This window comes from Pan paniscus, chromosome 6 (assembly GCF_029289425.2).
Source record: "Pan paniscus chromosome 6, NHGRI_mPanPan1-v2.0_pri, whole genome shotgun sequence".
Lineage (NCBI taxonomy): Eukaryota > Metazoa > Chordata > Mammalia > Primates > Hominidae > Pan > Pan paniscus.
Window position 1 is genome coordinate 10,950,000 of NC_073255.2, and position 71,397 is coordinate 11,021,396.

At 47.2% G+C, this 71,397-nt stretch overlaps 2 protein-coding genes and 1 pseudogene across 5 annotated transcripts in view; 2 read left to right on the plus strand and 1 right to left on the minus strand.

Moving 5' to 3' along the window:
• Nucleotides 1–2,419: 2,419 nt before the first annotated feature.
• On the plus strand, nt 2,420–8,915 carry LOC100974443 (speedy protein E18-like; annotated as a pseudogene).
• An 8,549-nt stretch (nt 8,916–17,464) lies between these two features.
• On the plus strand, nt 17,465–36,236 carry ZNF12 (zinc finger protein 12). 2 transcript variants are annotated; one of them, XM_003832940.5, is made up of 5 exons: nt 17,465–17,999; nt 19,199–19,263; nt 26,943–27,069; nt 27,320–27,415; nt 32,090–36,236. In XM_003832940.5, the coding sequence occupies exons 2-5, from the start codon at nt 19,249–19,251 to the stop codon at nt 33,943–33,945; spliced, it is 2,094 nt and encodes a 697-aa protein (XP_003832988.1). In that variant the 5' UTR covers nt 17,465–17,999; nt 19,199–19,248; the 3' UTR covers nt 33,946–36,236. The 2 variants fall into 2 exon arrangements, with proteins under 2 accessions (XP_003832988.1, XP_034819526.1); XM_034963635.3 differs by lacking the exon at nt 19,199–19,263.
• Nucleotides 36,237–65,891: 29,655 nt separating this feature from the next.
• The window catches only part of ZNF316 (zinc finger protein 316), a 19,144-nt gene continuing 13,638 nt past the window's right edge, over nt 65,892–71,397 (minus strand). For all 3 annotated transcript variants that reach the window (XM_034963637.3, XM_034963638.3, XM_034963639.3), the window contains one exon: nt 65,892–70,037. In XM_034963637.3, coding sequence (XP_034819528.1) covers nt 67,729–70,037 — 2,309 coding nt within the window. In that variant the 3' untranslated portion in view covers nt 65,892–67,728. The remainder of the gene's footprint in view (nt 70,038–71,397) is intronic.

Genomic DNA, 71,397 nt, shown 5'->3' on the forward strand with positions numbered 1-71,397 from the left:
CTGCATCACTGCGGGAAAAGAGAAGGCGAGAGGTGGCTGTTTTGCTTTTTTCTGAACATATCAGACCAAACCTGGGCTGTTTAGCCTTTTTTTTTTTTTTGAGATGGTGTCTCGCTCTGTCACCCAGGCTGGAGTGCAGTGGCGCAATCTCGGCTCACTGCAACCTCTGCCTTCCAGGTTTAAGCGATTCTCCTGCCTCAGCCTCCCAAGTAGCTGGGATTACAGATGTGCACTCCCACACTCAGCTCATTTTTTCTGTATTTTTAGTAGAGACGGATTTCAACACGTTGGCCAGGCTGGTCTCGAACTTCTGACCTCTGGTGATCTGTCTGCCTCGGCTTCTTAAAGTGGTAGGATTACAGGCATGAGCTACCGCACCTGCTTCGCTATGTTTTTTGACAACGTATCAACATCATTTAAGATGGGCACAGCCTCAGTGTAGTGTGTCTAGACAAGGTGGCCAGAAGAGAGAGGAATATGCAAACCAGGCTTGAAGATGGGTTAAATCAGAGCTTTTCATTCCACAAAAGAGCAATTTTAACGGGGTCATAACATTGATCTTCTAATATTTGAAAGCCTGTTAACTAGGAGAGAGAGAGCAAACTCTTTTGTTGTAGGAGAACCCACCCAATTCTGACGGTTTAAAGCGTCATGAATGCAAATTTGAACTCCAGAAAAGCAGAGTTTCCTAACAATGGGACTTCCACAGCAATGGGATCTGCTTCTTCACTCAGTCTGTGTCTTTCCCATGAGCAAGAGACTCCTAGGAGAGCCACAGCCCATTAGGAAGCTGTGTGGGAACTCACTCACACGTTCTTTATTTTTTTTGAGACAGAGTTTTGCTCTTGTTGCCCAGGCTGGAGTGCAATGGTGTGATCTTGGCTTGCTGCAACCTCCGCACCCTGAGTTCAAGTGATTCTCCAGCCCTCCCTCCTGAGTAGCTGGGATTACAGGCACCTACCACCATGCCTGGCTAATTTCTTGATTTTTTGTAGAGATGGGGTTTCACCATGTTGGCCAGGCTGGTCTCAAACTCCTGACCTCAAGTGATCCACCCCCTTTGGCCTCCCAAAGTGCTGGGATTACAGGCGTGAGCCACTGAGCCCGGCCAGGAACCCACAGGTTTTTCGGATGGTCTCTGAATGTCATGCATCTCTTTTATTTTGTATCAAAAAAAAATTTTTTGACACAACGTCTTGCTGTGTTGCCCAGACTGGAGTGCAGTGGCAAGATCATAGCTCACTGCAGCTTCTAACTCCTGGGCTCAAGCGATCTTCCTGTCACATGAGTCTCCCAAGTAGGTGGAACACAGGTGCCAGCCACCACACCTGGCTAATTTGGTTTGGTTTTTTAGAGATGGGGTCTTGCTATGTTGCCTACACTGATCTTGAACTGCTGGCCTCAGGCAGTCTTCCTCCCTTGGCCACCCAAAGTTCTGGGATTACAAGCATGAGCCACTGTGCACAGCTGAGATTTTTTGACTTAGTCTTTTTGTACATGCGATATTTTATTCCTAGAATCCATAAATGGTAGGGAAATTTCTGAGTTCAGAGCAATACATATGATACAAAACTTGATATATAGACTAGAGTTTGTTAGCCAAACTGGAGGGGCTGGCTTTAGGTAATCCATGGACTCCCTGAAATTGGGGACACCATTGGAAATATGTGTGAGCTCATGGATAGTTTCCTATGACTTTCGGGCCTCAAGATGTCTCTGGACTCAAAAATGCCTTAGGGCAGAGGACGCTTGTACCCCCAGTATAGAATCTCGGACAGTGAATGTCAGTAAACATTCAGCAGAAAAGCTCTGCCAAATTGAGTGCTCTGATGTGACTTTTTCATCAAGTCAATGTTCCTGGGATCTCTTGTACATGATCATCTCACTCTTGTAAGGTTTCATCCTTTCTGCTTAGCCTAGTTTTCTTTCCCACCCTGTTCCCTCTCCCACCAGACTGGACTCTGAAATGGGCATGTACAGAGAAGAGGAGACCCCACCATGCTTCAGGCTTTGAGTGGAGAGGACACAGCCTCTGCTGGGACAGGGAACAGAGGGATGTGGAGACCCTGAAGATGCTTTTGGACAGTGCCTGAGGTTGGGACAGTGGCAGGAGATACCATTCACCCACGATCTCCAGGACAAAGATCAGCCTGGCAGTTACATGTGTTTTTCTTCAAACTGGCTGCCAGGTTGGAATGACAAATGACATCAGAGATTCCAACCTTCCTGATTGGAAGGACTGGATTCTGTGGGCTCCTGGGAGCTCAGGTGGACAACCTTCTCAGAGCTGTTCTCCACTCCTGACTTCTCCCAGCCTCGAAAATTGACAACACACTCTTCTGGGTCTTAGCAGAGTCCAGAAGAAGGCCTTGGACAGAACAGAGACTAGGTTCCGTGGGATGGGACAGATTTTGGGAAAGCTCATGACCAGCCATCAACCGCACCCCCAGGATGAGGAGCAGAGCCCCCAGCCCAGCGCCTCAGGGTACCCCCTCCAGGAGGTGGTGGATGATGAAGTGTCAGGACCATCAGGTGAGGGGACTGGAGGAAGAAGAGGTAGGATAGGATTGACTAAGATGAAGGAAGGGGGCCGGGCGCAGTGGCTCATGCCTGTAACCCCAACACTTTGGGAGGCCGAGGTGGGCGGATCACCTGAGGTCAGGAGTTCAAGACCAGCCTGGCCAACATGGTCAAATCCCATATCTACTAAAAGTACAAAAAGTATCTGGGCGTTAGTAGTGCGCGCATGTAATCCCAGCTACTCGGGAGGCTGAGACAGAAGAATCGCTTGAGGCTGGGAGGAAGAGGTTGCAGTGAGCCAAGATTGCGCTACTGCACTCCAGTCTGGGTGAGAGAGTGAGACGCTGTCTCAAAAAAAAAAAAAAAAAAAAAAGGTCAGAGGTCGGAAGAAGAACCTGAGGTGGGTGTGTGGGAAGAATGGAGAAATTCAGGCCGGGTGCAATGGTCACACCTGTAATCCCAGCACTTTGGGAGGCCAAGGCAGGCAGATCACTTGAGGCCAGGAGTTTGAGTCCAGCCTGGCCATCATGGTGAAACCCCATCTCTACTAAAAGTACAAAATTGAGTTGGGCATTATCGCAGGCACCTCTAATCCCAGCTACCTGAGAGGCTGAGGCAGGAGAATAAGTGGAATCCGGGAGGTGGGTGTTGCAGTGAGCTGAGATCGCACCACTACACTCCAGCCCAGGAGACAAGGCATGATTCTGTCTCAAAACAAAAACAAAAAAAAAGGGAGGGACTCAGAGAGCCAGGGACATGGGAAGGACATGAGGAAGTGTTGTGAGGACAGAGAGACGGAAGAATGGGGAGGGGAAGGAGCGGCACATGGGGCTCAGCAGAGGAGAAATCCAGAAAGATGGCTTGGAGAAGCCAGCAGTCTGCGAAGCTGGGGAGGATGGAGACTGGTTTGGGGTTTGGGGTTGGGGTCTAAGGTGGTCAGTTGCAGAAGCATTACACCGTGGCCTGGCTTCTTTACTCAGCCCCTGGGGTAGATCCCAGCCCCCCATGTAGGTCCTTTTGCTGGAAAAGGAAGAGGGAGTGGTCGGACAAATGTGAGGAGGAGCCAGAGAAGAAGCTCACCCCCGAGCCTGAGGAGACCTGGGTGGTGGAGATGCTGTGTGGGCTCAAGATGAAGCTGAAGCAACAGCGAGTGTCACCCGTGCTCCCTGAGCACCACGAGGCCTTCAATAATCAGATTGGTAGCAGGACACTGCAGAGAGCACCTCCAATCCTGTTCTTCTAAAAAAGAGGAAACTTCCAATAACCACTATTTTCCAATGGGAAAAATATGCCCCCATTGGGTGAGCTCTCCATGTGGGAGGACTCAGAAGTGATCACTCATGAGGGACGCTTAGGAGAAAATAGAGGATTAGGCTAGACTTGATAAAGGTCAGTGCTTGGGATAAGAAAGCTTTGTTTTGGGCCAGGTGAGCTTACGCCTGAGATACCAGCATATTGGGAGGCTGAGGCAAGGGGATTGCTTGAATTCAGGACTTTGAGGCTGCAGTAAACTATGACTGCACCACTGCACTCCAGCCTGGGTGACAGAGCAAAACCCTGTCTCAAAAGAAAAACCAAGGCTGGGCACAGTAGCTCATGCCTGTAATCCCAGCTACTCAGGGGACTGAGAGGAGAATTGCTTAAACCCGGGAGGCAGAGGTTGCAGTAAGCCAAGATCATGCCAGTGCGTTCCAGCCTGGACCACAGAGCACGACTCTGTCTCAAAATAAATTAATAAATAAAAATAAAAATCAAATAAAGAAAAACAAAATCAATAAACAAAGAAAGTGGTTTCAGCTGTGCTCTCTGAAACTTAATGTCTCTTACTGACTTTTCTAAACCTAAGTGTCTCCATCCACAGAGGGGGATACCGAGGCCATGGTCGCACCCTGATGTGACTGTCTTATGGGAAAATGATGGGAATTCCTTTATGACTCTGCAGTGGTCCCTCCGTGTCTGCTGGGAGGGCGTCCTGGCTTATTCCCAGCTCTACATCCTGTAGATTCTCACACCCAGGGCCTCCTTCGGCCTCTTCTCAGGGGAGTCTCAGAGCGGGAGCCTCTCTCCTTTGCCCAGTGAAAGTCATTCTCCCCCCTCCCATCCACCTCGCCCGTGGCAGCAATCCTGAGAGTTCCCCCCCGGGAGGCACACTTCTCCTCGCTGCCCTGCTGCTCCCACGGAAACCCTGTCCTGCTTCTCATGCTGACATCTGCCCTCCAATAACAGAGGATCCTGTGATTAAAAGATTCCTGGCCTGGGACAAAGATCTGAGGGTGTCAGACAAGGTAAGGTTGTTCTCCATGTAACTGTGTTCCTGCTTCAACACACCACCGGAGGGAGGGCGCAGCTTCCAAACCCACAGTTCTCCCTCCACCACCTCCCACCAGGTGCTCCTACGGTCTTTTTTTTTTTTTTTTTTTTGTGAGACAGAGTCTTCCTCTGTTGCCCAGGCTGGAGGGCCGTGTCTCAATCTTGACTCACTGCAGCCGAAGCCTCCCACGTTCAAGCGATTCTCCTGTCTCAGCCTCCAAGCAGCTGGGATTACAGATGTGAACCACCACGCCTGGCTAATTTTTGTGTTTTTAGTAGAGACGGGGTTTTGCCATGTTGGGCAGGTTGGTCCTGAACACCTGACCTCAGGTGATCCACCCGCCTTGGCCTCCCAAAGTGCTGAGATTACAGACGTCAGCCACTGTGCCCCACCAGCTCCCACAATCTTGAGTCTTGGCACCCACACTTTTTTCTGAGACAGAGTCTAGCTCTGCTCCCCAAGACGGAGTGCAGTGGCATGATCATAGCTCACTGCAGCCTCTAATTCCTGGGCTCAAGCAATTCTCTTTCCTCAGCCTCCTGAGGAGCTGGGACTAGGCACATGCCACCATGCTCAACTAATTTTTGAAATCTTTGTAGAAACAGGGTCTCGCTACATTGCCCAGGTTGTTCTCGAACTGTTGGGCTCATGTGATCCTCCTGTCTCCACCTCTCAAAGTACTGGGATCACAGGCTTGAGCCACCACTCCCGGCTATTCTTGGTCTTTTTATGATTTGTCAGCATCTCCCTCAGGACTCTGCTGGTCTCTTGCCGAGTGAATGAATAGCCCCTGCCTCTCCTATGGGTCCTTTAGGATCTGAGCCCTGGGCCACAGTCTGACCGCAGCCCTGAAGCTCCTGGCCCCTCTACTCTCAGCTCTTTGAGACAATTCTCTGCCTGGCACACAAAAGACCCTCCTGACACCAGCCGACCTAGACACGCCCCTCCAAAGATCCCATCGGAGCCCACCATCCTGGGAGCATCACCGACATCCCTTCCTCCCTCGGATTTGCATCCGACCATCAAATACCCCTCCACCCCGCTATTTCCAAATGAGTACAGTCACCCCAACACTGAGGTCCCTTCTCTGATGGGCAGCCCCTCCCCAGACCCTCATTCCCCCTCTCCACAATCTTCCTCTTCCAAGATGTGACCTCTCTGTGTTCCTTTCTCTCCATCAGTATCTCCTGGCTATGGTCAGCGTATTTTAGCCGGGCCAGCCTCTTCTCCTGGCAATACCAACGCATCTATTTCTTCCTGGCTCTGTGAGTGGTTTGCTGCCTCCTATCGGTCAATATCCAATGCTCTGGGACAGCAGAGGAAGGTGGGATTCCAGCCTTTCATTTATTCTTTCACCTATTTGTCCACTTTACTCTGTGTACAAAAAAGACAGGATTTTACTATCTTGTTCTTAGACTGTTGTTTCTAAAAAGAAACTCAGGCTGGGAGCGGTGGCTTACGCCTGTAATCCCAGCACTTTGGGAGGGCCAGGCAGGCGGATCATCTGAGGTCAGGAGTTCGAGACCAGCCTGGCCAACATGGCCAAACCCCATCTCTATTAAAAATAGAAAAATTAGCCGGGCATGGTGGTGTGCACCTGTAATCCCAGCTACTTGGGAGGCTGAAGCAAGAGAACCCCTTGAACCCAGGAGGTGGAGGTTGCAGTATGCTAAGGTTGAGCCACTGCACTCCAGCCTGGGTGACAGAGTGAGACTTTTTCTCCAAAAAAAAAAAAAGCAAAAAAAAAAACTCCAACGCCAGTGTACAAATAAAAGAATAAAACAAAAGGAAGCATAAACTGCTCCTAAGGGGAGAAGAAAAGGAGCGGAGGAGCGGACACGACACTTCCCCCAGCAAGCAGACATTTCTGGTTCTTCTCTCTCCTTCCCACATCAACCGCAAATGCCATCGACCTCCTCCGGGTTCCCACGACAGAGGCCACAGTTCATGTCCCCCTCGCATCACTCGAATCCACTGTCAAATGCTCCCTGCCGGGGTCTCCTGGAGTCTCTCCCCAAGCCAGGGGGCTCCCTAGTGCAGCCTGAACATCTTTCCACAGCACAACAACCTCACTGCCCACCTGAACAACCTCCTTAGCTGACGTCTTTCTAAATCGAGGCCAGGGTAACAGTGCCAATTCCACCCTCTCTACAATCTCTACAACCACACTGGCTCACCATCTTGGTGTTTCCTGGCTTGGCTTCACTGCTCCTTCCAAACGCCCTCCACTTGACTTTGCGTTTGTGTTTTCTGTCTGGGTGTCCCACACACATGTGGTTCTGAAGGGAAGGACCCATTCCTTGAAGTCAGTTCACCCCACAGCCTCTGTGATGCCTTCCCTCATCTTCCAACTTCTGCATGCCCGTAGCTCTCCAGTTACATCCTATTATAATGTGACACTGGGATTAGGTCATCTGCCTTGATTACTCCCAGTCCCATTAGACTAGATGCCTGTAGAAGGCAGGGTCCTGGCAAACTATCAATGTATTCAATTTCTTTTATTTTTTTGAGACAGACTTCCCCTGTCCCCCAAGCTGGAGTGCAGTGGTGAGATCATAGCTCACTGCAGCCTCCATATCCTGGGCTCAAGCGATCCTCCCACCTCAGCCCCTTGATTAGCTCTGACTACAGGGCTGTGCCACCACACCTGGACAGTTATTGATTGGTTGATTGATTGGGACAGAGTCTTGCTGTGCCTCTCAGGCTGGAGTGGAGGGGCCCAATCTCGGCTCACTGCAACCTCCGCCTCCTGGGTTCACACAATTCTTTTTTTTTTTTTTTTTTTTGAGATGGAGTCTCGCTCTGTCACCCAGGCTAGAGTGCAGTGGCGCGATCTCCACTCACTGCAAGCTTCACCCTCCGCTTTCACGCCATTCTCCTGCCTCAGCCTCCCAACTAGCTGGGACTACAGGTGCCCGCCACCACGCCCAGCTAATTTTTTGTATTTTTAGTAGAGAGGAGGTTTCACCATGTTAGCCAGGATGGTCTCGATCTCCTGACCTTGTGATCCACCCACCTCGGTCTCCCAAAGTGCTGGGATTACATGCATGAGCCACCGGGGCTGGCCAGGTTCACACAATTCTTATGCTTCAGCCTCTTGAGTAGCTAGGACTAACAGGTGTGCCACCGCACCAGGCTGATTTTTGTATTTTTAGTAGAGATGGGGTTTCTCCAGGTTGACCAGGCTGGTCTCAAACTCCTGGTCTCAAGCGATCCACCTGCTTCAGCCTTCTAAAATGCTGGGATTACAGGCATAAGCCACCGCGTCCAGCATATTTCTTATATTTTTAATAGAGACGAGGGTTTTGCGATGTTGCCCAGGCCCATCTCAAACTCCTGGCCTCAAGTGATCCTCCTGCTTCGGCCTCCCAATGTGCTGGGATTCCTCGCATAAGCCACCACTCTCGGCCACCAGTTGGGTTTTTGTCTCCATCCTGAAGGAGTGGGAGACGCCCTTCAGCAGGTCTCTGTCCAGCAGAGCCCTCCTGAGGAAGGCGTGGCTCTCTACAGGGTGGGTGCCCGTCCTGAGGTGAGGACGGTCCCCTGCCCTCCTCTCTAGGAAGCTGACCTCAGCCAGAAGTCTCTCCTGGTGGTGCCCCTGAGCAGTAACCTGATAGCTGTCCCCAGCTACTTGGCCAATGACATGGAGGAGGACAGCGAGACCCCCAAACAAAACATCTTCTACTTCCTGTACGGGAAGAACTGCTCTCAGATTGCCTTGTTCCATATGCTTCATTTCCGGGTCTTCCGTTCTGTGCGCTGCAGGGCTTGGGTTTTCCTGGAGAAGTTCGAGGAGGTGGGTGGGGCCTGGGGAGGTGGAGGAGGTGGGGAGGAATCGGGTGGACTGGAGGCTGGATGAGGGGAGGGAGGAGTATCCTGGGGAGTCCCCATCTTCTTAAGGGGCGTCTGTTTTTCCAGATCCAGGCTTATGACCCAGAGCCCTGGGTGTGGGCACGAGATCGCACTCACCTTTCCTAGAGCTCCAGGGACTGTGGAGGCCTGAGGTCATCGGCCTGAGAGAAGGTACATCTGTGTCCTCCAGGGTAAAGGCAGAATATTGGGGTCTATTTCGGAAATCTGAGGAACCAAATTGCTTGATCCGGCTTCAAGCCTGGGCAATGTGGCGAGATCCCCTCTCCACAAAAATACAAAAAGTAGCCAGGCGATGTGGGAGGCATCTCTACTCCCAACTACTCAGGAGGCTGAGGCGGGAGGATCGCTGGAGCCTGGGAGGTCAGGGCTGCAGGGAGCCCTGATCCTGCCACTGCACTCCAGCCCGGGCGACAGAGTGAGACCCTGACTCAAAAATAATCATAAATACTGAGTTTGGGGAGGTTCATTATGATTGACGCACTTGAGTTACCGATTTGGGTCGAGGGTTCAGTGAAGCTTTGGTTTACATCTCGTGCAGCTAACCACGTTGAGCACAGAGCATGAGACTTCATCATGAGGAGGTAGGATTATGGATTAAACTTCTGGACTCGGGGTTCGTGACGTTGTCACATTAGAAACAGATCTAGCATGGTTACAAGTTTAGCTCTTAAGTGACACAAAAGGCCCCAGCTGTGATGAAGTCCAAAGCCACATTCTCTGAGGGTGCCCTACTCCCTGGGCAGACCCACCCAAAGTCCTTGCTATGAAGCAGATCACTGGGGCTGCCCTTGGGTGTATTAAGTGAGTTTTGGAGTCAGGGTCACCAAAGTGTGAGTTTCACAGTTGAACACCATGGTTCAGAAGCAGGCTATGGAACGAAGGACAGGAGATAAAATTGGATTCCTCAATTGCTCTGAACTCTAGTTAGACTTGACATGGGACGTGAATAACCTTCCTGTCTAGAGAGCTGCCTCCTTGAAGTGTGACATCCTCTTTCTCGCTTCCAGAACGCCGGGCCCAGGGGAGATGCGGATTTTCATCAGGAACTTTATTCCAATGCTAATGGCAGGCACCAGGAAGAAGGAGAGGAGCCATTTGTGCAGATCATCTAGAAGAACCTGGACTGTTCTAGACGGAGCTGAATAGAGTGATCATGTTGTCCTCCTAGGATGGGGTGGGGTGGTACTTCTAGGAATCCATAGAGAACAGTGAGAAACCAGGGGTGTTTCCGGTTCCACCCTTTCCTGAGGCACCATCTCCCTTTTTATATTGCTGCATTCCAACTTCCTGGGGCGGAACCTGGAGGTCCTGTTTCTTACGGACTTGGTTGCCACAGTCCAGGAGCATTTGAAGGCACAGTGCAGACACTCAGATTGGCATGGAATTCTTTGTAAAATATGAGTGCCATAGACTGTAACAGCTTCATGCACACTATGCATTTATTGGTTTGTTTGGAAAATGTTGGCCATCAAATTATTAATAGGTTTATTTCAAATAGTTTGGAAATTGTTGTACTTTTGAAAACATGCTGTTCCTGTAGATTTTTTGATGAGAGTTATAGCTGTTATATATACATAATTTTCATTTTAAGAGAATCCTTTTTATCCTAAATCTTTTATTATGTTTAAATTGTTTTCTGTATTATTAAATGTGCCTCTGAAGCGAGTACACTTTTTATCTATGATACTTACATAATAATCTTTTCCCTTTATAGCTATTGGTAGTTCTACTAAGTTCTCATCATAGAAATTTTTATTTGCTGTTTAGATTTGTAACTGAATTGTGAGAATTCAGTTGTGATTTTTAACATGTCTTAGATATATACTAACATGTCTAATATACACTATATATTTTATTGGTATATTTTGAAAAAGATGGGCATAGAATTATTACTACATTTATTTAAAATATTTTGAAAATACTGGTATTTTTGAATAGACACCATTCCCATAAAGTTGTGAGATGGGTGTTACAGCTGCTATATACACATAAATATAATTTTGTTCTCCTTTTTAAGAGAGGATTCTTTTTATCCTAAATCTTTTATCTGTAAATCTTTGTATCTATTATTACATGTGCTGCTGAAGGGAGCACTCTTTTTATCTATGATACTTAATATATGTATTACACTTATAGCTACATGATAGTTCCCCTAAATTCTTATAAAAATACATTTTTATTTGATGTTTACTGTATGTTTTTGAAATGTGAGAATTCAGATGTAACTTTTTACCTTGTATTGGCATGTTTGTATGTTACTTTAAAGAGGATGTGTGTTTTAAAGGAGGACATGAGCTGTGTGTTTTCAAGAGAACAATGCAGTGCGTCTCTTGGGGAAACGTAATAAAGATGAAGTTTTCTCACCTTCACAGGGAGTGTGATCATATTGGTCTGGATTGATTATTTGCTGTCATGTGACATTTTTCCTTAATGGGGTTTTGGTTATTTGAACATATTAATTAGCTCTAGAAGATAATCCTGCATTATTTTTTATGTAGAGAAAAACATAAGGCTGGGTGCAGTGCTCACACCTACATTCCCAGCACTTTTGGAGGTCATGGCGGGAGGATCACTTGACGGCAGAAGTTTGAGGCCAGCCTGGGCAACATAGCATCAACATCTATTTTTTAAAATTTTTTTAAAAAGAAAAATAATAGAAGAGAAGGCCGATCCCAAGCTAGAGGCTTTGTTTGTTTGTTTGTTTGTTTGTTTTGGGGAGAGAGTCTCGCTCTGTCTCCCAGGCTGGAGTGTACTGGCACGACCTCGGCTTACTGCAACTTTCACCTCTGGATTCAAGCGAATTCTCCTGCCTCAGCCTCCCAAGTAGCTAGGACGACAGGCACCCAACTGTAGGTCCGACTAACTTTTATAAAAATAGTAGAGACAGGGTTTCACCATGTTGGCCAGGCTGGTCTCCAACTCCCGACCTCAAGTGATTCGCCTGTCTTGGCCTTCCAAAGTGCTGGGATTATAGGCATGAGCTACTGCGCCCACACCCCAAGCTAGAGTTTTAAAGCAGGAAATGAGGGAAAGATATTGAGAGAGGAAAACCAGGTGGTAAGAAAACTCTAAAGGTGGCAGGGCGCAGTGGCTCACTCCATTGATCCCAGCAGGAGTTCAAGACCAGCCTGGCCAAATGGTGAAACAGTCCTCCACATGCCTCTGCTTCCTTCAGTACCTCTTTATGAAATAAGCCAGGGTACTTCCCTGGGGAATTTCCTTTTTCTTTCTTCCTTTCGAGATGGAGTCTTGCTCTGTCACCCAGGCTAGAGTGCAGTGGTACGATCTTGGCTCACTGCAACCTCTCCCTCCCAGGTTTTAGCAATTCTCCTGCATCAGACTTCTGAGTAGCTGAGATTACAGGTGCATGCCACCATGCCCAGCTAATATTTGTATTTTTAGTAGAGGCAGGGTTTCACCATCTAGGCCAGGCTGGTCTTGAACTCCTGACCTCGTGATCCACCCGCCTTGGCCTACCAAAGTGCTGGGATTACAGGCGTGAGCCACCGCACCCGGACTTCTTTTTTCATTTTTTGAGATGAAGTTTCGCTCTTGTTGCCCAAGCTGGAGTTCAATGGTGTGATCTCAGCTCACTGCCACCTCCTCCTCCCAGGTTCAAGTGATTATCCTGCCTCAGCCTCCTGAGTAGCTGGGATTACAGGCACCCACCACCAAACCCAGCTAACTTTTTGTATTTGTGGTAGAGATGGGATGTCACCATGTTGGTCAGGATGGTCTCGAACCCCTGACCTCTAATGATCCACCCGAATTGGTCTCCCAAAATGCTGGGATTACAGGCATGAGCCACTGTGCCCAGCCCCTCCCATACCTCTTTTGGCCAAGGCAGTACAATTCAGAAGAACCTTGCCAGGGAAGACTGGTAAATGGACATCAACATGATGCCTATGGCTCCTGGAAGATTTAGATACCTCCTGGTGCTCACTGATATCTTTACCAGTTACACGGGGGCTTTTCCATGCCAGACTGAAAATGCAGGAGATCACTGATCAACCTTCAACTATTCACTAGCAGAACACTGAGGGGACTGTTCGGTCACCAATACCTCCTATTGCACTTGGATAAACACCTCCCGGGAAATAGAGATGAATAGAAAGGAAATAGTCAAACAAGCAGAATGGCTGCATTCCTTCATCCAGAAGGGTCCATTAGTCTGTTTTCATGCTGCTATAAAGAACTACCTGAAACTGGGTAATTTATGAAGAAGGAGGTTGAATTGACTCACAGTTCCGCAGGCTGTACAGGAAGCATGGCTGGGGAGGCCTCAGGAAACAGACAGTCATGCAGAAGGCAAAGGGGAAGCAGGCACGTCTGGCCATGGTGGAGCAGGAGAGACAGAGACAGTGAAGCGGGAGGTGCTGCACACTTTTCAACAAGCAGATCCCACGAGGGCTCACTCACTGTCACGAGAACAGCAAGGGGGACGTCGGCCCCCATGAGCCAATCACCTCCCACCAGCTCCCTCCCTCAACACTGGGAATTACAATTTGACATGAGATTTGGGTGGTGACACAGAGCCAAACTGTATCAAGGGTAGTTGAACCACCGAGATTTATTTATTTGTTTATTTATTTAGAGACGGAGTCTCGCTCTGTCACCCAGGCTGGAGGCTCACTGCAACCTCCGCCTCCCAGGTTCAAGCAATTCTCCTGCCTCAGCCTCCCGATTAGCTGGGACTACAGCACATGCCACCACGCCTGGCTAATTTTTGTATTTTTAGTAGAGATGGGACTTCACCATGTCGGCCAGGCTGGTCTCCAACTCCTGAGCTCAGGTGATCCGCCTGCCTCGGCCTCCCTTTTGCTAAGATTACAGGCGTGAGCCACAGTGCCTGGCCAACCACTGAGATTTAGAAAGCAGTGGAGTCCACTACACCGCACCTCACCTGGTTTCTTCCTCTGTTGGGGCCCCTCGTGGCCACTGTTCTCCAGGTACTTTTCAGTCCTATTTATTTAAATTGATGGTAAGCTGTTTGTCCTCCCGGCTCCAACACTTCCACCTTCAGCTTGTATTACCACAACAATACCAGCCCTTCAAGCAACTCTGGGTGACCCCAAAACTCATTTGAACTCAGCAGGCCAAGAGTTTCACTCCTCTAACTTTAGGGGACTCAGTGCCCCTGGTCAGCATGAAGTAGATACAGAAGCATGACCTCCATCCCTAATCCCTCAAGAATGAGGAGTGGAAGGTGTCGGCAGACAGATGGGGGCATGGTTTGTAAATCTGGAACTGCATCAGACTAAATCTAGTTCAACTTTTTTTTTTTTTTTTTTTTTTGACAGAGTTTTGCTCTTGTCACCCAGGTTGGAGTTTAATGGCGCGATCTCGGTTCACTGGAACCTCCGCCTCCTGGGTTCAAGCAATTCTCCTGCCTCAGCGCATCACCACCCCTGGATAATTTTCGTATTTTTAGTAGAGGCGGGGTTTCACCATATTGGCCAGGCTGGGCTGGAACTCCTGACCTCGTGATCTGCCTGCCTCAGCTTCCCAAAGTGCTGGGATTACAGGTGTGAGCCACCGCACTCCATGTCCATTTCAACTTTTATGTAATGTAGTTGGCAGTTGTTTTTCAATTGCCATGGATCCGTGGGTTGAAGGTCATATACTCTGAGCATGCCCAGATTAACCAAGCATGCAACCATGAAGTGTAACCTAAGTGCTCGGACTGAGGAGCTGGGACCCATTTAAGAACCGGACACCCTGTGACAGGAGCCAGGAACCAGTGAGATTGAGTTTTGGTGTCACTCCATGGCAGGATCCAGTCAGATCACACCTCCCAGCATTAATTACTTCATCTCAAGATCCAATCAAATCACATCTCCTTACCCTATGCTTACAAAACCTGACATAGCCCCCAGCTGGGAAAGGGAGATTTGAGCATTTCCTCCTGTGTCCTTGCTAGTTGACTTACAAAAAGGCTTTATTTCTCAAAAGCTGGAGCCATGGTATTGGCCTCTGTACACACTGGGCAGCGAGTGCATTGACTGCTCGGTAACATATATGTGGACTACACGCGGACTTGCATTTCCAAAACATTTGATTTGGTTTCAGTAAAAAATACCTTTCTAGCACATTAAAGCAATATAAGTTCAATTTCTCTTTTTTTCTAAGAATTTGGGCAAATTCAATTTATATAAGTACATACACACCTCTACAAGCCAATCAGAACAGCAAACCTTTAAAGACTCTATATTGTGGCTCATGCCTGTAATCCCAGCACTTTGGGAGGCTGAGGTGATCAGATCGCTTGAGCCCAGGAGTTCGAGACCATCCTGGGCAACATGGCAAAACCCCATCTCTATAGAGAATACGAAAATTAGTTGGGTATGGTGGTACACACCTGTAGTCCCAGCTAATTGGGAGGCTGAGGTGGGAGAAACACCTGAGCCCAGGTAGGTTGAAGCTGCAGTGATCCGTGATCACACACACTGCACTTCAGCCTGGACGACAGAGTGAGACCCTGTCTCAAAAACAAACAAACTCTATATCTACTTTAATACCATTCAGAGGTGGAAAAACATTAGACACTCACACAATCAGAGGTAAAGACCTTTCTAAATTACAGACACATAGACATACAAAGAAATAGAGCTTACAGCTTCAATTCTAAAATTTCAGACATGGGTCAAGAGTAAACACAAAAATGCAAAAACTCACCCTTCCAGATATGAAAGAGCTCTTCTCCTCCCAGTGGGCATGAAATTCTTAATTGATTTCAGCTCAAAATAGACAGAGAAATAGAATAACAAATCAGACTCTGATGTCTCTCACCCAACAGAGATTAGGTCTTTGCAAACATTAATCTCATTACAGAGATCACCATGTGATCAGACCATAAAACCAAATTCCTAGCCCAGCGCGGTGCTTCACGCCTGTAATCCCACCACTTTGGGAAGCTGAGGCGAGTCTACCACCTGAGGTCAGGAGTTTGAGACCAGTCTGGCCAACATGGAAAAACCCCGTCTCTACTAAAAATACAAAAACTAGTCGGGCATGGTGGCATGCACCTATAGTCCCAGCTACTCAGGAGGTTGAGGCAGGAGAATCACTTGAACTTGGGAGGCAGAGGTTGCAGTGAGCCGAGATCGTACCCCTGCACTCCAGCCTGGGCGGCAGAGTGAGACTTTGCCTTGAAACAACAAAAACAAACAAAGTCCCAATCAGTGATGCTAGCAATGTAAACAAATGCAAACCAAAGTAAAACACAGGATTGGTAAATGGGGAAATTACTGAAAAATGAGAAGCCAGCAAATTTCTACTGGCACTTTGGACTCATTCCTGGGAGCCAAGAAAAGATTCACCTGCGCTTCAACCGTTCATGAGGCACTCCAGTCCTGAGGTTTTCCTGGCTCAGTCATGTGATTCCATCAGGGACTTCTGCAAAGACCTGGAAAACCTTAAAACATAAAAGTAAAATCATGACTCTGATACAGATATAAAAATGAGCACATGCTAAAGATTTTATTTAATTCAAGAGGAAACAGGCAGATATTATAACTGGTTCAAAAGAGAATCTGAGGGCTGGACATGGTGGCTCATGCCTGTAATCCCAGCACTTTGGGAGGCTGAGGCGCGTGGATCACTTGAGGTCAGGAGTTTAAGACCAGCCTGGCCAACATGGTGAAACCCCCATCTCTACTAAAAATTCAAAAATTCGTTGGGCTTGGTGATGTGCACCTGTAATCCCAGTTACTTGGGAGGCTGAGGCAGGAGAATTGCTTGAACCAGTGAGCCAAGATCTCGCCACTGAACTCCAGCATGCACAGCAGAGTGAGACCCTGTCTCAAAATTAAAAAAAAAAAAAAAAAAAAAAAGAGAGAGAGAGAGAGAATCTGAGAAACAGACATATTTTCAGATCAGGAATATTGACATGATTATGTAAATGGAGAAATGCAGTCAAAACTGCATTTTCTCTAGTGGAGATTGTGGGAAGTCAACCAACTTCCACCAGACAGAACATAACTTGCATCGATTACCTACAGTTTTCAAAGAGGTGTAAAATACCTCAAAGATAATGAACAGGGTTGGAATCAAGTAACATGGCTTTCTAAATGTGCTTCGTTTTCCATTAAAACGCAAATTTCTTCTTCTGCTTGCCTCATCCTCTTCAGAAAGTAGAGCTCTGGCTAATTTTTTTCTTCTTTCAATTCTGTACATATTCTCTGAGTTTTCTAGCTATCACTAATTCAAAGTGATTTGGAAAAGCTGGAATTCTTTTTCTCCTTGTTGGGGCGAGGATGGTATCCTGTCCCAGGCTAATCCTCTATTATTTCATCCATGGGCTCTATTTACTGAAGTTTTCGTTAAATGTGTCATTGTGATCATAAGCTAGCATGATGCACCCTCTTGTTCCATTTGTCACGGTTGCACATGGACATTGATTTTAAGCCTTGAGCTCTCGGGTAAGGCAGGACTGGCCCGGTCATGGTGTACGAGATGCTACATGAAGCAGAGACTTTCTAGACGTTCCCTTAAAGATAGTCAAGCCATCCCCATGAAGACGTTCCCTTAAACTAAGGAGAAATTTGAGTCTGGGGTTCGGGGTTGCCAATTCTCTTAGCATAGAGCCTCTTAACCGCTAGACCAGATAGAGACATTTCAGACGGCTCCTAAATTTGGGGAGCGCGTAGGCTCATGGGAAATAGAGTCACGGTATTTGTCCTGGGACCGGCGGTGGGTCCCGGGAGGCGGACTTCCGGTGCATTCCTGCGCATGTGCACCCCTCTCTGTGTGCGTGTTCGCGCATGCGCGCCGCGGCCGCAGTGCCCTCGCTTCCTGTGCGTCCCCAGGTCACCGCTCGCCCTAGTTCCCAGGCTTTGGCCTCCGGTGGGCGAGAATCGCGGAGCCTGCGGGGCTGGGTGCCGAAGAGCCGGGCCGGCACCCAAGCGGGCGCGGGGCTGTGCGGGCCAGGCGGAGGCTCAAGCGGGGATCCCCGAGCACGACCCCCGGAGCCGACGGCGCTGGGGCCCAAGGGGCCGGCCGGGCGGTGGCGACGGCGGAGGCGAAGGGGCGGCGGGACCCGGGCCCGGCCCGTGTGCGTCCTCGACGGCCCGGCCCCGGCTCCGCAGGACGGTGAGCCCCAGGGAGACGGATCTGGGCTCCGGGAGGGACGCCCTGCCTGGATTTGTCCCGTAGGCCCGGCCCGGGCCCCTCTGGAGCAGAACGGCCTTGGTGAGGTGGACAGGAAGGGACCTCGCGAGCAGACGCGCGCCCGCGACAGCAACCCCGCCCCGGCCTGTCGGGAGCGGTGGGGCAGAGGCTGCGGAGCCCCAGGAGGGTAAGTCGTGGGTTTGCGGGCCCGGGGCGAGAAGGGCCTGGGCGAAGTCACCGCGTGTAGGGCACCTTAGAGTGAGGGACAGTGGAGGGTCTCGATCGCTTGCAGGAGTGACGTGTGTTTGGGTTTGAAGGCAGGGTCCGGCGAGGACGAGGCTTACGGGGGCGTGGGGGGTGTCACCAGCCTCAGCTGCGGACGTTGTCTCCACTCCCCCCTCACCCCAGCAGCCCTTCCTCCTCTCTGCTCCAGATTGCGACCGTATCTAAACGTCCGTCAGCACCTCTGTTCTCTCATTTAAGTGCTGATTCCCCCTTAGGTCTGCTCTTGTGGAATCATACCTTGTAGTGCAGGAACAGCCTGCAGGAACTATCTCTTGCTGCCTCATTTGCTAGGGGAAGGGCCTTAGCAGGTGGGTGACTTGTCCGAGGTTTTGTGGGTGGAGTTGCTCATAGTAGAACTCTGGAGTTTTATCTCCCAGGCCAGTGTTCTGTCCCCCGTATCCTAGTTAAGTGAGCGTAAGTTCTTCAATAAAAGATCCTTTTGAGTAGCACACTGAAGTTTCTGCAAATAAAGACTCAATCATGCCGACTGTATTCCTTTATTTAGGGCATCCTGTGGATTTTCTGATCTTTATTTAAAAGAGTAAGAAAATAGATGAGTATTACAGAATTCATTTTTTGTTGTTTGTTTTTTGTTTGTTTGTTTTTGAGACAAGTTTCGCTTTGTTGCCCAGGCTGGAGTGCAATGGTGCCATCCCAGCTCACTGCAACCTCCGCCTCCCGGGTTCAAGCGATTCTCCTGCCTCAGCCTCCCGAGTAGCTGGGATTACAGGTGCCCGCCACCACGCCCAGCTAATTTTTGTATTTTTACTAGAGATGGGGTTTCACCATGTTGGCCAGGCTGGTCCAGCAGAATTCCTTTTTACATCTTGCATTTAATGATGGCAGATTATTTCAGTAGGATCCAGTATTCATTCACCATGAGAATCTCATCCACTCAGTCACAAGGTAGCCATGTGTGAGTTTCAAATGTGCAGATCGGTCCCCCTCCTGATCATTTTCCAATCCCTTCTGAAGGCTTAAAGGGACAGTCTCCCACAGGATGTACTTCTTGGAACTTTCTGTGTAGGTTTTAGGCGGGAGATGACCGCCTTGGCAGGCCAGACCGCTCATAACGCCATGGCTCGGGTTTTCCTTCCCCAGATCTGCCTCCGCTTTCACAGTCCTCCAGATTTTTACAAGAGCAGCAGAAAATGAATAAATCCCTGGTGAGTGTTTCTGTTCATGTATTTATTCTCTACTCTGATTTACAATACACCTTAGGAGGAGATTAAGGGTTCAAAGTTTAAAATGGGAAAGTAGAAATAGATACAAGATTTGGTCAGACAGAACAGTAGCCATCAGCACCAAGCCTTTTTATCATATTCATATGCGCAGATAGCGTGATCCTTAAAGAGTTCTTGAAGCCAGAGTACAAGTGTCTCATGTTCTTGGCATTTATCACAAAAAATGATAAATACCATCCATTCCTTGACTTACATTGACCGTAAGCAGAATCACTTTTGTTTTTGCACGAATTTTAAAGATTCCTCTGAGATCATTATCAACAGCTTTCCTAAATAACAACCCTTGAACCATTGCAATTCTTGCCTTTCTTTTTTTTTTTTTTTTTTTTTTGAGACCAAGTATTGCGCTCTGTCACCAGGCTGGAGTGCAATGGCGCTATCTCAGCTCAGTGCAACCTCCACCTCCCAGGTTCAAGTGATTCTCCTGCCTCAGCCTCTGGAGTAGCTGGGATTACAGGCATCTGCCACCACACCCGGCCTTTTTTTTTTTTTTTTTTTTTTTAAGTAGAGACGGGGTTTCACCATGTTGGCCAGGCTGCTCTCGAACTCCTGAGCTCAGGTGATCCACCCGCCTCGGCCTCCCAAAGTGCTGAGCTTACAGGCATGAGCCACTGCGCCCAGCCCATAATATTTCTAGTAACTAAAACATTGTTGTCTCAAAGGTAGATTCTTTTTACTGCTCTATCCGTTGCAGAAATGGCCTTCTCACCCTTAAATTAGTCTCCCTAAATATTTTCTTTTCTTTTTTTTTTTTAAAGATGGAGTCTCACTCTGTTGCCCAGGCTGGAGTGCAGTGGCGCTATCCCTGATTCAAGCGATTCTCCTGCCTTAGCCCCCGAGTAGCTGCGATTACAGGCACCTGCCACCACACCCAGCTCATTTTTGTATTTTTTTTAGTAGAGACGGGGTTTCAGAAGCACTTGGGCCAAGCTGGTCTCGAACTCCTGACCTCAAGTGCCAAGTGATTTGCCCACCTTGACCTCCCAAATTGCTGGGATTATAGGTGTGAGCCACCATGCCAAGCCGTCTCCCTAAATACTTCTCTTAGTTTATCTGGGTTGCACAGCAGAAAGGACCATAATAAATCTCTGGCATAGATGCCCATTTTATCCCATAGCCTGTGGTCTTGGTCCTGTCCCTACCACTCCCCTGACCTTGTTCGAAAAGGTTGCCAATAATCCAGCACATGCTCTTAGTGGACATTTGCATCTTTGCTTTGGCCCACTCTGCAGTTTGCTCTGTCAGTTTCAGTGCCCTTTCTCTTCTTGCCTGCTTCCTGAAATTGATTTCTTTGGTCTTCATGTGTTGGTGTCCACTCTTGGCTCACGACTCCGTACCTATCTGATGTCACCCTCCTGTGCTTCTAACTACCAGCTCTGTGTTGGTTCTCCCACGTAGAACTGTCCAGCCACCTGCTTAGCATTTCTTTGGAGTGTGTCCAAAGGGCCCCTCAAGGTCATAGATGCAGCAGGTTCAGAATAATTATTTGGAGCCCCCCACCTATGCCTTCTCTTGTTCCTATTGATTCATTGTTCCATCGTCCAGCCTGTAGCCCTATCGAGAAAGATGGGATTCTTTCTAAACTTGTCCATTTTCTGACCTCACGATTGTTTTGAGTTTGTTCATGTCATATTCTAGATGGTTTTTATCCTGTCCCCTATCCCCTCCCTGCTGTTGTCAAAATAGCTTATTTTTTGGCCTCTCTACTGTTGTAGAGATTTTCTTTCTATGCTGCTACTTTCCTCCACAAGCCCAGGCATATTGCATTTCCCATGTCAAGTATTTCTCCTGAAGTGTTCATCATATCGTGCTTCCCCCATGGGAAAAGCACTTGTGTGGCTCCCAGAGTGGCTACTACGAAAATGAGGTTGCCTGAAGCTGGGATGGGGAAGACTGTGGGTAAAGCAGGCTTGAGAAAAGGCCAGAATTAGGTTTCAGATGTTTAAAATTTGGGCTGTGTTGGAATGCAGTGAGTGGCAGCATCAGGAAGGCAGGTAGGGGTGTGTGTGTGTGTGTGTGTGTGTGTGTGTGTGTGTGTGTAGTTTGGGAGCTGTGTTAGCTGTGTTAGTATGCGATGAGTGGCAGCATCAAGAAGGCAGGTGTGTGTGTGTGTGTGTGTGTGTGTTTTGGGAGATGAATCTGGTGTGTGTGTGTGTAGTTTGGGAGACGAATCTAGGGGGGGTGTGTGTGTGGAGTTTGGGAGACGAATCTGTGTGTGTGTGTGTGTGTGTGTGTGGAGTTTGGGAGATGAATCTGGAGTGTGTGTGTGTGTGTGTGTGTAGTTTGGGAGACAAATCTGGTGGGTGTGTGTGTGTGTGTGGAGTTTGGGAGACAAATCTGGTGCATGTGTGTGTGTGGAGTTTGGGAGACGAATCTGATGTGTGTGTGTGTGTGTTTGTGGAGTTTGGGAGATGACTCTGTGTGTGTGTGTGGAGTTTGGGAGACGAATCTGGTGTGTGTGTGTGTGGAGTTTGGGAGACGAATCTGATGTGTGTGTGTGTGTGTTTGTGGAGTTTGGGAGATGACTCTGTGTGTGTGTGTGGAGTTTGGGAGACGAATCTGGTGGGGGGGTGTGTGTGTGTGGAGTTTGGGAGACGAATCTGGTGTATGTGTGTGTGTGGAGTTTGGGAGACGAATCTGATGTGTGTGTGTGTGTGTTTGTGGAGTTTGGGAGATGAATCTGTGTGTGTGGAGTTTGGGAGACGAATCTGGTGGGGGGGTGTGTGTGTGGAGTTTGGGAGACGAATCTGGTGGGGGGGGGTGTGTGTGGAGTTTGGGAGACGAATCTGGTGTATGTGTGTGTGTGGAGTTTGGGAGACGAATCTGATGTGTGTGTGTGTGTGTTTGTGGAGTTTGGGAGATGAATCTGTGTGTATGTGTGTGTGTATGTGGAGTTTGGGAGATGAATCTGGTGCGTGTGGAGTTTGGGAGATGAATCTGGTGCGTGTGGAGTTTGGGAGATGAATCTGGTGTGTGTGCGTGTGTGTAGTTTGGGAGACAAACGTGTGTGTGTGTGTGTGTGGAGTTTGGGAGATGAATCTGGTGTGTGTGTGTGTGTGGAGTTTGGGAGATGAATCTGGTGTGTGTGTGTGTGTGTGTGGAGTTTGGGAGACGAATCTGGTGCTCTCCCATGTGCAGTCTGGTAGAGAAGGAGGAACTGGGAAGGTGCTACTGGTCAGGCTAGAGGGAGAACCAGGAGCGTGCAGTTTCTGAAGCCAAGGGAATGAGAAGCTTCAGGGACAGGTGATCAACTGTGTCAAATGCTGTTAAGAGTCCAGCCCAAGGAAGACTGAGAAATAGTGCTGGGATTTAGCTCAGGGGAGGTCGTGTGACTCTCTGAGGCCCTGTGGCTGGATCTGTAAGGGAAATCCTGATTGGAGAGGTTTAGGAGAGAGTGGTAGAAGAATTGAATTTGGTCTATTCAGATTTTTTTTTTTTTTTTTGAGAAATTTTGCCCTAAAGGAAAAAGAGAAATTGGATAGTAGCAGGAATAGGAGTTGAGGTTAAGAAAGGATTTTTCATTTTGTTTTGTTTTCATGGGAGAGATAATAGTGGGGGTGATTCTGTCGAGAATGAGAAATAGTTGTTGCCCATGGGGTGAAAATGGCTGTGGGGCCTCGAGTCAGCCAGAGGGGACAGAGATGCAGACAGCTGGAGGTGTCCCATGAGGTGGTTAGAGAAGAGGGTAGACATAGCATTCCTGTTTGCTTCTTTTCTCAGGGAAATAGCTCGTCAGCCAAGAGTGAGGGGTGAGGGCCGGGTTTTGGGAGAGAGCAGCTGCATCCTAACCACCCCCACACATGCTCAGCCAGCCGTGAGGACCATCCTTTCCTTCTGTCTGAAATCCCAGCTCATTTCTTACAATGTAAATGTAACATACTACTCTTTTGGGAGCTTGTGTCATGATACTGGTGTTTCTCAGCTGAAAGCGATTAGAGCAGCAGCCAGTCTACCACACAGACACCTGCTGTTCTGGGGCTTCAGGAGTCCCAGAGGAAGCTCCCTCCTTGCTTGGCTCTGTGTCCTTCTGCTCAGCTAGCATTTTGTCTTTTTTTCTTAGACACTAACATCATTTGTCTTGGGGTTTGGGATATGATTTTAAGAGGCACTTCTTTCTCTCAAGGTGCTTATGTTCTCCTTGGAGGAGGTAATTCATGGATGTAATTATTGGAGATCATGGGAGTCGTTCTGGTCAATGCCTGGGAAACTCTGAAGTGATGATGAAGCAGAAGTCTGATTTTAAATGCATCCTCAGCCGGGCATAGTGGCTCACACCAGTAATCCCAACACTTTGGAAGGCTGAGGCAGAAGCATCACTTGAGCCCAGGAATATGAGGCTGCAGTGAGCTATGATTGCACCACTGCACCCCAGCCTGGGCAACAGATCAAGATCCTGTCTCGAATGAATGAATGAATGAACGAACGAACAAACGAACAAATGAATGCACCATCAAAGTATTGTGATTCCGTCATTCAAGGAAGGGAAAGGTGGCATTTGCCAGCCCTGGAATAATTCGGGTTAGTGGCAGAGGCTTGTAAAGGCACTCAGGAGACCAGCATTAGGGGCCTGAGTAAGTCTCCTGGAGGGCTGGTGAAATTTTTGCTTCCTTAGAATTTGGACTTCCTGTTAAGAGACTGAGGGATGGGAATGCAGATAAATACCCAGATGGACCCAGGAGCCCCCAATGCTGGACTGAGTTTTGGTTTTGTCCTACAGAGAACTTCAAGCCTTCTAATTGGGAAAGTGTGTCATCTGTTGAAAAGCTGAAATTAATAGAGACTGACAATGTGCAAAACAAATGCAGTGGGGGTTTGAGGGGATTGAGTCAGTGACACTCAAGGGTGTCTAGCTGAGATGCTAGACAGAGGACTCTCCTAGCTTATGGGATTCTAAAAAGAATGAAATATTCTTTCTCAGGAAGATCACTTAGAATCTCTTAATGGAAAGACTCAAAAACAAATATATACGATCTATAGGACAGAAGTGTGACTGAAATGGTTTGGTTATTTCTAAGTATGTTTCTGGTCAAGATCGTGTCCCTGGCACATATGTGTGTGTGTGTGTGTGTGTGTGTGTGTGTGTGTGTGTGTGTGTGTATATATATATTTTTTTTTTTTTTTTTCTGAGACGGAGTCTTGCTCTGTCGCCCAGGCTGGAGTGCAGTGGCTCGATCTCGGCTCACTGCAAACTCCACCTCCCAGGTTCACGCCATTCTCCTGCCTCAGCCTCCCGAGTAGCTGGGACTACAGGCGCCTGCCACCACGCCCGGCTAATTTTTTGTATTTTTAGTAGAGACGGGGTTTCACTGTGTTAGCCAGGATGGTCTATATTTCCTGACCTTGTGATCCGCCCACCTTGGCCTCCCAAAGTGCTGGTATTACAGGTGTGAGCCACCACGCCCGGCCGTCCCTGGCATATTTTTATTGTAAGAGGGATTCTGGTTTAAAATAGAGATTTAAAAAAAAATCGAAAATAAAACAGAGATTTTATGTGTTCACACTTATTGTAGTCATAGATATATGTGGTCTCTTTACTCATCTACTTTCATTTGTTTGCTTTCCTTTTGTAACTTTTCCTGAGCTGATGACTTTCTTCACATTTTTCCTCTTATGAGTCCTTCTTGAAAGTCCTTTGCCCGTTTTCACCCATTGCACAGTGACCATCCTGACAGATATCAGCTGGACATACTAAGCAGGGACCTACCACTTGAATAAAGGAAACCAGGCTGACTTTCCTAAGAAATAAACAAGTTGTTATTGCTCAGCAAGGCAGGGCAATGCCATACGTGAACTTCCAGACTCCCCCGATCCTCATGGTGGATGACGTCTGAACAAAGTGTGCACAGAGTTTCTGGAAGCTCAGCTATTGCTCCCCAGGAAGTTCTCATCACCTGCTGGGGCAGTCCTGCACCTGGATTCATCTGGCTGGGGTGGGACCCACTTCTTCCCCCACCGTGTGTCCCATCAGCAGCTGGACACTCTCAGCCCTGATTACCCTCATCCTTCCCAGGCCAGCCAGGCCTGTCTGTGGATACGCCTGTATCTAGAGCTGGGAGAGAGTGGCACGGCATCTCAGGGAGTCAGTAGAACCCAGCTTGCACTCATGGATCATTCCAGTCATTCCACATATGAAACCCAAGGTGTTCAGTCAACATCAGGAGTTTGTCATCATCTTACGTAGCTCTGAACATGACATGGCCTTTCCTTCCACACCTTCTACACCATTCCTGCTACCATATTTTCTTGAAATCATCTCAGCCTCTTTGTTCTTAACACACAGACACTGTTTTATGATTCTTTCTTGCCAATTACATAAATAACAACCACATAACCTTCAGTTGTTTAAACTTCTGTGTTTTATGGTTAATTTTCTGTCCTAATTTGGAAAGTGGTCAGAGCCACAGTAGAAAGTCAGCAATAACAGTAGATTTCATTGATAAGTATGTGTTTTATCCAACAAACTATGCTAAGTGCTTTTCGTGGATTAGTCCATTTAATACTGGTATTATGTATAGGTAGCATTATTCTCTTTATTTTAGAGGGGATGATATTAAAGGAAACAGTTATAATGGCTAGTGTGAGTACTTGTGAATGGGACACTTTATTCAAAAGATACACATTTATAGATGTGGTTTTGACAGTTTCCAGGTCAGCTGTCTGTTCCTCCTCAGGAATGTTCCTTTCTCCTAGAACGTGTACCATGGGAAGAAAGGAAATTTGGGGTTCCCAGCTGGGAATTAGGAAAACCTGAACCAAGCTATTACTGATCATTCATGTGACAGGCTGCATTCTGAACTGCTATAGGCTTGGTCACTTGGCAGTAAAAATAAAAACTAGAATGTGTGTTGCCCAGCCTGTTTGTTATTTTGGTAATTGTGTCAAATATTGTGCGTTGGTTCCAGTAGTAGCTATGGTAGGAGCAGGTTTGAACAGGAACAGCAATTGAATTTCAGGGATGTTGAGTTTGCCATCTGGGACATATGTGTCTGGAATTTAGCAGAGAGGCCTGGGCTGATGATGTAAATTTGGAAAATGTTGGTGTATAGATGGTAATTAAATTAGCCGGGAAGAGGGCTCACCATCAAAGCAGCAAGTACAGACAGCAAAGAGAAAAAGACTCAAGACAGCCGTAGGGCCCACAACATTCAGGATGACTTGGAGTAGAGGAGGAGCCAGCAAAGGGACTGAGAAGGAGTGACCAGGGAGGTAAGAAGAGAACCAACATTATTAATGTTCTAGAAGCAAATTGAAGAATGTGCAAAGGAGCAGAGTGCATCCTGCGGTTCTGTGAGTGTCCCCAGGCCTGTGCTCCTCAGGGGTGAGATTCGTCCCTGCTGGTGTTAGAGTTCCCAACAGCCAGGATTGTTTCTGGCTCACCGTGCAATCCCAGTGTTGTTTTTTTGTTTTTTGTTTTTTGTTTGATGTATACTGAATGAACCCCAGAACAGTGTATTTCTGATATGTTTGTTTCCCTTTCACAGTCTGTAACATAAAATAAAGGTATACAGTGTTCATGGTTAATTTTGCCAGTGAGCATGCTAAGATCTTGTACCTATGTGCCTATTTCACGTCACCCAATTCCAATCACGGTGCCATTTCAGGGGCCAGTGTCATTCAAGGACGTGGCTGTGGACTTCACCCAGGAGGAGTGGCAGCAGCTGGATCCTGAGCAGAAGATAACTTACAGGGATGTGATGCTGGAGAACTACAGCAATCTAGTTTCTGTGGGTGAGGATAGCTTGCTTTCTCAGTTGCTAAAATACATGGGATTTCTCACAGATTTTATGACTTTAACTTAAAATTTGATGGGACGAATGTGAGTAATCTGTTTTTGGGCACCAGGCAGGGCATTTTGGTCTTGATCTCCCCCGTGAAAAGTTCTGATTTTGATAAGGCACAAATGGAATTTTCCCCGTATGACAGAGACCCTGAAGCCAACCGGCCTGGGCTCAAGTTCTCTTTCATTTCTCATTAACAGGGTATCACATTATCAAACCGGATGTTATCAGCAAGTTGGAGCAAGGAGAAGAGCCATGGATAGTAGAAGGAGAATTCCTACTTCAGAGCTATCCAGGTGTGTTAGTGGAGGCAGTGAGGAGATCGGTAACTTGGGAGTGTTTTTCCCAGGGATTTTTTAATGGTCCCGAACCTTTAGAAGTGACTAGAAATAGTTGCTTATATGCTCTATGAACCTGAATCTCACTCCCAAAGCCTTCTTCCTTCCCCGTAAGAACTTACGTTTATGGAGCTTTTCTGTGCTTGCCACTCCCAAGAATCGAATTCCAGTCACTTCTGTTGTTCTCTTAAACTTTGGGTCTTTGCTTGCTCTTCTAGCATTTTCAGAAACCATTATCATGGATTTTTTAGGTGTTATAAGTCTGACATTTAAAAATAACTTATGTGATTCTTGTGTTCTTCGTGTAACTTCTGGTTTTTTTTTTTTTAATCTTTACCGTGCAGTGCCTGAGACTTGTTTCTGGACCCTGTTCTACTTTGTACTTTTCTTTCTTTGAGGTTAGACTCCAAAGTTCCCATCCTGTGCCTAAGCCAGTGGATCCTGCCACTTGTCATGTGCACCTGTGCTTCATTGGACAGTGCTGCTCATTCCTGAGACCCAGCCCTCCTGAAATTTGGTGACTGCAGTACCTGGGTCTCCCTCTTTAACCAAATGCTCGTTTTCATCTTGTTTCTTATTTTCTGTTCTGTTCCCAATGCCTTGAATGATACCCTGTCATGGCAGGTGCTTAGTAAGTATTATATACGTAAATGAAGTCTGGTTTATGCTTCCACCACCTCCAGAAATGTCTTTAAAGGGTCTGTTTCTACCTACTGTGATTTCCTCGCATTATGAGTTTCTCAAAGGGCGCCTCCAGTGCCAAGTCTTTAGGCTTTGTTTTTTATTTTATGTTGCTCGCACCCAGGATGACATCTCTACCACCATTGAGCCTGGGCTCTAGTCTGGTACTTTCTGTGATAGCAGTTACAGAGCTGCTCTTGTTCTCATCAGGCCTGGAAATTGATCATGACCTATTCCAAATTATAATTACTAATCACCTTTCCACCTCCCTTTATTTACTAAACTATACTAATCTCTTCTTCTTCTATAGTGGTCCCTGTGAAACCACTGAAATTCTCATCAGATATTACTGATCTCTCTGGATTACTGGATTTCATCCAATGTGAAATGTCTTCATTGTCCTCCGTATATCCTCAGTTTCCTTTGACTTAATGTAAACAAAGACTAGATGCTGTCATGCCTGGATTGCTATGAGTCCTAGCTGGATTTGCAGTATGTCTTCATCTAAAGTTTCCAGTTGATATCATCGCTAGCCTCACAAGATAAGCCTATAGTTGGTTACATTTTACTTCCTAAAGGGAATTTTAATTCCTTGTCCCTTAAGGATCTCAACAATATTAGGCCTGTATTACCTGGAAAAAGTAATTTTCTGTTGTTTCCCCAAAACTCTCACTAAACTCCATTTGGTCCACACTCCTAATGTCTTCTCTTCATGATACTATTGTCCCTACAGCTTTACATTTCATTAGGGTGTGCTTTCCTTCCCCACATAACACATTCTTTAAGTCTGACCTCAAATCTTCAACCCCTCCCTGACTTTTGTCATGACTTCTGTATCTCCCTTCCCTCGACTTCAGTTTCACCTAGGGGTGATAGGAAAAAGAAGTGAGTTTGATTAAGTAATCTGTTATTCGATAGTGTCTATATTTTGCTTGAGCTGTTTTGCTCTTGGATCATAGTCCTGTAAGGAAAGGGGCATGTTATCCCTTGATGTAGTGTGTAACAGAGAGAGATATTTCTTTCTTTCTTTGATTATCTGAGAAGCTAGGCAGGTGAAAGAACTTTCTTGTCCATCCATTCAGAAATAATTTACAGGCAGTTACTTCTAAATATGCATGCCTGGGCCAAATGTGGTGGCTCACACCTGTAATCCCAACCCTGGGAAGCTGAGGCAGGAGGATGGCTTGCAACCAGCCTGGGTAACATAGTGAAACCCTGTCTCTACAAAAAAAAGAAAAAAGAAATAATGCATGCCTGGGTCACATCCCCATATATTTTGCAAGTAGTGGAAAAATACCTATATGATTCAGATTAAGAACAGCTTCTCTGATTTTTATTCAGAGGTTCAAAGGAAATAGGAAATAGGACCATCCTTCCAAGGAGAAAGGTTGTGGTTAGGAAAAGAGAACAAGGGCTGGGCGTGGTGGCTTACGCCTGTAATCCCAGCACTTTGGGAGGCCGAGGCGGGCAGATCATGAGGTCAGGAGTTTGAGACCAGCCTGGCCAATATGGTGACACTCTGTCTCTACTAAAAAATTAGCCAGGCCTGGTGGCGCATGCCTGTAGTCCCAGCTACTCAGGAGGCTGAGGCAGAAGAATCCCTTGAACCTGGGAGGCGGAGCTTGCAGTGAGCTGAGATCGCACCACTGCACTCCAGCCTGGGTGACAGAGCAAGACTCCGTCTCAAAAAAAAAGAGAACAGCGCTGCATGAAGTAATTAAAACTCAGCATTTTACATGGAGTGCTGATGTTCCAATGCAAGGCTGAGTCACTTTGTACTAAAATGATTCTATAGACAGTATTCTCAACTTCAAGGGGAAATGGAATTGAGGTGAGAAAGGATTTGAGAAGTATCTTTTTCAAGCATGGAAATCCCCTACAAAGGTAGGTTTTGAGAAGATGAAGGCAGGAAGTCAAGCAAACTGAGTGAAACAATAAGGGTGGAGACTGTAGGTGAAATGTGCTGGGCATTGATCAGGCACACAGTGATCATAGCATAAGGCAAGGATAAGAGATAGATCATGACCTATCTCTCCCAGCTTGATGTGACATGAGAAGGTGTAAAGTGCAGACCCACTTCCTCCAAAACAACTCTCTACTTGGACTTATCTTAGGACCCTCCTTGTGCAACAAATAGCTTGCTTTTCCTGCAACAGAATATTTTTGTTAGATGACTGTCATCCTAGCTTGGAATCATATAATGATCCCAGGAGGTGAAAAGTATTGTCTCTCAGATTTTTTTCTCATTTGAGCTGTTGATATTTTGGCAGTGGGTTCAGGGAAAGCACAGGTTATAGGGGTTACGGTTGATATCATTTCACTTAATGTACATGATAGCAAGTACGGTAGTCAGGTTCATCCAGACACTTCTAAGGTAAGTAAAAATAAAATTATTATTTTAGGAGCATGGTAAGGGATCTGATTTTGTTTGTTTGTTTTGTTTGTTTTGTTTTTTTTTTGAGACAGATTCTCACTCTGTCACCCAGGCTGGGGTGCAGTGACACAATCTCGGCTCACTGCAACCTCCACCTCCCGGGTTCAAGCGATTCTCCTGCCTCAGCCTTCCAAGTAGTTGGGATTACAGGTGCCCACCACCACGCCCGGCTAATTTTTGTATTTTTAGTAGAGCAGGGTTTCACCATCATGGCCAGGCTGGTCTCGAACTCCTGACCTCAAGTGATCCGCCCGCCTCGGCCTCCCAAAGTGCTGGGATTACAGGCGTGAGCTACCACGCCCGGCCAGGGATCTGATTTGTAAGGTTTGTACACTAAATGCTACTCAGGAGTGGGAAAGCACTCACACTGAGAATTAAGTGATGGTAGTATGTCAGGGTGGGTCTGGCTTAAGCAAATTGTCAGGAGATTGAAAGATGGGAAGAATAATTGCTAAGCTTATCAAGCATGTGTTTTGTGCCAGATGCTGCTCTGAGCACTGCATTAACTGCTGCAATCCTACAACCACCTTATGAGGTAGGTGTCATTATCTCCATTTGGCAGATGAAGGATACTGACTACAGAGAATTGCTAAGTAGCTTGCCCTAGGTCACCTCACCAGAGTTCATGCTATTAAATATACTGTTCAAATAGGAACAAGTAGAATTTCATGGTCAGAATGAGTTTAGCATTAAATCATAGCATCATTAGAATACTAAAGTTTCCAGTTGATCTCATCGCTATCCTCACAAGATAAGCCTATAGCTCTGTGGACTATTTTATATTTCCTATAGGATATATATATATACATTCCTGGGATTCTTCATCCAAGTGAAACAGAATTACAGGGCGAATGCCCTGGTTATAGGGCTGTTCCTTTAAACATGAGGAGATTTAGTTCATTCTACTATGTGGAATGAGGAAAGAAGGCAAAATAGTTTGGAAGGATGTAGTCCTTTTTTTGCTAACCACAAAAATGTTAGTATACAGTGCTAATGCCTTAAATTGTAATCTCTCTCAACTTGGTATGAAGTGATGTGGTGTAAAGTACAGCTTTACCTCCCCCTAAATGAATCCCTAATTGAATACATCTTATGACCCTCCTTGTCCAACAGCACTCCTTATCGCTCTACCCTGTCAGCCATTCATCCAGCATTCTTCACCTACCAGTCATTGTTCTGTGTTATATTTTATCTTCTATTCCCAGTTTTGAACAAAATATAAAGTAGATCAAAAGTGCATGTGTTTTTGTCAGTTTACTTCCCCCTTTCTCCATTCCTAGAAGGGGATGTGTGTGTGTGTGTGTGTGTGTGTGTGTGTGTGTGTGTGTGTGTTTGTGTGTGTGTAATTTTAAGCAAAAGAATAAAGGAGAAGAGTACACTTGGAATTATTTTCATCTGTTCATGAAGCTAGCATCTACTCACAATGAGATGCTTGTGTACAAATCATGAATCTGATTCCATATCATATATATATATAGGAAGATGTACAAAAGTTGGTTAATTTTGTCTCTCTTTAGATGAAGTCTGGCAAACTGATGACCTAATAGAGAGAATCCAGGAAGAGGAAAATAAACCTTCAAGGCAAACTGTGTTCATTGAGACCCTGATTGAAGAGAGAGGTAATGTTCCTGGTAAAACTTTTGATGTAGAAACGAACCCTGTTCCTTCAAGAAAAATAGCCTATAAAAATAGCCTCTGTGACTCATGTGAAAAGTGTTTAACGTCTGTTTCAGAATATATTAGTAGTGATGGAAGCTATGCAAGAATGAAAGCTGATGAATGTAGTGGATGTGGGAAATCACTCCTCCATATTAAGCTTGAGAAAACTCATCCAGGAGATCAAGCTTATGAATTTAATCAAAATGGGGAACCTTATACTCTAAACGAAGAAAGTCTTTATCAGAAAATTCGTATTTTGGAGAAACCTTTTGAATATATTGAATGCCAGAAAGCCTTCCAAAAGGACACTGTTTTTGTTAATCACATGGAAGAAAAGCCCTATAAGTGGAATGGATCTGAAATAGCCTTTCTCCAGATGTCAGACCTCACTGTACATCAGACATCTCATATGGAAATGAAGCCCTATGAATGCAGTGAATGTGGGAAATCCTTCTGTAAAAAGTCAAAATTTATTATACATCAGAGGACTCACACAGGAGAGAAACCTTACGAATGTAATCAGTGTGGGAAATCCTTCTGCCAGAAGGGAACCCTTACTGTGCATCAGAGAACACACACAGGGGAGAAGCCCTATGAATGTAATGAATGTGGGAAGAACTTTTACCAGAAGTTACACCTCATTCAGCATCAGAGAACTCACTCAGGAGAGAAGCCCTATGAATGTAGTTATTGTGGAAAATCCTTTTGCCAGAAGACACACCTCACACAACATCAGAGAACACATTCAGGAGAGAGACCTTACGTTTGTCATGACTGTGGGAAAACCTTCTCGCAGAAGTCAGCACTTAATGACCATCAGAAAATTCACACAGGTGTGAAACTCTACAAGTGTAGTGAATGTGGGAAATGCTTCTGCCGCAAGTCTACTCTCACGACCCACCTGAGGACCCACACAGGAGAGAAACCATATGAATGTAATGAGTGTGGAAAATTCTTCTCTCGGTTGTCATATCTCACTGTACATTATAGAACTCATTCAGGAGAGAAACCCTATGAATGTAATGAATGTGGAAAAACCTTCTACCTGAATTCAGCCCTCATGAGACATCAGAGAGTGCACACAGGAGAGAAACCTTATGAATGTAATGAATGTGGAAAGTTATTCTCCCAGTTGTCATACCTCACTATCCATCATAGAACTCATTCAGGAGTAAAACCCTATGAATGTAGTGAATGTGGGAAAACCTTCTACCAGAACTCAGCCCTTTGTAGACATCGGAGAATACACAAAGGAGAGAAGCCCTATGAATGCTATATATGTGGAAAATTCTTCTCTCAGATGTCATACCTCACTATACATCATAGAATTCATTCAGGAGAGAAGCCCTATGAATGTAGTGAATGTGGGAAAACCTTCTGCCAGAATTCAGCCCTTAATCGACATCAGAGAACACACACAGGAGAGAAAGCCTACGAATGTTACGAATGTGGGAAGTGCTTCTCTCAGATGTCCTATCTCACTATACATCATCGAATTCATTCAGGAGAGAAACCCTTTGAATGTAATGAGTGTGGAAAAGCCTTCTCTCGGATGTCATACCTCACTGTACATTATAGAACTCATTCAGGAGAGAAACCCTATGAGTGTACTGAATGTGGAAAAAAATTCTACCACAAATCAGCATTCAATAGCCATCAGAGAATTCATAGGAGAGGCAATATGAATGTAATAGATGTGGGGAGGCTTCTCTGAAGTCAGACCTCATTTTATATCAGAGAACCCTTTCAATATAGTGAATCAGAAACTCCTGCCTGAAGTCAAACACCTTGTACATCAGAGAGTTCACACAGGTTAGTGTGGACATCCCCTTGTGTGTTGGACTCATAAGCTGAAGACTCACAGAATGGAAACCATGATTATAACAAGACCACATGGTATAACAATACTAGACTGTAGACAAGTAAAAATTTATAAATATTAAGAATGTATATACATGTCACCATGGATTGGAACTGTTTTGCCTATCAGGGAATTCATAGCCAAGGGGAAATCTATCAGTATAAGGAATGTGGAAGACATAATCCTTTGGAAACTGTTAATACTAAAAGATATGTTTCTGATACAATAGCAAACTTGAAAAAAAAAAAGAAATAGAAGATTCCTGCTGTGAATAAACATACTCCTTGTGTAAATAGAAACTGTAAAGTCATCAGGATAGCTAGTTAAGTCGGTAACCTTAAACTCATGTAAGCAGTTCCCAAAGAACATAGGACTTATGTTTGGGGAGAGGGTTGTTTTTATTACATTACATTACAGGAATTGTATGTTCACTTCGAATCATGTTTGAAAAAACGTATCCTTATTAATTTTGTAATTCATATAGTAAGAGTATTCTAAACAGCACTACATTAATATCATTTGATAGATATAAAGTATACTTTTTCTTGCACTCTTCTCTAGGATTTAATGCATTTGATCATTCTTAATGAACAATATCAGCTCTAAAGGACCAATGCTTTTATAATGTTTTCAACTGTATCTGAGTCAGCCAGAGAGATAAATATCCATGTATAAAATAGATAGAAAACTTTGCTTAGGTAATTTAAAATTAATAATGCCAGTTTTCCAGGAGTGAGAAAATCATTGCACTCTATACAGTTTTAAGATATACTTAAAATATTCCCATTTGTATCTATTATTTTTTTCTATGGTTTTTTATTTGGACACTTACATAACCGTGCAGAGCACAATGCTGTGTAACATAGGAATTCACTGTGTTTTCATTTGATATCGTACTGGTTTTAAACCTTGTGCTCTACTCTTTCCTGTTACTGAATGAATTAAGAACACATTCTAATAAGGGTTTGTGGCAGACATTGCCGAGTGACTTTCTTAGTCACTCCCTTACTCTGCTGGCTGAGTTTGGTTATCCATTTATCCTCAAAAGGAAGTGAGATAAATCCTGATTAGTTTTAACCAATGACACTCCCCTTCTCGTTGCCAGCAGTTGATTTACAGTGGTCACAGGGCCCAATTCTAGACATAAAACAAAGGATATACCTGACAGACTACTTCTGGAAAAGGTCTTCTCAAAGGCCCAAGGATTCAAGCAAAGGGAAGTAGAATCTTGTGGTGAACAGTACCTTGTCTGGATGTGGTGCCTGGTAACCATCTTTCAACAATGGATTATAGTTTAATCATGGCCTGAGCAGAAAAACTGAAAGACCCTGAGACCTGGATGATGTCTTTGAGCCACTAAACCAACCAGCCTTGTAGCCACTCCTCATTTGGACTGTTTCTTTTGTGAGAGACTAAACTTATTTTTAAGCCAGTTGATTTAGGATGCTCTGTTACTAATAACTGAAGACATTCTAATTGGTACAGACTTAAACCTTTATAGGAGTTATGCAGTTCAGAAGTGGACTTTAGGTAAGTCATTTATTTTAAGCTGTTGATATAGAGATTTATTTTCTGTAAATTTTGACGTAAATAGTTTGAGCATTAGAAATCAACTTGAAACAATAAAATGTATGCTTCCTTGAACTGTCATATCGTTGACCTGCAAAATTCACCTTTGGAACGTGACACAATGTTAGGCATACCTCCTTTTTTCTAATACATGGAATAAATTTTGTTGGAGGTAATTTATGTGATTCATATACCACTGCTACAGTGTTAGCTGACAACATATAGTATGAGGTAAGGATCTAATTCTGTTTCCTCTCACATGATTACTTGATAGCTAAGCATCTGATTGGTTTACTGCTTTACCACTGAGCTGAAATGCCGTGTTTTCCATTTATTAAAATCACACATGGCTCCTGTTTTTGTCACTCAGCACTTTTTCTCCATATTCTTCAAGATGATTGTGAGTATGGTACGTAACAGGAATTACATCTGGTAAGTTGTATAGTTTTGTGTAGGAACTCTATATTCATAGCATATTTGTGGAAATGATACCTATGGAGGTTTCTCACACTGGTGTGTCATTATACATTAATTGTACAATATGCATTTTCAGTAAAATATTTGAAAACTGTAAATGGCTTGGCATTTTCTTCTCATCCTATGGATTGCCTGCACATCAAAGGGTCTGGTACGTATATAAGTGGTCCTGAACTGGCTTTTCAGTAATGTAGTCAGTGTTCATAGTAACATGTTTATAGTTTAAAAGATGCCAATGTTTTCATAAATTCAGAGGCATTTTTGGCCCATCTTAAAATGAAGCCCACCAGGAAATACATTCTTAAAATTATATTGCTTTTTTCTTCCTATCACAGAGATAACTACATCAAAAATAAATTGCTTTTCCCTTCATTGAATATAAAGTCTATGATTCCTGCCAAATTGATGCACTAGCATGGGCTGCTGGCTTGTTACAGTGCAAGCCCGGAGGTGCCACGGAAATAAGAGCAGTGTTTGGGTCCAGAGAACTAAGGATGTGAATGGGGCTCTTTTGCGGGAAAGGTAATGGCAGACAGAACAAATCTTAAAGAGTAGTTCAATTGTAATCTTTTTCCCTATACATTTACGGTCCTCTGTAGTATGCCCAGGAGATGATAGCCCACCATGGTGCCTTCATAAGATAGGAGAGCAGCTCGGTCCTATGGGAGCACTTAGGTTCCATTAGAGCATCCTCTCCTCACTTCAAAAGCCAGTCATTGCTACGACTGGAGACATTCATTTTTTTGTTTGTTCGTTTTGTTTTTTGTTTGTTTTTGAGACGGACAGAGCCTTGCTCAGTCACCAGACTGGAGTGCAGTGGCACGATCTCAGCTCACTGCAAACTCTGCCTCCCGGGTTCAAGCGATTCTCCTGCCTCACCCTCCCAAGTAGCTGGGACTACAGGTGCCAGCCACCACTCCCAGCTAATTTTTGTATTTTTAGTAGAGATGGGGTTTCACCATGTTGGCCCGGATGGCCTGACCTTGTGATCTGCCCGCCTCGGCCTCCCAAAGTGCTGGGATCACAGGCATGAGCGACCACACCCAGTCGACTGGAGACATCTTAAGGAGGCAGTATTTAGGGTGATCATGTCAAGTGGTATCCTGAGGGTCAGTCAAGCGGGGCAAGGGGGGGTCTCATTCCAAGCAGTGGTGATAGGGGATTTTTTTCTGTAACACACTCCTCCACTTAAACCCACCCAACAGGAAGAAACAGGAGGATTAGGCCTTCTCCCTGCTATTCATTCTCAGCCAGGATTTACAGTATCCAAGTAAAAATTCAGGAAAGTAGTCAGACACATGAGGAATTGGTACTAAGAGACAGTACACAATACCATTTACATGAGAAGGCCTAAATTAATGAAATACGGGCATCCAGACAGATTTCAAAATGTTCTTAATACGTATCTTTTTTTTTTTTTGAGATGGAGTCTCACTCTGTCGCCCAGGCTGGAATGCAGTGGTGCGATCTCAGCTCACTACAGCCTCCACCTCCCAGGTTCCAGCGATTCTCCTGCCGCAGCCTCCTGAGTAGGATTACAGGCACGTGCCGCCATGCCTGGCTAATTTTTGTATTTTCAGTAGAGACGAGGTTTCACCATATTGGCCAGGCTGGTCTTGAACTCCTGACCTCAAGTGATCCCCCCCCATCTCGGTCTCCCAGTGTGCTGTAATTACAGGCTTGAGCCACTGTGCCCCGCCTTAATACGTATCTTTGAAGAAAAATATAAAGATGAATGGGGTGTGTGTAAAAATATAGTTACCAAAAGAAAGGTGGATTGTTGAGCATGCATAATCGACATGAAGGAAATAATAGATGAGACTGATAGATGCAATACACCCAAAGAACGAGTTAGCAGGCTCTGTTGTAAAGGCAAATATTTCCTCCAGGACACCAGAAGAAATGAAGAAATGGAAAGTGAAAAATCAAAAACTGAGATGTAGAGGATAGTAGAAATAACCATATACTACAATTCCCAAAAGAAAAAGAGACAACACACAAGGAAAATACACGAATTAAAATTTTCTTGTAATTAAAAGAGAACGAAAGGCCTCAAATTGGAAGAGATTGATGTGGTGCCAAGTGGAAAAATAAAGAAAATCCTGGGCTGGGCGCAGTGGGTCACACCTGTAATTCCAGCACTTTGGGAGGCCGAGGCGGGTGGGTCACGAGGTCAGGAGATCAAGACCATCCTGGCCAACACGGTGAAACCCCGTCTCTACTAAAAATACAAAAAATTAGCCAGGCATGGTGGCAGGCACCTGTAGTCCCAACTACTCGGGAGGCTGAGGCAGGAGAATGGCGTGAACCCGGGAGGCGGAGCTGGCAGTGAGCTGAGATCGTGCCACCGCACTCCAGCCTGGGCAACAGAGTGAGACTCTGTCTCAAAAAAAAAAAAAAAAGAAAAGAAAATCTTGTTCCATCCTTTTTTTCATTCATAACCTAAATGATTTTATCAAATGTTCTACCTGTAAAACCAGCACTTCTAACTGCTGCACTGTTGTTATGATGAAATTCCTTGTATATATATCCTTATGTGAATGAACTTCCCTGGAACATATAAACTGATGGTATACATTGCATAAGGCATAGACATTAATTTTTTTTTTTTTTTTTTTTTTTTTTGAGGCAGTCTCGCTCTGTCACCAGGCTGGAGTGCCGTGGTGCTATCTGGGCTCACTGCAAGCTCCGCCTCCTGGGTTCAAGTGATTCCTCTGCCTCAGCCTCCTGAGTAGCTGGGACTACAGGCACACACCACCACACCCAGCTAATTTTTTGTATTTTAGTAGAGACGGGGTTTCACCATGTTGGCCAGGATGGTCTCAATCTGACCTTGTGATCTGCCCATCTCAGCCTCCCAAAGTGCTGGAATTACAGGCATGAGCCACTGTGCCAGACCAATATTAATTTTAAAAGATACTGCCTGGTCACTTCCCTAGAATGGGTGTCATTTTATAGCACGAAACCTTTTCAATTACCATTCACATCTTCACCAATATTTACTATATGTCTCTGTAATTTTTGCTGTTCTGAAGGATGTGAATGGGGTATTTTGTTGTTTCAACTTGCATTTTGTAACCACTAATTTCAGGTATAGGTTATATCCTTTTTTTTTTTTTTTTTTTTTTTTTAGTATACTACCCTTTTATTATTTGCTGAATATCCTCATATATTCTACTTGTTGGTTTTACTTTAGATTGAGCAAATTTTTCTTTTTTTCTTTTTCTTCTTTTCTGAGACAGAGTCTCATTCTGTCACCGAGGCTAGAGTGCAGTGGCACGATCTCAGCTCACTACAAGCTCACCTCCCAGGTTCATACCATTCTCCTGCCTCAGCCTCCCGAGTAGCTGGGACTACAGGCGCCCGCCACCATGCCCGCCTAATTTTTTGTATTTTTAGTAGAGACGGGGTTTCACCGTGGACCAGGATGGTCTCGATCTCCTGACCTCGTGACCCACCCGCCTCGGCCTTCCAAAGTGCTGAGATTACAGGCGTGAGCCACCACGCCTGGCTGCAAATTTGTCTTTATAGACTGGAATTTCTTCGTAACAAGATTTGTGAGACATCCTAGGTGAACATCCTTAACAGAGGTAAGTAAAATGTGACACAAGCAGTAGAAGGCTGTGAGCAGTTAGAAGTAAAATGCTAGACTAGCATGTAGCACATTTGATAAAATCTCTTAGATATGAATGGGAAAACTGATTCAACAATATTTAATATAGCTAAACAAAATGTCAAAATGTCTCATACCTACACACACATCTATTATATAGGTTCACAACACTACTTAACGTCATAAATTTCATGTAACACCTACGGGGGAGGGAATGGGGTGGGGTCTGGTATGAAGAGGAAAGAAAATCAGGTAAAATAAGAGGGGGGTCTGTCTTAATCTACTGTTGCTGTAACTGAATATCTAAAACTGGGTAATTTATAAAGGAAAGACATTGATTTAACAGTTCTGGAGACTGGCAAGTCCAAGGTCTAGGGGCTGCGTCTGTTAGCAGCCTTCATGCTGGCGGCGACTCTGCAGAGTGCTGAGGTGCAGAGGGCATCACATTGTGAGGAGGCTCATGAGAGAGCCAACCTGGCTTTTTACAGTGATAACTAACTCACTCCTCTGATAACCCATTAATCCATTAACCCATTAACACATTAACTTTTTCATAGGGCAGATCCCTCATGACCCAATCACCTCTTTAAAATGCTACCTTTAGTTCTGTAGGGGACAACCATTCAAATCATAAGCAGGTCCTTGCAGAAGCCAACGTTGATCACGCCTGTAATCCCAGCACTTTGGGAGGCCGAGCTGGGTGAATCACTTGAGGTCAGGAGGTCAAGACTAGCCTGGCCAACATGGTGAAATCACGTCTCTACTAAAAATACAAAAATTAGCCAGGCATGGTGGCACACGTCACCTATAGTCCCCACTACTCAGGAGCGTGAGGCAGGAGAATCGCATTGCTTGAACCCAGAGGCAGGGGTTACAGTGAACCGAGATTGTGCCACTGCACTCTAGACTGGGTGACAGAGACTCCATCTTTAAAAAAAAAAAAGTAACCAATGTTGATAATAAATAGTCTGTTCAGTTTTAGCCAGATTTTCATGGCTCAGGTGCCTAAGTGATGTCTGTGCCTTTTTTAGGAGCTTTGCCCTGTGCCAGCTTTCATGGAAATGGTTGGGCTGCTCAAACTGTTGGACACATCCTTGCTTTGTTGAACGAATACTCCATCTATGAGTATCTGCATCGCATGACAGAACTCTGCAACAGACTGCTAATTGCACTACAGTGTTCCCCCTCTTTGTAGGATTCCCCCTTCCTCAAGTCTCAGCTGGGTACCTAATGAGATTTCTTTTATTTTTATTTTTTTAGAGGCAGACTTACTCTGTTTCCCAGGTTGGAGCACAGTGGTGTAATCATAGTCCACTGCAACCTCCAATTACTGGGCTCAAGTGATCCTCCCCCCTCACCCTTCCAGACAGCTGGGACTTCAGGTGTGTGCCACCATGCCCAGCTTTTTTTTTTTTTTTTTTTTTTTTTTTGTAGAGAGTCTCACTGTGTTGTTCAGGCTGTAACTGGAGAGTTCATTTCTCCACTTTCCTGTTAGCTAGCTGTGGCCAGGTGACTAGGTTCTGGCCCTCAGGACGTGAGTAGACAGCTGGACAAATGGACAGGTAAGATGGGAAAGCAAAGCCTTAGGATGCAACAGAGTTGCCTAGATGCCTGTCAGGACCAGAGCAGAGGGAAGATGACAGAGACAACTGTCCAGGCAGATGAGACCTGCCAGCCATTTGCACAAATGGGGCCTTCATGACACATTGTCACCAGTGGGGCAGAATTGTTGCATCACTTGCCACAGGTGAGGTGGCCAAAAAGCCAGTGTGCCTTCTCCATCCTCTCCCCCTTTCTGCTAATGAGCAGATTGACCTTGGAAACCTTCTGAAGGAGAATTGAGAAGCCATTTATAGAAAAACTGAAGTCCCTGGAAGCCACTCTCTGAACAAGAGTGCTGATTTTGGACTTGCTGTGATTGAAAACTGAAGTTCTATTGTGTGAGCTGTTACGTTTGCATTTGTTAAGAGGAAATACCACTGAAACAATGGAGAAGGCATCCAGCAAATGCCTCCAACAAAAAATTCCTCCTACCCTACCTGGAAGCTGCAAGTCCCTGGGTAAAGCCGGCAGGTAAAAAATCAACCTCTAGGGCATTCAAATTAGGTGCCACCTTCCCCAAAGAAAGTTAGAAAGGAGACAATTGGAAGGAAGATGAGGCAGGCCTGGGGCCCCAGGAATGCTCAGTGGGCCATGGTGATGTCCCTGGGGTCGGGGAGAGCAGCTGGAGTGACCCCCCAGTCTCTGGTCATCAAGAGATTGTTCAAGCCAGCTGGATTGAGTGGCCCCCCCTCAGTGGGCAGTTCACTGAGGTTAAATTTAAACGCAGATTTAATCATCACAATCCCTACAGGCTTTGGAAATAAGAGCCTGGTGAGTCTATTCTAAAGGTCATCTCTGAGAATGAATTGTAGGAAATGCCAAAAAGCTTGAAAAACAGGATTGTTCTTTGATGTATGGAAAAGATTACAAAGCAAGAGGAATTGGAACATGATCTTCTTTAGCATAAAGTATTCATAGTTCAGTAAAACAGAATAAAACTCAGAATTGGAGTATAGTCACACACCACATAACATTTTGATCAGTGATGGACCAGATATACAACACTGGTCTCATAAGATGATAATACCGCATTTTACTGTGCCTTTTCTGTTTAGATACACAAATGCAACTGTGTTACAGTTGCCTAGCGTATTCAGTACAGTCACATGCTGTTGAGGTTTGTAGCCTGGGAGCGATAGGCCATACCATACAGCCCAGATGGTAGGCTTTACCACGTAGGTTTGTGTAAGCATGCTGTGTGACATTCACACAATGAAGCATTTCTCAGAATGTATCTCTGTTGTTAAGCAAAGCATAACGGGACTCACAAGCTATGCCAAGCAGGACTAAAACTGTAAATTAGACAAAAACCAATAAAACCAAGCTGCTGACAACTCCCAGGTGAAACCAAACCAAAAACGGCTCTACAATGACCTCCCATTACAAACTCCCAACAACTGTCATTAACCTCTCAGACTGAATGTCCTTCCCTGGTAAAATCAAGATGGGCCAAAAGGATGGTGGAATGAATGAATGGTCACCCAGAGAACTTCCAGCTCTCCAGGTTTTCAGCTTCTTTTTCTACAAAGATGTGAGAAAGAGTGCTGAGCACACAAAAAGCAAAGACACTACTAACAGTGACCTACCCTATGATAAAAGTAGTATTTCGGCCAGGCATGGTGGCTCACGCCTGTAATCCCAGCACTTTGGGAGGCCGAGGCGAGTGGATCATCTGAGGCCGTGAGTTTGAGACCAGCCTGGCCAACATGGTGAAACCCCATCTCTACTAAAAATATATATATATAAATTAGCCGGACGTGGTGGCAGGTGACTGCAATCCCAGCTACTTGGGAGGCTGAGGCAGGAGAATTGCTTGAACCCAGGAGGCGGAGGTTGCAGTGAGCTGAGATCATGCCATTGCATTCCAGCCTGCGGGACAAGAGCAAGACTTCATCTCAACAAATAAATAAATAAATAAAATAAAATAAAAATAGTATTTCAAACCAGGGACAAAGAGATGGATTTCTTAAATAGTGTAAGGACAACTAGCAGTTCATTGCAAAAGTAAAGATTACATCCGTACATGAATCCAGACCTTGTCAAAAAAAAAGGCAATGAATAATTTGATCAATTAAAAATGACATTTTATATGAAGAGAAAGAATACTTAATATGCAACTAATTTCGAAAAGAACATTTTCCCACTCTGGATTCTTGCAAATAAGAAATGACATTACAGTCGCCCCTTAGTATCCATGGGGGAATTGTTTCCAGACCCCCTGTGGATACCAAACTCCGCATACAAAAGTTTTGAAGTTGACTCTTCGGAACCTGTATACAAAGTTGGCCCTCTGTATCCTCAGGTTTGCATTCTGTGAATACTATAGTTTTGAGCTGTATATGGTTGCAGATGTGGAACCTGCAGATAAGGAGGGCCAACTATTGGGAAAAAAACCCAAAAACTACTTACAAGTGGACCTGCTCAGTCCAGACCTGTGCTGTTCAAGGGTACCTGTATTTCCTTATTACATGTAAATTTACAGAGCAGAAAGCAGCTGCTGAATCATTTTCTCAAAATCATTCTTGCCCCCAAATCACTGTGACTAACACTTCTGAATTACACAACTTCTTTTAAAAAAATGTATCCTGTCATCACAGCACTTTAGGAGGCCAAGGCAGGAGGATCACTTAAGCCCAGAATTCAAGACCAGCCTGGGCAACATAGAGACCCTGTCTCTACAAACAAAAACTATCCCTCTTCAAAGTTAGGATGCCTTACAGCTCCAAGTCACAGAAAAATCTCAACTCCAACAGGCTTACACAATAAGAAAAATTAATGACCTCAAGTGCCCAATCCAGAGCTTCCTCAGTGTGGGTTAAATCAGTGCTTCATACCATCAGTGGCCAGGCTCTTCTATCTCTCCTCACCAGCCTCCAACTACAGCCCTGGGCCACAAGACGCAAACAATGGATGTATTCAGAAGAGTAATGTGATTCTGCTCATGTCTCTTCATCAGTGATAAACCCTTTCCCCAAAATCATACAGAACACTTCCCTACACATCCTAGAGGTCAAGGCTTGGTCATATGCCCAACCCAAACAGTCCCTGTTGAAGGGGGGAAACAGGCCACACCAAGGCTTTCATGCAACAAAGCAGCAGAGAACAGTCTGCCCCCTGCTGCAAGGAAATCCAGGTAGAGGAGGGAGAAAGAATGAGGACACAACAGCTGCCACCCTGTTGGCAAATGGTTCCTGGGCTCCTACCGCCTGGGGGCTATGCCATGTACTTCTGGAGGCACCGCTTAGAAACGTGTCAGGAGTAGAAAGAGAAGCACATTTTCTTTATACAATACTATTTTCATTGTCAGTGCAATGAGCACTACTGTTTGCACCTAGTTCTTAACACAAGCTTGAGTTGTTAATGGTATACCCTGCCTTTGCATTATTTCTTTTTTTTGTGATGGGGTCTTGCTCTGTTGCCCAGACTGGGGTGCAGTGGCACAACCACAGCTCACTGCAAAGCCAAACTCCCTGGGTCAAAGATCCTCCTGCCTCAGCCTCCCAAGTAGCTGGGACGACAGGTGTACACCACCATGTCTGGCTAATTTTTCAACTTTTTACAGAGACAAGGTGGTCTCGCTGTGTTGCCGAGGCTGGTCTTGAACTCTTGGGCTCAAATAATCCTCCTGCCTCAATTTCCCAAAGTGCTGGGATTACAGGCATCAGCCACCATGACCAGCCTTTGGTTATGTTCTGTTTTTATTGAAGTGACTAAAACCCAAAACAACTGAACACTTTAAAGGTTACTGTTTGGCTTCTTTATTGACAAGCAGAGCAATAACCATGGGCAGAGCTATTTATATACGCCAAGGAACAGTAACAGAATTGCTAAGTGGTACAGTACTTCTCCAAAACTTTTTATTATCAAATTTTTCAAACACAACTCTTGTAAGAAAAACAGTCAATACCCATGTGCCTGCCAGATCAACACTTGCTTAAATTTTGCCATTTTTGCTTTATCTATGCATGCATCTTTTTCCTGAGCCACTTCAAGGCTGCAGACATCAAGCCAGTTCATCTTTCTATATTCAGCATGTTTGCCCTTGAAAAACAGTCCCTCCACCTTTTCTCTCCTTTTAAAGATGATGGCAGCAGCTGGGTGTGGTGGCTCACACCTGTAATCCCAGCACTTTGGGAGGCTGAGGCGGGCAGATCACGAGGTCAGGAGATGGAGACCATCCTGGCTAACACAGTGAAACCCCATCTCTACTAAAATACAAAAAATTAGCCGGGTGTGGTGGTGGGCACCTGTAGTCCCAGCTACTCGGGAGGCTGAGGCAGGAGAATGGTGTGAACCCAGGAGGCAGAGCTGGCAGTGAGCCAAGATCGCACCACTGCACTCCAGCCTGGGCAACAGAGCGAGACTCCGTCTAAAAATAAAAATAAAAAAAAGTCAGCTTTTTGAAGAGACCTAGCCAGGTGTCTTCTAAATGTCATTTTTAAAGTTCTTTTTGTCCTAAAACAGAAACAAATCCCACTAAGGATATGCTCATCATACTGCATTTAAAAGTCTCTTGAAAAAATGAGCTCTTCTACTTAGTGAAGTTACCCATTTGATATAAACTTCAGTTGATTTCTTCTTTGCTTTCAATTTCAAAATGTGCTTTTGAGTATGTAAATTACTCATATTTATCCAAAAGTCAAAACTTCACAAAAAGGTACACGTGAAGAAGCCTTGTCTCTATCCTCAGCCCCGCCACCCTGTTCACTCCTATCTCCATAGGTATTCACTTTTGAGTTTGTAACTTACTCTTCAGGTTTGTAGTTTGTAGTTTATACTTATTTGCAAAATATATATATTATATAAAATATATTGGCCAAGCACAGTAGCTCATGCCTGTAATCTCAGCACTTTGGAAGACTGAGGCAGGAAGACCGCTTGAGCCCAGGAGTTCGAGACCAGCCTGGGCAACATAGCGAGCCCCTTCTCTACAAAAAATTTAAAAATTAAAAAAATATGTAAACATATATAATAGATAAATATATATACAAAATATCTATGTACATACATATTATTTCTTCCCCTGAATTCTCACACAAAAGGAAGCAAGCCATATAGTTTTCTGTACTCTGCATTTCTCAATAACATATTGTGTACTGCAAATGTCATACATGTCACATATCAAGTATACTGTACTATTAAGATACAAAGAGGCCGGGCACAGTGGCTCACGCCTGTAATCCCAGCACTTTGGGAGGCCAAGGCGGGCAGATCACCTGAGGTCAGGAGTTTTGAGACCAGCCTGGCCAACATGGAGAAACCCTGTCTCTACTAAAAATACAAAAAATAGCTGGGCACGGTGCCAGGCACCTGTAATCCAGCTACTCATAAGGCTGAAGCAGGAAGAATCACTTGAAACTGGGAGGCAAACGTGGCAGTGAAGCGAGATAGTGCCATTGCACTCCAGCCTGGGCAACAGAGCGAGACTCTGACCCAAAAACAAACAAACAAACAAACAAAAAGATACAAAGAAACACTGGAGGCATTTCGTGTGGTAGATGTGTTACAACAGTTCTTAAGCTATGGAAAGATATTTCCTGCTGACCACTCAGTGGAGTTCCACTATGTAAATCAAACCCAGGCCATGTATGTATGTTGTATGCTGCCCACTAACAAATCTAAGGCCATCTTACCTCAAGTACTCAAATATCTAATACTGTCAGCTTGCTGCCGCAACTTGTTTTTCAAAAGACTTCATCTTCCAACAATGAATGTCATTAGCATTGGATGCATCACATATCACATTTGCTAAATTTGGTACCTGAAATGTGACTTCTAGTATTACAGTATTTGTAGGGAAAAAAAGTATCTCGGCTGGGCGCAGTGGCTCACGCCTGTAATCCCAGCACTTTGGAAGGCCAAGGCGGATGGATCACAAGGTCAGGAGATCGAGATCATCCTGACTAACATGGTGAAACCTCATCTCTACTAAAAATACAAAAATTAGCCGGGTATGGTGGCAGGTGCCTGTAGTCCCAGCTTCTTGGGAGGCTGAGGCAGGAGAATGGCGTGAACCCGGGAGGCGGAGCTTGCAGTGAGCTGAGATCACGCCACTGCACTCCAGCTTGGGCGACAGAGTGAGACTCCATCTCAAAAAAATAAAGTATCTCTATCTCCTAAACTGATAGACGTCCCCTCAGTATTAATTGTCTGCTTATATTTGAATTTTTCCTGAAAGCTTTCATCCATAGAAAACATAGTTTTACACCAGTATCAATCATATGCTGTGCAAATGTGCTGGAACTTTGTAAATGCTTTTATATTACTGTTCTATCGGTTTTCCCCTGTGATTTATGTGAAACATACTGTATTTGATTTCTTGGTGGATACTAATATACAAGATGTTCTCAGGGGTCTCTCCTCATTTGAGTTTTCTGTATTTTTTTTTTTTTTGAGATGGAGTTTTCATTCTTGTCACCCAGCCTGGAGTGCAATGGCATGATCTTGGCTCACTGCAACCTCCGCCTCCCAGGTTCAAGCAATTCTCCTGCCTCAGCCTCCCAAGTAGCTAGGATTACAGGCATTTGCCACCACGCCTGGCTGATTTTTGTATTTTTAGTAGAGATGGGGTTTCCTCATGTTGGCCAGGTTGGTCTTGAACTCCTGACCTCAGGTGATCCATCTGCCTCAGCCTCCCAAAGTGCTGGGATTACAGGTGTGAGCCACCATGCCCGGCCAGTATTTTCTAAGATAACACAAAATCTTCCCATATCCATTTCATTTGTGGAGAGGCCTCCAGTCCCCATATCTTGTGTTTTCTGATGCCAACTAAGGATTTAATTTACACAGAAGGAGACCCCTACATTATTTACATTCATAAGGTTTCTACCATGAATTTTGGTTTGAAAAACAAATTGACTTTACACATGAGGATTTCCCATATTTGTTACAATTCAGAGTATCACTCTTGTGTGGAGGATGACTTCATACAGATTTCCCACATGTATTGCCTTCATATGGCTTCTCCCCTGTGTGAGTTCTCTGATGATTGATGAGGTTTGACTTCACATAAAACATTTTCCCGCATTCATTACACTCAAAAGGGTTCTTCCTGGTATGGGGTCTCTGATGCACAGTGAGGTGTGATTTCATACAGAAATAAGTATCAGATTTGCTACATTTATAGGGCTTCTCTTCTATGTGAGTTCTCTGGTGAATGGTCAAGGGTGACTTATAACAGAAGGATTTCCCACATTTATTACATTCATGGGGTATCTCCCCTGGGTGTGTCCTCTGATGTTCAATGAGGTGTGACTTCTGGAAGGTTTTTCCACATTGCTTACATTCATAGGGTTCCTTGCATGGTGTACTTTTGATGATGTTTAGCAAGGTGTGACCTCTGCTAGGTTTTCCCACATTCTTTACATTCACAATGTTCCTCCCATATATGTATTCTCTGATGCTGACTGAGGGCTGACTTCATATAGAAAGATTTTCTACATTCATTACATTTATAAGGCTTCTCCCCATATGAGTTCTCTGATGTACTGTTAGGGTTGATTTATGGTGAAAAGTTTTCTGACATTCAGTACATTCATAGGATTTCTCTTCTCAGTGTGTTCTCTGATGATCAGTGAAGTTTGACTTCATAGAAAAGGCCTTCCCACATTCATTACATACATGGGGTCTCTTTCCTGTGTGATTTCTCAGATGAATATTAAGATGTGACTTCAGGCCAAGTGCAGTAGCTCATGCCTGTAATCCCAGGACTTTGGGAGGCCAAGGCAGGCTGATCACTGGAGGTCAGGGGTTTAAGACCAGCCTGTCTCTACTAAAAATACAAAAATTAGCTGGGCGTGGTGGCAGGCACCTGTAATCCCAGCTAGTTGGGAGGCTGAGGCATGACAATCGCTTAAACCCAGGAGGTGGAGGTTGCAGCGAGCCAAGATCACGCCACTGCACTCCAGCCTGGGTGACAGAGCGAGACTCCATCTCAAAAAAATTAAAAAAAAAAAAAAAAGATGTGACTTCAGATAGAAGGATTTTTCACACTCATTACATTTGTAAGGTTTCTCTCCAGTGTGAGTTCTCTGGTGTATAACTAGGGTTGTAAGGACCTCCTGCGTTCATTACATTTATGTGGCCTCTCCCGTGTGAGTTCTGTTATGTTTAGTGAGGGCATCCTTGTTGTAGAAGGACTTCTCACATTCATTGCATCCATCGGGTTTCTCCCCAGTGTGAGTTCTCTGATACACAATGAGGATTGAATTCAGAGATTTTCCACATTCACTACATTCATATGGCTTTTCCGTGGTGTGAATTTTGTTGTTTACTGAGACTTGACTTCACACAAAAGGACTTCACACATTCATTACATGCATAGGATTTCTTATCTGTGTTTCCTCATGTATAATTAGCGCTGATTTATAGGAGAAGGATTTCTCACACTCAGTATATTTATAGGGTTTCTCTTCTGTGTGCTTTCCCTGATGTACATTTAGGGTTGACTTATAGTAGAAGGACTGATTTTCCACATTCATTAAATTTTTTTTTTTTTTTTTGAGATGGAGTCTCGCTCTGTCGCCCAGGCTGGAGTGCAGAGGCATGATCTCGGCTCACTGCAAGCTCCGCCTCCTGGGTTCACGCCATTCTCCTGCCTCAGCCTCCCAAGTAGCTGGGACTACAGGCACCCGCTACCACACTCAGCTAATTTTTTGTATTTTTAGTACAGACAGGGTTTCACTGTGTTAGCCAGGATGGTCTCGATCTCCTGACCTCGTGATCTGCCCGCCTTGGCCTCCCAAAGTGCTGGGATTACAGGCATGAGCCACCGCGCCCGGCCAACAAATTCATTACATTTGCAGGATTTCTCTCCTGTGTGTTTTCTCTAATAATCAGCAAATTGTGACTGCTGGAAGAAAGTTCTCCCACACGCAGTACATTTGAAAGGTTTCTCCCCTATATGTGTTTTCTGATGTTTAGTGAGGTTTGGTTTCACACGGAAGGATTTCCTACATTCCTTATATTCATATGGTTTCTCCCCTGTGTGAGTTCTCTGATGATGACTGAGGTTTGATTTTGCTTAGGATTTCCCATTACACTGATAGGGTTTCTCCCCTGTGTGAATTCTCTGATGGACTCTTAGGACTGAGCTATGACAAAAAGGTTTCTTACAGTCACTACATACATAAAGCTTCTTTTCTGATTGACTTATCTGGTGATCAGTGAGGGCTGACTTCACAAGGGTTTTACCAGATTTTTGGGGTTTCTCTTCTCGATGCATTATCTGAGAGTTGGTAAGTTGTCATTTCTGGAAGTTTTCCCATATTTATTACTTTCACATGGTTTCTCTCTTGTGCATGTCCTGTGATGCTCAGTGAGGTGGGACTCCTGGCAAAAAGATTTCTTGCAATGACTACATTCAAAAGTTTTCTCTACTGTGTGAGTTCTATGAGGTAGACTGAGACGTGACTTGTGACTGAAATTCTCATTTTCATTAGCTCCCTGGGTTTTCACCCCTGTATTAACTCTCTGATGTTTGAAGAAGGTTGACTTCTCACACTCGTTAACTTCAGAGTGATTCTTCCTTGTGTGAGTTTCTTGATGAACTTTGGGAGTTAATGTGGCACTGACATTTTCCCCATGCTCCTTATAATCACAGGGTTTCTCTCTTGTTTGAGCTGTCTCTTGTGTGATGGTGGCTACCTTCTCAAGGAAGGGATTTCCATGTTCATTATCTTCCAAAGGTGGGCTAAAGCTTGAATTTCCTGTTCCTCAATAAGGCCCTCACTATGACTTGGTGACTTCCCACTTTGGTTATATACAACAGATTTCTTCCCAGTATGAGTGTTTTCCTGATTACTATCAAAAGGCAACTTCTCACTTATATTAATTTCATCAGTGTTATTACTGGAATAATTTTTATCACTAATACTTGATTCTGAAACGTATTCAAACTCATTCCACATGAGTCATACTAACAGGCTATTTTTCTTGAAGAAACTGGGTTTGTACCCAGATTAAGGTTTTTCCCAAAAACGTATTCCCTCTTCTTAGTGTGTTGTTACTGAGGACTGAAGTGTACCACAAATATGTATCTCGATTTTCCTGGCTTCCCTTTATCAGGTCTCTTAATTTCTGGACTTCTAGAAATGAGAAAAATTAAGTATATGTTAAAAATGTTAAAACATTTCCTATGTACGTGTGATTTATATCATGGATTCTCTATTTTCAGGCCCAGCCTCCTGGGATGAAATCCCAAATACATATTTCACCTTGGTTCCAAAAAATAAAAATGAAAACCGCCTGCTATAGTGGAAAAGGGGGGAAAAACTTGCAAGGAACACACATATATTTGCTATTTTTAAAAAGATGACCCTCAAAACTGAAAAGGCGAAATTATTAAACATAGGGAACAGTTAACTGAGGGAAAAGCATGACAGAGAAACTAAAAAATGAGGTCAGCCCAACGAAATCATAAGCAGGAAATGGAGTGAAAAGCAGTGTTTGGAGACATGGCTGTTAAGGAGAAATACCACAGGATGGTTTAGATGTGAGAGAAAACAGATGAGCAAGGCCTATATTGATAGGCCAGGTGTGGTGGCTCAAGCCTGTAATCCCAGCACTTTGGGAGGCCGAGGCGGGCAGATCACGAGGTCAGGAGATCAAGACCATCCTGGCTAACATGGTGAAACCCCGTCTCTACTAAAAATGCAAAAACAAAATTAGCCAGGCATGGTGGCAGATGCGTGCAGTCCCAGCTACTTGGGAGGCTGACGCAGGAGAATGGCGTGAACCCAGGAGGCAGAGCTTGCACTGAGCTGAGGTCACGCCACTGCACTCCAGCCTGAGTGACAGAGCGAGACTCCATCTCAAAAAAAAAAAAAAAAAAAGACCTATATAGATAAAGCCCACTATCTATGTGCCAACAGATAAAATAAGACTTATATTAGTTCAAAGTATCCTTACAAAAATCCACAATAAATATCTTCTAAAATATTCATTCCCAAACACAAGTCATGAGTCTGACAGAGATTCTTACATTCAACTAGCTTGCTTTTCAGCTCTGGCTCTACAAAAAACTCAGTTATCCTCCAGAAAATGTACCCCCAACACACACACCCCTTTTTCAAATCATGCCCCTTAAACTACGTCACGGATGTTAAGGAGAAATATCACAGGATGGCTTAGATGTGAGACAAAACAGATGAATAAGACCTATATAGATAAAGCCCACTATCTATGTGCCAACAGATAAAATAAGGTTTATATTAGTTCAAGGTATCCTTACAAGAATCCACAATAAATATCTTCTAAAATACTCATTCCCAAACAAGAGTCACAAGTCTAACAGAGATTCTTACACTCAACTAGCTTGCTTTTCAGCTTTGGCTCTACAAAACACTCAGTTATCCTCCAGAAAATGTACCCCCACACACACACCTTTGCACATCATGCCCCTTAAACTATATTTTCTTAAAAATTTGAAAGCAGGCCAGGCATGGTGGCTCACACCTGTAATCCCAACTCTTTGGGAGACCAAGGTGGGTGGATCACCTGAAGTCAGGAGTTCGAGACCAGCCTGGCCAACATGGCAAAACCCCATCTATACTAAAAATAGAAAAATTAGCTGGGCGTGGTGGCGCGCACCTATAATCTCAGCTACTCAGGAGGCTAAGACAGGAGAATCACTTGAACCTGAGAGGCAGAGGTTGCAGTGAGCCAAGATCCTGCCACTGCACTCCAGCCTGGGCAACAGAGTAAGACTCCACTTCAAAAAAATAATAATAAAATCAATGACCTCATCTTCTACCTTTTTAGAAACCAGAAAAAGAGCAAATTACACCTAAGTAGTCAGAAAAAAGTAATAAAAGTGAGAACAGAAAACAACAAAATAGAGAACAGAGAAACAAAAATCAGTAATATATAAAACTTTTTAAAAAATCAATAAATGTTTCAAACCTCTAGCTACACTGATGAGAGACAGAGAAGAGGAGGAGGCAACACCAACAAATTATCGCCATCAGGGGTGAGAGGTAGAATTTCCTCTAGAAATTTCACTAGAAATTCCACAGATACAAGATGGGGTAAGAATATTAGAACAGCTTTGTACCAGGTGAACACTAATATTTAATAATCAAACAATTTATGATACTAACAAATAGATAAGGAAAACCATATAATTTTATCAATAGATGCAGAAAAGGATTTGACAAAACACTGATTCCTGATTTTAAAAAAGGGACTTTCAACAGTTTAAGAATAAAAGGGAATTTTCTCAACCTAATAAAAAGCACCTATGAAAAACCAACAGCTGCCATCACAGTAATGGTGAAAGACTTAGTGCTGTCCTCCTAAAATTAAAATAAGAAAGGCAAAGATGTCGCATCTCATTTCTATTCAACATTGTATAGGCGGTTTTAGTCAACGCAATAAAACAACAAAAAGTCACACAGATTAAAGAAGAAGTAAAACTATTTGTAAATGACATGATAGAATTGTCTATGTAGAAAATCTTGCAGAACCTACAAGAAAGCTGCTAGAACTAGTGAGTTTAATAAGGCTGCAGGATAATTTTGTAGTATAAACATACAAAATTTGGTATTTCTACATACTAGCAATGAACAATCATAAATTAAAATTCAATACCATTTACAAGAGTATCAAAAAAAAATGAAACACTTAGGGATACATTTGAGAGATGTGCCAGACCTGTGCCTTGTAAACTACAAAACAATCCTGAAATAAGTTAAAGACTTAAATAGATGTAGAATTATACTGGGTTCATGAAAGAATGAATACTGTTAAAGAGGTCCATTCTCCCCCACCTGATCTTACAAGTTCAATTCCAATCTTAATCCCTAATTTTTCTTTGTAGATATATACAAGCTGGTTCTAATTTTTTCTTTCTCCGCCTCCTAGATTCAAGCGACTCTCCTGCCTCAGCCTCCCTAGTAGCTGAGATTACAGGCGTGTGCCACTATGCCTGGCTAATTTTTGTATTTTTAGTAGAGATGGGGTTTCACCATGTTGGCCAGGCTAAGACCTCAGGTGATCCGCCTGCCTCGGCCTCCCAAAGTGCTCGGATTACAGGCGAGAGCCACCACGCCCAGCCCTAAAATCTATATGGAAATACAAAGGGCTTCTACAGACAAAACCTGGGGTTTTTATGGGCACAGGATGGGGGGGTGGGGTGGGCCACAGGTAGTTTGGGAAAAGGCAACATTCAAGTGGGAAAACAGGGATTTAAGTTCTCACTTTTTTTTTTTTTTTTTTCTGAGACAGAGTCTCGCTCTTTTGCCCAGGCTGGAGTGCGGTGGCGCTATCTTGGCTCACTGCAAGCTCCGCCTCCCGGGTTCATGCCATTCTCCTGCCTCAGCCTCCCAAGTAGCTGGGACTACAGGCACCCGCCACCGCGCCCAGCTAATATTTTGTATTTTTTGTAGAGACGGGTTTCACTGTGTTAGCCAGGATGGTCTCGATCTCCTGACCTCGTGATCCACCCACCTTGGCCTCCCAAAGTGCTGGGATTACAGGTGTGAGCCACTGCGCCCGGCCAGTTCTCACTTTCGACCACAGTGTCAGGCTTTTCGGCTTGAGGGTAGGGCCCTCGCCAGGGACCCGCCCTCTTCTGCCCAGAATTTCCCTGCCTCCCGTCCCTACCACTACAGAGGGCATGAAATACTCGGGAAAGACTGGAAGAGTAAAAAGATGAGGGAGTAAAGGATGGACATCTGGACACAAGCCATGAGAATGTACAGGAGGAAGACACAATGAAGGGCACCAAGAAATCTGAGCAGCAGGAATAAAGCCACAAGAAGCATGTCACAAGACACCAGGGAGAGGGGCCTTTCTAGAAGGTGAAAGCAGTTCAATGCCAATGCAGCAGAATGTTCTAGGAAGGCCAGGTCAGAAAAACACGCATTGGACTGAACTGCAAGGAGGCCGTGGTTAGGCTTTATCAGGACGTCCTGGGCAGGTGGCGGGGAAGTGGCAAGAGCACACAAAGCAGACTAAAATGCGAAGGAATTAACAGATACCTGTACCCCAGTGCTCACAGCAGCAGTATTTACAACAATGAAAACGTGGAAACAGCCTAAATGTCCATCTGCAAATGAAGAGGTAAAGAAAATGTGGTCGATCCACACAATGGAATATTATTCAGGCACCGAAAGGAATGCAGCTCTGACCCAGGCCACAGCATGAATGAACCCTGTAAACGTCATGTTCAGTGGAATAAGCCAGACACAAAAGGACAAATATTTCATGTTTGCACTTATATAAAATACCTAGAATAGGGAACTTCACAGAGGCAGAAAGTACATGTTCCCAGGGGCTGAGGGGAGGGAGAAATGGGGAGTTGTTGCTTAATGGAGACACAGTTTTCGTTTAGAGTGATGAAAACCTTTTGGAAATAGAAATGGTGATGGCTGCACAACTGTGAATATAATTAATGCCACTGAATTGTACCATTAAGAGTGAAAATGGCACATTTGATGTTATGTATATTTTACCACAAGCAAAAAAAGAGAATGGATAGTGCAGAAACATTCACCAAAGAATATGACTTTAGGCCAGGCACGGTGGCTCATGCCTGTAATCCCAGCACTTTAGGAGGCTGAGACAGGCGGATCACCTGAGGTCAGGAGTTTGAGACCAGCCTGGCCAACATGGTGAAACCTCGTCTCTACTAAAAATACAAAAATTGGCTGGGTGCAGTGGCTCACACCTGTAATCCCAGCACTTTGAGAGGCCGAGCCAGGCGGATCACGAGGTCAGGAGGTCAAGACCATCCTGGCTAACACAGTGAAACCCCATCTCTACTAAAAATACAAAAAATTAGCCAGGCATGGTGGTGGGCACCTGTAGTCCCAGCTACTCAGGAAGCCGAGGCAGGAGAATGGTGTGAACCCGGGAGGCGGAGTTTGCAGTGAGCCAAGATCACGCCACCGCACTGCAGCCTGGGCGACAGAGCAAGACTCTGTCTCAAAAAAAAAAAAAAAATTAGCCTGCTGTGGTGACACACACCTGTAATCCTAGCTACTGAGGACGCTGAGGCAGGAGAATCAGTGGAACCCAGGAGGCAGAGGTTGCAGCGAGCCGAGATCGCACCACTGCACTCTAGCCTGGACAACAGAGCGAGACTCCGTCTCAAAAAAAAAAAAAAAAGGTTTGACTTTGAACCATCTGCTGTCCCACCTATAGAGTGTAAGGAAAAGTTATTTCAAATACAGGCAGTCCATTTCTTTCATTTCTCCAAATGCTTTTAGGTTTTGTCCTTAGATCAAAACAGATGTTCCAAAAAGTCTCTATTGAGTCCATATTGCTCTGGTCCCCCTAATAAAACCTGAGTTCTACCGCCAACTTCCAACAAAGAACAATTACAGGCAACAGGGAGGTTCACTGCAAGGTTCTTTGCTCCATGATGATGTTCAGACATTCTTTCAGACTCCAGGAAATCTTTCTGTCCCAAGAGTAACTAGTTAGTTTCTTCTGGTGGCCAGTGAAAATGAAGTGCAGATTAGGAAGATAAAACACAAATGAAGGCCAGGCGCAGTGGCTCATGCTTGTAATCCCAGCACTTTGGGAGGCCCAGGCAGGAGGACTGCTTGAGGTCAGGGGCTCGAGACCAGACTGGCCAACATGGCGAAGCCATCTCTATAAAAAATACAAAAATTAGCCGGGTGTGGTGGTGAGCACCTGTAGTCCCAGCTATTCGGGAGACCGAGGCATGAGATTTGGTTGAACCCCAGAGGTGAAGGTTGCAGTGAGCCAAGATCACGCCACTGCATTCCAGCCTGGGCAACAGAGCAAGACTCCGTGTCAAAAAAAAAGACAAATCTGCCACTCTCCTTTGACGATTGTAGGATCACATGACCACAGGGTTCCGCAGCCACCTCTGCCTACTGCTCAGTTGCCTCTCACTCCTCATTTATCCTGAAGTAGCTTTTTAAATGTCCATCTGAATAAACGAATTTTATAAAAGCCAGCAAATCCCCTGGAAAATGAAAAAATCTAAAAAAGCAACTCACCTGGGGTTTGTTCATTTTCTGATGCTCCTCTAAGAGCATGGAAACCTGTTCTTCAAAGAGCGTACCTGGAAGAAGGGGGGAAGAAACAGAATGAGCGATCTGGCAGGCTCTGCACCCGCCTAATTCTCCTAAAAACCCCCACACGTCCGCTGGGTAACCTTGACCCTGCAGAAGGAAAGGAGGGAAACATCCCCGCATCCCTTTTTGACTCCAATATGATTTAGTGGAACTTAAACCTGCAATGTTTCCCATTGCTTTAACAATTTTTGTCCCACTTCACAAACACAGAAACATTTAAAACAGAATTGAGTAGGCCAGGCAAAGTGGCTCATGCCCATAACCCCAGCGCCCTGGAAGGCTAAGGCGGGAGGATCACTTGAGGCCTGGAGTTTGAGACCAGTCTGGCCCCTGCTATCACCCTCTGCCCAGCTCCCTTCCTCTGCTGGGTCTTTCAGGGCTTCCCCTACGCCCGGGCCCCTCCGGACCACACGCTCCTCTTATGCGATTCTCTGCCCCTTCTCTGAAGCCCTGATGGGCCTCCCTTCGGAGGAGGGGTTGTCTTCCCGCTGAGATTTCTGTCCCTGAGCCCCCTCCTTGTCAACGCAGTGGAGCTGCTCTGTCCAGCAGAGCCTAGGGCACAACTCAATTTAGCAGGAACCTTGTTCGAGGCCCAAGTCCGCCTGTGAGCGCGCACGGTTCCCAGAAGCCGCGGGATGCAGCGCCCGGAGGCCCCAGGCGGGAGCCAGGCGGCCCACGAGCGGCCCCGACTCAGCGGGCCCTGGCACGGGCCCCACGCGAGGCACCGCGGAGGAGGGCCCAGGGCGGCGCGCGACACCCGTGACCCCACACCCGCCGCACCCGCCGGGCCGACAGCGCACCACCGCCGCATCCAGTGGAGGAAACCCGGAGGCGGCCCCGGCACCCCCTGCTGCGGGCGGACCGCCCCCGCCCCACCTCCGCCCCAGGCGCGGAGCCCAAGCCCCCGCGGGGAAGTCGGTCCCAGGGGCTCGGGGCTGCGACTGACTGTTCGGACGCGCCCCGCGCCCGCTCTGCAGCCCCCAGGCTCACCCGCCGCCCCAGCACGACCCCGCAGGCGAAGCGCACGGTCAGCCCCGCGAAGCCACAAGCGCCTGTGCACAAAGCCCGCCAGGCTCTGCCGCGACACAGGCCCGGGCAGGAGGCTCCACCCACATGGGGCGGGGACAGTGCGGGCCCCGCCCCCGCCGACCCCCTCCATCGCCTGGCACACCTTCTCCCCCACTTCCACAACCCCTCCCCCTTCACCTCCCACCTCCACATCCCTTCCCTCTCCCTCTTCCCTTCACCCCCCCACCTCCACATCCTCTCCCCCTCCCCTTCACCCCCCACCTCCACATCCTCTCCCCATCCCCTTCACCCCCCACCTCTAAATCTCCACCCCCTCCCCCATCACCCCCACCTCCACATCCCCTCCCGTACAGGCAGTGGCTCACACCTGTAATCCCAGCACTTTGGGAGGCCGAGGCTGGCAGATCACCTGAGGTCAGGAGTTCAAGACCAGCCTGGCCAACATGGTGAAACCTCGTCTCTACTAAAAATACAAAAATTAGTCTGAGTGTGGCGGCGCATGCCTGTAATCCCAGCTACTGGGGAGGCTGAAGCAGGAGAATCGCTTGAATCCAAGAGGCAGAGGTTCCAGTGAGCTGAGATCGCGGCATTGCATTCCAGCCTGGGCGACGGAGCAAGACTCCATCTCAAAAAAAAGGTTGGGGCAGGTTGAGGCTCTGCAGCTCAGCAAGGAATTGTTAGCTGGGGACCACCCAAAACCTGATGTCTCTAGGTCTAGACTTCACCTTTCTCCAGTCAATGACCCATTCATTCAAACATGTTAATTATGCAGATAATTATTTTTTTACTAGGCACTGTGCTGGTCCACGGGGAGAAAGAATAACAAAAAAAATCTTTCTTGTTGGATCACACTGTCTCTTGGAGGAAACAGTCATTCAACCAATAACACATAATAATGTAATAACCAAAGCTAAGAACTATAAAAGTCAGAGCCCATAGAGGACTATAAAAGAACAGAACAGGGACTGGGAGGCCGAGGCAGGCGGATAGCTTGAGCCCAGGAGTTCAAAACCAGCCTGGGCAACATGGCGAAACCCTGTCTCTACAAAAAGTACAAAAATTAGCTGGTGTGGTAGTGCACACCTGTAGTCCCAGCTACTCAGGAGGCTGAGATAGGAGAATCACCTTATCCCAGGAGGTGAAGGCTGCAGTGAGCCGAGATCGCACTGCTATACTCCAGCCTGGGGGAGAGAGTGAGACCCTCCCTCAAAAAAAAAAAAAAAAAAAAGGGCTGGGCACAGTGACTCACGCCTGTAATCCCAGCACTTTGGGAGGCAGAGACAGGTGGATCACTTGAGGTCAGGAGTTCAAGACCATCCTGGCCAACATGGTGAAATCCCGTTTCTACTAACTCTACTAAAAATACAAAAATTAGCTGGGCGTGATGGTGGGTGCCTGTAATCCCAGCTACTCAGGAGGCTGAGGCAGGAGAATCGCTTGAATCTGGGAGGTGGAGTTTGCAGTGAGCCAAGATCATGCCACGGGGCTCCAGCCTCGGCAATAGAGCGAGACACCATCTCAAAAAAAAGAAAACTAGAACAGAGAAATCTAAATTAGATTAAGGGAACAGAGAAGACCTGAGAAACAGATACTTAGGCTACACTGTGAAGGATGCTTTGCCATTGAGGGCCTTTTCTGCTGCAAATACAGAAACCCAACTAAAATGAGCTTAAGCCAAAAGAGTAAATCTGCTGTCTTTAAGCAACTTTAAAAGTCCAGGATGGCTCTTGCTAGCTTCAGACACAGCCAGATCTAGGGGCCCAAGCAGCAACATCAGGACGGCGTTTAGTTCTGTCTCTTGGCCGGTTTGCTTCTTTCTCTTGTATTACGGGTTGATTGTGCCCCCAGCAGCCCGCCCCCCACACCCCACCTCCCGCAAACGAAAAAAAAGATTTGTCAAAATCCTAACTCCCATCTCAGTGTTTCAGAATGTGGCCTTATTTGGGAATAAGATCATTACAGATGTAATTAGTTAAGAGTAGGGTGGACCTGGCCAGGCGTGGTGGCTCATGCCTGTAATCCCAGCACTTTGGGAGGCTGAGGTGGGAGGATTGCTTGAGCCCAGGAGTTTGAGACCAGCCTGGGCAACATAGTGAATGAAACCCCATCACTACAAAAGATACAAAAATTAGCCAGGGTTGGTGGCGCATGCCCATAGTCCCAGCTACTCAGGAGGATGAGGCAGGAGGATGGCTTGAGACCGGGAAGTCGAGGCCGCAGTGAGCTATGATTGTGCCATTGCACTCCAGCCTGGGTGACAGACATGTTCTGTTCCTCCCTCCTTATTGAATTCCTATTACCTGAGTGTGGAGATTCTTGTATCAATCCTCCGTATCATTATTTCTGCCTCTTCCTCTTTTTTGCTCTGTATTTTAAGAGATAAACTTTACCTTCTGTTCTTTCTTTTTCTTTTGGGCCATTATGTTTAATTTCCAAATTTTTTCTTGTTCTCTGATTTCTCTTTTTCCCACCATCCCGTTCTGATTTTACACAGGCAACATCTTCATGAATCTTGGAAGATACTGTTTTTTATTTTTAATTTTTGTGGGTACATAGTAGGCGTATATATTTATGGGGTACATGAGATATGTTGACACAGGCATGAAATGTGAAGTAATCACAGCAGAGTAGGAAGATGCTAAATTTTTTTAGTCTACACTGGAAAGAAGGAAGATACTATACACTGGAAAGAAGGAAGATACTATTTTTTTTTTCAAGACAGAGTCTCGCTCTGTCACCCAGGCTGGAGTGCAGTGGTGCGATCTTGACTCATTGCAGCCCCAACTCCCAGGTTCAAGCGATTCTTGTGCCTCAGCCTCCCAAGTAGCTGGGATTACAGGGGTGTGCCACCACGCCTGGCTAATTTTGGTAACTTTAGTAGAGACAGAGTCTCGCTATGTTGCCCAGGCTGGTCTCAAACTCCTGGGCTCAAACCACCCACCCACCTTAGCCTCCCAAAGGGTTGGGATTACAGGCATGAGCCACCACAACCAGCCCGGTTTGCTGATATTTAAATTTAAAAGTTGGCTCTGGAGTGAATTCTGAAAATGACTACAAACCTCTTGAATAAAGAAGACAGAACTGTCTGCAGAAGAATTTCAAATTTCTAAGGGACCCTCCTTTCATTTTATACTTTGTTACTAATTTGGATAACTCTATTACATGGGTAGGATTTCACCCAATCATAGTGGGGTTTTTTTGTTCTGTTTTGAGATGGGATCCCGCTCTGTCACCCAGGCTGGAATGCAGCAGCGTGATCTCAGCTTACTACAACCTCCCTCTTCCAGGCTCAAGTGAGCCTCCCACCTCAGCCTCCCAAGTAGCTGGGATCACAGACACATGCCACCACACCTGGCTAATGTTGTTTATTTTTTTGTAGAGACAGGGTCTTGCTATATTGCTCAGGCTGGTCTTGAACTCCTGGGCTCAAGGAATCCTCTCACCTCTGCCTCCCAAAGTGCTGGGATTATAAAACTCACACCTGGCCTCACTGCTGTGTTTTTAAAACTAGACCCTTTGGTTCATGTTTTAATTTTTCAAACATGTGATAGCTCTGCAGGAGCTGAATATAAAAGTATTCGTACTTAAAAAAAAATAATGACCGTGAAATTTTGTGACATTCTTACCATCGAGAATTGGGGTCTGTGTCCCACCCTTTGAATGAGCTCCAGTCAGTAGAATATGGTGGATATGGTGGTGCACAACTTCTAAGATGAGACCATACAGCTTTTTTTTTTTTTTTTTTGAGAGAGAGAGTCTCACTCTAGCCCAGGCTGGAGTGCGGTGGTGTGATCTTGGCTCACTGCAACCTCCACCTCCTGGGTTCATGCAATTCTCCTGTCTCAGCCTCCTCAGTAGCTGGGACTACAGGCGTGCGCCACCACACCCTGCTAATTTTTGTATTTTTAGTAAAGATAGGGTTTCACCATTTTGGCCAGGCTGCTCTTGAACTCCTGACCTCAAGTGATCCGCCCATCTCAGCCTCCCAAAGTGCTGGGATTACAGGCGTGAGCCACCGCGCACGGCCCAAGGCCATACAGCTTCTGCCTCGTATGTGGGACATGCTCAGATCTCAGGGCCACCATAGAAGAAATCCAATCATGCTGAGGAAGCCACGCCACGCAGGAGGGCGCCTGTGTGCATGCCAGCTGACAGTCCTAATTGCCAAGTTATTGCAGCCCCAATTACAGGTGCATGATTCCAGCTGCTAAGTCCCTTCCCTGCTGAGGTCCCAGAAGTGAAGGAACAGGGGAAAGAAAGCCAGCCCTGCTGTGGCCACCTGCATTCCTGATCCCTGGAATCCTTGCACATTGCCCAACGGCTGTGATAGGAAACCACCGTGTGTGTGTGTTTTGGGGGGAGGTGTCATTTGTAACACAGCAGGCAGCATTGAAACAGACAATAGACAGCTTCCACCCCACTACACGCCTGCAGCAACACAGCCCGGCTGCACAGGCGCTCGTATGCGACCATCATGCTTGCAGTAGCCCGGTCTTTGCATGGCTACCTCTAGAGCACCTTCAGAAATGCCCTTAAGCATGCTGGGGTCACGTGTCATGCAAACCTTGGACAGATGACTGAACCTCTCTATGCCTCGGTTTCTTCATCTGCAAAACAGGAATGACAATAATATTGTGAGAACTAAATGGAATGAATTCACATAAAGCTCTCAGGACAGAGTCTGGTACACACGTGTTAGTGGCCATTGTTATTTGTCCTGGAATCTCTCTCTCTCTCTGAGACGGGACAGGGCAGGGAGGAGGACAAGGGGGAAAAGGAAAGAGCCCTGAGTTCCTGGGTTCCCAAAAGCAGCAGTGACCTCAATACCCAGTCCCTGGAGAGAAAAGGAGCTCTGGGCCCACAGGAAGGTGCACTGTCCTGGCTGCCTCACTCCCCCATTTTACCAAGGGCTGCCCCATGTCTCTTCGTGGCCAGCACCTCCTTAAACGCAGGTAGCTCAGACAGAGGTGCTTCTGCACCAAAGCGTTTCCTGATATGCGTCCCACCCTGGCCTCTGTCTTTGCTGAACACTGGGCAAGCCCCCTTCCTGGAGCTGAGGGCAGGTCCTGCTCAGAAGGGGGTGTGATGAGCTACAGCTTAGAGGGATTCAAACCATGGCTTTCACACTGCAGATCCTGACTCATCATGAATTGAGATTGGCTTAAAAAAAAATGAAATAGATTTAAAGAGGTGGAATTTAACAATGCAGTAAAGGTTTAAGTGTTGGTGCACTAAGTGTGTGTATGCACATATGCACACTCAAGTTCAATGATGGAAAATGGGTTTCTCACTGTGGATCATGAGTGAGAAGTGTTCAAAATCACTGAGTTAGTGAATTCGCTTTTGTTTTTGAGACAGCATCTCACTCTGTTGCCCCAGCTGGAGTGCAGTGGTGGGATCTTGGCTCACTGCAGCCTCAGCCTTCCAAGTAGCTGGGACCACACGTGCATGCCACCACACTCAGCTAATTTTTAAAATTTTTTTGTAGCGATTTCACCATGTTGCCCAGGCTGGTCTCGAACTCCAGGGCTCAAGGGATCCACCCGCCTCAGCCTCCCATAGTGCCGGGATTACAGGCGTGAACTACCGTGCCTGGTCCTAGCATGTATTTTTATAATCAGGAAGAAAAAAAAAGAGCAAAGATCATAAAGCTTTATTTAATAGATATAACCCAGTAATTCAAAATACTTTATTCCATATGTAGCCAATTAGAGAAAGAAAAAAGGGAGATAGAAGGAGATGTTGGATGAGATTAAGTGAAAAGATCAGGATAAAAGGAATCAGAAAAGGAAGGAGGTTGCGGAAACCGGCAAAAGAGAAAGGAAATAACAAAGGTAGGTGGAGGGAAAAGTGACGCTCAGGGCTGAGGGACCCTCTAAGTGCCACCCTTCGTGACTCACATTTCACAAGTCACTAGGGTTTAATTCCTCCTTGGCAATAAAGGGTGTCTACTTTTTTTCCTATGACCATTGGATGGGGGAGGGTATTTTTCTCCCTATAAACTTTTTTTTTAAGTATTTGGCTGGACAGTCAACTATAAGTTCTATCGGGGAACCTTTTTCTTTTTTTTTTTTTTTTTGGTGAGATAGGGTCTTGTTCTGTCACCCAGGCTGGAGTGCAATGGAAAAATCATAGTTCACTGCAGCCTCTGCCTCCCAGGCTCAGCCTCCAGAGTAGCTGGGACTATAGACGTGCGCCACCACACCCAGCTAATTTTTGTATTTTTTATAGAGACAAGAGTTTTGCCATGTTGTCCCAGCTGGCCTCGAACTCCTGAGCTCAAGGAATCCATCTGAGCTCAAGGGATCCGCCTTGGCCTCCCATAGTGCTGGGATTACAGGCATGAGCCATCGCACCCAGCCTCATTTAACTTTTCTGAATAGACTGTAAGATCCTCAAGGGGCTCCATTTTTTAACTAGGTCTTTGTATTTGTCTGCCACTCAAACGTCTGTTTCAGACATGGAGTCTTGATACGTTGCCCAGGTTGGCCTTGAATTTCTGGTCTCAGGTGATCCTCCCACCTCAGCCTCCCAAGTAGATGGGACTACAGATGCATACCACTATGCCCGGCTTTTTTTTTTTTTTTGAAATATTAGGTTGCTCTGGCCGGGCGCGGTGACTCACACCTGCAATCCCAGCACTTTGGAAGGCCAAGACAGGTGGATCACAAGATCAGGAGCTCAAGACCAGCCTGGCCAATATGCTGAAATCCCATCTCTACTAAAAATACAAAAAAACTCGCTGGGCATGGTGGCACATGCCTGTAATCCCAGCTACTCGGCAGTCTGAGGCAGGAGAATCGCTTGAACCTGGGAGGCAGAGGTTGCAGTGAGCCGAGATCACGCCCTGCACTCCAGCCTGGGCAAGAAAAGAAGCATTAGATTGCTCTGTTCTGATGCCTCCAGATCACATTTGATTACAGCAGTTCTTATTTTTCAGACCCACAAAGAAAGGACAGGAGAGTCAGATCTGATCGTGGGCTACCATGTGATAAGAATAAAGAAATCAACCAATCAGCTTTAAGGAAGGCATTTTGGGTCCTGGGGCTGTGCACCTTGCCCTGGTACTGGAGCAGGTGAGCCCTGGATGAGCCACATGGTGCTGGGGCCTCTGAAGAAAGGGCTGGGAATGTGTTTGGACCACCACGAAGGGTACCTGGCCCCTCACTCTGGCCTCTGGAAGCCTGGCCAACATCTTCACAAAAAGTAATGCCCCAAGTCAGGTGTTTGCACTACATCAAGTGTGGGGCAGCGTGGGGGCCACCAAGGAATACGGTGGGCATGGGCAGCACGGGGCCACACTGGCCTGGGGCCAACTCCTCATGGGCCATCCTAGGACCCATTCTAATTTCTTAAAAATCTTTTAAAAAATGTTTGCAGAAACAACTTGGACCTGAGGCCGCGCAGAGCCTCCCCGACGGGTTCCCAGGAGTGGCGACAGCATGGAGTCCAGTCAGAAGTTCAGTTTGTCCACTCTTTATTAAAGCCAGGCCCTCCTGCTGACGGCTGCAGGACAGCTGCTGGGGCCCAGGAGGGACGGGGACAGCAGATCCTGGCCATACAGGGCTAGAGCTGAGATTCCCGGAGCCCCCCAAGCCCACCTTGCCCTTGGCCCTTTCTGAGGCTCCTGTCCCACAGGGAGAGGAGAAACCCAGGGCCGAGGTCATTACCCAGCACCCCGATGCCTCCCTGGGACCCCTGCTCTCCTCACCACCCCGCCCCGCAACCTCACCCAGCCAGGCTAACTGACTGCCACCACCCAGGCCCTCTTCCCACCCACCAACTACCGTGCCTCCTACCCGCCCCCAGCCCTGGCAGCCTGGCTGCTGCGCTCAGCCCCCAAGGCCATGTCTACACTAACGTGGAGGGAACTAGGTCTATTAGGGAATGCAGCTGCACCAAAAATCCGTTTCCTGGCCCCATTCACAGTGGCCCCAAAAGCGTGAGGGGAACGGGGCTTCACATGAACTACACCCCAGCTGCCCGCCCAGTGGCTTCCATGGGCCCAGTCCAGAGGGTAGGATGCCCACCAGGCAGGGGCCTTGCATAGTTGGGTGCCTGGTTTGTCACTGAGCCACGGCTCAGGTCCACACCCCCCCGAGGTGGACAGCCACTGTGCAAGCTGCCAGGCCACGGGTGCCTCCACTAACCAATTTGTGAAATGGGACTCTAAACAGAAACACTACTTGTTCTAGTGTAATGACAGAAGCAGAGTTAAAGGGACCTGCGAGTGTCCTAGGGCCCTGATTATGGGATGTGGGGAAAGATCCTTCGACCAACCTCAGTCGCTCTAAGTGAGCGCTGGGCTCCGAGAACGGGGCGTCTGCCTGCTCCCGGAGAGGGGCAGCCCAGGGAAGTGAAAGCTGGGGCTCAGGGCTGCGAGGGCCTCGGGCGCCCGTAGATGTCTGAGTTTGCCACCTCCGGCTGAGGGAGACGAAAGTACCAAGGACTGAGAGGACAAGCAGAGACCAAAACCGAACCGGTGCGGCGGGTGCCGGGGTGACCTCGGTGCAAGTGTGGGTAGAGGAGAGGAGGCGGCTCGAGAATAAGGCTTCAAACTCCCTCAGGACCCTGTCAACACCCGCGACCCGTCTGCCTGGCCGTAAGTTTGGTATCTGGCTTTTTCTCCTCCTAGATTCTTCAGGCCATACAAGAGGTGGAAATAAATATCCGCAGACAAGTTTCAAGTTTTCCCACTGGAGCTCCGCCCTTTGGAAACCTACAAGGCCTCCCCTCGCCGCGCGCAGTTAAACCTTCGGGACAGACTCGGATGACCGGGAGGGCCCAAGTCTCCCACTGAGGAATGGGAAGAAGTGGTCAGCCAAACCCACCGGCCTCCCAGGCATCCCGCTGGCCCACCTGGGTGGCCGGGCCCCACCCCCCCGTGGCGCAAGGACTTTCCCCTCCCTCGCCGCCACACCCGGTTGCAAACACACAAGTCCCTTGCTCCCCAGACCACCCAAGTCGGAATCCGAGTGAAATAAATAGCATCGCCCGCCAACTACCGCCCTGCTTCACACCCCGGGCCCACCCAGGGGATATCGCAGTCTCCGTGGGGGTGACGTCCCGGCCTCGCTGCCTCCGCGCTGCTCTTCTCCCCAGAGCTCCCCCACGTCTCCGGCTGAGCACACGGACCCGGCGGGCATGAGACCCGGGGCCGCAGGGCGAGGGCTGAGGGAAGGCACCGCACCCAGGACTGGGACCCTCAGCCTCCTGGGGCCCGAGGAGCGGGGGGCCGGCCGTCCAAGGGAGGGGCCGGTGGCCCTGCAGGCTGCGCTGCCGTCGGCCCCGGGCCCCTCACAGGACGCCCTCCCGGTAGGCGCCCGAGGGCCCGGCGAACGCGGCCTGGTGCTCGGAGCCGAAGCTTGTGCCGCCCGCGAACTCCAGCAGGGCGCTGCCGCGCTCACCCGGGCCGGCACTGGACGGCCCCTTGGCGGCCGCCTCGGGCTTGGGCGCGGGGGCTGGGGCCGAACCCGAGCCCGGCGCTGCGGTGGCTCCGCGGTGCGTCTTCATGTGGGTGAGCAAGTGAGAGCTCTGCGAGAAGCGGCGGCCGCAGTTGGCGCAGGCGTAGGGCCGCTCGCCCGTATGTGTGCGCTGGTGCGTGACCAGCACTGAGCGCTGCGAAAAGCGCTTGCCGCACTCAGGGCACGGGAAGGGGCGTTCGCCCGTGTGGCCGCGCCGGTGCTTGGCCAGGTTGGAGCGCTGCGCGAAGCCGCGGCCGCAGTCGGCGCAGCGGAAGGGCTTCTCGCCCGTGTGCGTGCGCCGATGCCGCTTGAAGTCCGAGCTGTGGCCGAAGCCCTTGCCGCAGTCGGGGCAGCGGTGCGGCTTCTCCTCGGCGTGCGCCCACTGATGCCGCGTCAGCGCCGCGCTCTGCCCGAAGCGCCGGCCGCACTCTCCACAAGCGTAAGGCCGCTCCCCGGTGTGCGCGCGCCCGTGCGCCGTCAGGTGCGCGCGACGGCTGAACCCCGCACCGCACACGCCGCACACGAACGGCTTCTCGCCCGTGTGGCCGCGCACGTGCGCCGCCAAGTGCGAGCCGCGGGCGAACCGCGCGCCGCACTCGGGGCACGGGAAGGGCCGCTCGCCGGTGTGTGTGCGCCGATGGCGCGCCAGGTGCGAGCCGTACACGAAGCTCTTGCCGCAGTCGGCGCAGCGGTGCGGCCGCTCGCCCGCGTGGTAGCGCTGGTGCTTGGCCAGCGCGGCCCGGCGCCCAAACGTCTTGCCGCAGTCCGAGCAGATCCATGGGCTCTCCTCCTCCGCCAGCGCGGCCGGCGCGGGCTCCGCCAGCAGACCCCCGATGGCGGGCCCGAACGCGCGCAGGCCGCCTCCGCCGCCCCCGGCCCCGCCGCCGCCGAAAGGGTCGCACGCCAGCCCGGTGCCCTCCACCAGGGAGAGCGGGCCCCCCAGGGGCGCCGGGAGCGGGCGCCCGTCGACCGGCAGCCGCTCTCGGAAGTCGGGTAGGCCCAGGATCGGGAAGCTGTCCGGGTGCAGCCAGGACTTGGGGTGCACGGGGAAGTGGAAGCCCAGCGGGTGGGAGGAGGGGCCTTCGCCCTCCCCGAGGCCGTTGCCCAGCTCCAGGAAGCGCCGTTCCGGCGCGGGGTCCACCTTGCCGCTGGGGGTGGGCGCCGCCACCGCCGCCTCCTCTCTCTCCTCAGCCGCGGCCTCCGCCTCTCCGTCCACCTCGCCAACTTCAGATCCCTCTGGCCCAGGGTCCGTGTCCTCGGGCCCCGCGGCGGCCGCCGTCTCGCCGGGCTCCCGCCGGGGGCCGTCACCACCCGCCTCCGCGCAGCCCCCGCCGCGTCGGTGGCGCTGGAAGTCGGCGCGCAGGCGGAAGGCCTGGCCGCAGTCGGGGCAGCAGTGCGGGCGGTCGGCCGTGTGCACCGCCTGGTGCCGTGCCAGCGCCGAGCTCTGGCTGAAGCTGCGGCCGCAGTGCGGACACGGGTAGGGTCGCTCGCCCGTGTGCGTGCGCTGGTGCGTGACCAGGTAGGAGCGGCGCCCGAAGCCCGCGCCGCAGAAGGCGCAGCGGTAGGGCCGCTCGCCAGTATGGATGCGTCGGTGCGTAACCAGGTGCGACTTGTAGACGAAGCGCTTGCCGCAGTCCGGGCACGGGAAGGGCTTCTCGCCGGTGTGCGTGCGCTGGTGGATGGCCAAGTGCGAGCGGTACACGAAGCCCTTGCCGCACTCCTCGCAGCCGAAGGGCTTGACGGCCGCGTGGTAGCGCTGGTGCTTGGCCAGCCGCGAGCGGTGCGGGAAGACCTTGCCGCACACGTCGCACGTGGTCTCCGGCCTCCCGGCAGGCGGGGCCACTGCGGCGGGGAACGCCCAGGGCGACAGCAGGTTCGCACCCGGCTCCCGGCCGGGCAGGAAAGGCTTCGCTTCAGAGCCGTCGGCCAGGACCCCCAGGCCGCCTGGGTCGGGCCCCCACCCTTCTGGAGTCTGCGCCGAATCCGAGTCGTCGGGCCCCCACGTCCCAGGCACGTCCCCCACGCCGTAGGCCGCCGACCAGAGCCCTGGGGGCTCGTTCTCCTCCTCGGCCACCTCCGCCAGGAAGTCCTCGTCGTCTTCCTCCTCGTGGTCCTCTATGTCGTCCGTCCAGAACCAGGCTCCTGAAGGCGACAAAGGCAGGCCAGAAGAGAGAGGTAAGTGAATTTGACAGGAGCCTGTGGCAGGTTCCTGTCCCGAGAAATCAGGGCTTCCGAGACGCCACCAGCAGGACCTTCCTTCAGTCGGACGGGGCACCTCCTTTCACCAAGTGAGCGGTTGCCCATGTCCCACTGCCAGTCCTGAACAGCCGCAAGGCAGGAAAGCCGCCGCCCCCAGCTAGGAACCTGGGGACACGCAGCACATGAAATTGTCCCTCCCAGGAAAGCCAGGGCTCCCGTCCAACATCTCTTCCAGACCGCCGGCTCCCTCCAGGGCTTGCCACCTGCTGAGGAACGGGGCAAACTCTAGGAAGGGGTGCGACCGAAGGTTAAACCCAAGCAGGGATCCTGTGCTGAGAAAACCAGGTGGAGACGCTGGGGCAGTTTTCCCCAAAGCTCCTGGAGAACTCCGCCTCCCTGGCCTTCCTGGAAGACAGCGCAGCCGGCGGCCCTGTCCACAGAAGACCTGCCTTTGTCAGCTCTAAGCTTTTTGTTTTTGTTTTGAGACAAGAGTCTCACTCTGTCACCCAGGCTGGAGTGCAGTGGCTCGATCTTGGCTCACTGCAACCTCCACCTCGTGGGTTCAAGCAATTCTCCCACCTCAGCCTCCCAAGTAGCTGCGATTATGGGCTCAGGCCACCACGCCCGGCTTTTTTTTTTAAAAGCTCACTGCAACCTCCACCTCCCAGGTTCAAGCAATTCTTCTGCCTCAGACTCCTTAGTAGCTGGGATTACAGGCGCACAGCACTGCAGCTGGCTAATTTTTGTATTTTTAGTAGAGATGGAGTTTCGCCATGTTGGCCAGGCTGGTCTCGAACTGCTGACCTCAGGTGATCTGCCCACCTCGGCCTCCCAAAGTGCTGGGATTACAGGCGTGACCCACCGCGCCCAGCCTTTTTTTATTTTGTTTTGTTTTTTGAGACGGAATTGAGCTCGTTGCCCAGGCTGGAGTGCAATGGCAGAATCTCAGCCCACCGCAACCTCCACCTCCCGGGTTGAGCAATTCTCCTGCCTCAGTCTCCCGAGTAACTGGGGTTACAGGCGTGCGCCCAGATGATGATGATGATGATGATGATGATTTTAGTAGAGATGGGGTTTCTCAATGTTGGTCAGGCTAGTCTCAAACTCCTGACCTCAGGTGATCTACCCACCTTGGCCTCCCAAAGTGCTGGGATTACAGGGGTGAGCCACCGTGCCCGGCCTGTCAGCTCTAAGCTTTGCTCAGCTTCCCCCATTCTGCCCCTCTCACACCAAGCTGCACCCCTGCCCTCTCCCTTCAGCCTTACGAGGCACCTGTGCAGGCAGTGAACAACATGTAGATGGA

Excerpts from the sequence above, each read along its gene's own strand:
- ZNF12 (XM_003832940.5), top strand. Across the intron at positions 27,070-27,319 it reads CAGCAATCTAGTTTCTGTGG|GGTATCACATTATCAAACCG; the intron begins GTGAGGATAGCT and ends TCTCATTAACAG. Across the intron at positions 27,416-32,089 it reads CCTACTTCAGAGCTATCCAG|ATGAAGTCTGGCAAACTGAT; the intron begins GTGTGTTAGTGG and ends GTCTCTCTTTAG.